We start from the raw sequence: 70,459 nt of genomic DNA, 5'->3' as shown, positions 1-70,459 counted from the left end.
CCTGGTCCCCGGGGCTCATGTGTCTAAAATCGAAGGATGCTTTTCCTTTTCTTCCCCCAGAAAAACAGACCAGCCACACTCAGGAAGGGATCCCTATGGGCGCACCTGGAGACACTGGGCAGGCTGGGGCTTCATGAAAGACAGCGTGTGCAGGGGGAGGGACGGGGGCACGGGGAGGGGACACCGCAGACTCAGGGCTGAGTGGCGGGAAGGGACCCCCGAGGAGCCTCAGGCTGAGCCCCAAGCGACGGGGGCCTGGGGTCGAAAGCCGTGTCCAGACAGGGTCGCACCTGTTGCTGGCTTGTGGGTCTCAGGCAGGGGGCGGTCATCCTGCTGAGATGCAGGACACGGTGGGCCCTCGCCTGGGACCACTGTGCTCCAGCTGGGCCTTGGGCAGGACCCTTGTTGTGGGCTGAAGTGAACCCTAAGAAGATGCGTCAGGGTCTCGCCCCAGAGCCTCAGAACGGGAGCATATTTGAGAACAGGGTCACTGCCGAGATCAATAGTTACGACGAGGTCGAGTCGGGGCAGAATGGGCCCTCAACCCAGGGACTGGTGTCCTTGGAGGAAGAGGGGGACTCACAGACACTCACAGGAGTGGGGCCACGTGAGGGGCCCAGAGGAGAAGGGGGCCGTTCGAGGGCAACGCAGAGCCTGCCGGGGACCCCGGGCGTGGCAGAGGCGGGAAGGATCTTCCCCCAGAGACGCCGAGGGGCACACGCCACAGCGTGAGACCAGATTCCAGCCTCCAGGCCGAGAGAGTGAGCGTGGAGAGCCGTCGAGGCAGCGGAGAAGACCCACACCCCAGCCATCAGTGAGGAGGAAACGCCCCGCACAGGTGCTCAGATCACCTGGGTCTGTCCCCGCACACAGCGCAGGCCAGCTGAACGCAGCCCCAGAGCGCCGCGGGCCTGGCTCCGGGGTCCGGGCCGGCCGGGCTGGGCCACCCGCCTCCAGTGTGCCCCCTCCTGCTCATTTCCACTCGTTTTCCAAGGAGCGCCCCACCACACCTTGGGCGCCGTGGGCAGTCACGTCACTGCCCCCACTGTGAGCGACGCAGTCGGGACCCACACAGGACCTCCCTCGGACAGGAAGCAGGGAGGGCTGCCCGCAGTCCAGGCAACGTGCGTCTGCCCTCTGACAAGCAGGCTCAGCGGGGGTCTGGGGCAGATACAGAGCAGGTGGCTGTCAGGGTACTGAGCCCCGGCAGGAGGAGGACAGTATCTGGGCCACACAAGCCCAGGGCCACGCCCAGACGGGCAGAGACCCAGAGCCTGCAGGAACGCACGGCCCAGGGCCCCCTGGGCTGCCCCAGGTCCCAGAGCCAGTCCTCCCCACGGGGGCCCGCTGCCAGGCTGGAGAAGGCCCCCAGGGGCGCCCCTCGAAGGGCAGGCCTCCACCCTGGCTTTGCCCCCCAACCCCCGTCCATTCTTGTCCCCGGGTGTGGCCGCTGGCCCTCGTCCTGGCCCCCCATTTCCTCTCCCCTCCCCCTGCAGCACGCCCCTTCCTCCTCTCTTACCCTCTCTCCACCTTGCTCACAAACAAGACATCCCTTTGGAGGTAAAGTTAGGAAGTTGCAGCAATAGTCCTGTGTCCCCCTCACCGTGGGCACAAGGGTCACATCACACCACAGAGCACGGGGGAGACCAGGACACTGACCGGGGAACACTTGCAGACCTCGTCCCGTGTCACCGGTGTTGGCACGTGCTCACGTGTGCGTGAGAGCAGGTGCGTGTGTCTCCAGGCCTGAGTATGGGCTTATGTGTAGACGTGAGTGTGTGTGCACGTACGTGTGTGTCTGTGTGCATGCGTGTGCGTGTGCGTGCACACGTACGCCCCTGTGCAGCCGCCGCCACAGCCGAGGGGCGGAGCTGCCGTCCCCACGAGGTGCCCGCGTGCTGCCCCCTCGGAGTGCGCCCACCCCCGCCCCGTCCCTGAGCCCTGGCACCCGCCTGTCTGTTCTCCAACTCTATCACCGTGTCTTTTAGGGGAAGCTACATAAACCGAATCACAGGGTTCGTAGCTTTGAGGTGACGTCTTGGGTCACTCAGCCTCCGTCCAAGGTGCCCCATGAAGCTGTGATGCCTTCCCTTTTGCATACCAGTCCGTGGCCCGGATGTAGGATGTTTTTTTACATCTCGCTTTTAAAAATCCCGTGGCAGTAACCTTGAAGGCAGACCAAGTGTCCAGGGCGCTGGAGGGAAGGCCGTGGACACTCCAGGAAGGGCCGCCTTGCTGGGGGTGAGTGGAGGGAGGCTGGGCGGCCCTGCACACTGGGCGGTGTGGCCCCAAGCGCTCCGGGTAAGGGGCCCCTGTGGGGGGAGAGCACAGGAGACCAGCCACAGGGACTCGGAACCGGCATCACCTGTTTCCAGGAAGACTGAACATCTCCGCTGATATTTGCTCCCTGGACTCTGGACCACGAACGAGGGACTTTCACGTGAGCCGGGGGAAGGTCCTGCTACGCGTGGCTGGCGGGAGCTCAGGGGAAAGGCGGGCACTTGGAGGAGGAGTCGCAGGTGAGTGACGAAGGACAGGCAGGCTTGGGGCTCCCCGGGGCTGAGAGGTGCCGGGGTGGGGGGAGAGCCCAGAGGACAGACAGCCACACAGCGGGGCTCCCGCTGTGAGCTGCTGAGGGTCCCAAGGTCCCGCTGACAGGCCTCCCTGGGGGAGGGGGGCGGGTGGGCTGAGGGACGACTTCCTTGGGTTGGCGTGGCGGTCATCGTGGTGTCCCGTCATACGACTGTCGTGGACCTGGTGTGACCAGGTGGCTGGCCACGGGAGATGATGCAGACTGAAGTGTGTTCAGGGACACGACAGTGGGAGGGTGGGTGACGCCTCCCAGGAGGCCTGGCTGACGCGGGCTCCGATTCAAGGGGGCTCTGTGTCCGAAGAGGTCCTTCGGTGGGGAAGCAGCGTCCAGGCTGACCGGCTGGGAGGGGGGAGACTCACAAGCTCTGTCTCAAAGACCCAGGGCCAGCGCCCAGGGCGGGAGCCTGACAATGGCCACCTGCCTCCACTGCTGCCCCCAGGCCCTCCCTTAACTGACCCTGCACAGGAAGGGAGCCCTTTGCTGGCCAGTCCTCTGCTCCGGCGCAGCACCCCCAGTCGGGCTTCTGGGCCTCAGTTTCCCTACCTGTAGGATGGGAGAGACAGCATCAAGAGGGTCTCTCGACGGGGCCGAGCCCCACCCTGGATACACACTCAGCCCTGCAGACGGCATGAGACATGGAGCCCCCAGAGCAGGAGAGAGCAGGCCCCTGGGCGTGTCCGGGCCACCGTCCCTCCCTCCACCTGGTGGGGCGGCTGCCCCTCGATGGCCCCTTCCTGCCTCTGTACCTCCAGATGCCACCTTTCCCCTTGGGACACAGCTGGTTGCCCCCAGCACCCCTGGTGGGGGGTGCTGTATAGGTGCAGGTGCTCGGGAAGAGAAACGGACAGCAGAGAAGCAGGCCGGCCACGTCTGTCCCACTCGCCCATCCCGTGGCAATTCCTAAAAAAGAGAAGACGCGAGCCTCCTGCCCCAGCCGGGCCTTCACACCTGCCAGCAAGAGGCCAGGGCTCCAGCCCCGTGTACGGGTCCCCATGGCTCCCGGCACGGCCGCGCAGGGTCCGAGAGCCAAGGGTCCCGGGGACCGACCTCCAGGCACACTCTTGGCATCCAGGTCTGTTTGCTCAACAGAGAGTCTGTCAGACACATTTTCCCTGGTTCCAGCCCCTTTTTGAACCAGATTCATCTGATTTCTCATCTTTATTTTGGCAGGGGAAAAAATGTAATTTCTAATTTAAAATTTAAAAAGTCCTCATCCTCATCAAAATGCACTCAGCTCAGATGGTGTTTGGCAAATTATCTCTGTCACTCTCACACACCGGCACGTGGGCCCGCAGCAGGGACAGGCTCCCCACCCCGGACACTCCTTGTCCCCCTGCACCTGCCACGTGACGTGGCACTGGGCCTCCCCGCGGGCTGGGGGCCGCATCTGGTGACTCCGGAGAGCACGGTGAGGACAGACGGGAGAGCTCGCCTCACCTTCCCCTGCCCAGCTTGCTGTGTGACATCCAGCTTGTGAACTCACCTCTCTGGCCTGGGGCGGGTGCTCTGGCACCCAGGTGGCATCGTTGGGAACACGGTGTGACATCATGGGGATCCAGGAGAGGAGCGGGGCAGGCCCTGGAAGGACCCAAGCACCAGCTAAGGAATTAGGCTGATCACGGTTTTACTGCACACAAACCACAAACGTGCTGTGTGACGTGGGGAAGCCGGGGAACCTCCCTGACCTTCAGTTCCCTCGCCTGCCAAAGGGCTTGCCTCCCAGAGTTATCCCGGACACGTGAAAGGTGCGATGTCTGGCACAGCTCATTCCGGCCGGTTCTCTAGGGGATCTATAAGCTCTGCAAATGGGAGAGCTGCACGCACTCTGTACTTGGAGCAGAACGAACACTGGTTTAGGTTGCTAGAGAAATCCCACCGGGCGAGTGGAGGGCTGACCTCTTCGAATCCTGCACTCTCCAGACAGAGAGGCGGCAGCTAAAGCAGGCCGATCTCAGCTCCCACCGTGCGGGCTGCGAGGGGGCGTGGCCGCCGGTCCCCATGGCCACGAGGGAGCTGGCACCTGAGCGGCGCTACCCCCTCCTCTCCAATCTGCAGGTGGCAAAACCGAGGCTCAGAGCAGAGAGGGCTTGTCCGGGGCCCCAAGGTCTCGGCTGCTCAGGGACCCCAGCTGTGAATGGCAGGAACACTCAGACAGTGGGGAGGAGTCACCGGCACTGGAATCCCAGGAGAGTGAGACACCCAGTCCACCAGAAGTGGGGGTGGACCGTGGCAGGGGGTGCCGGGGACCGGCTGGCAGGGGACACCTCTCCAAGGAGGGCATTTAGGCTCCAAGAAGCAGCTGGGCCTCATGACTATCACTCTCCCCCTCCACCCCATCTCTCCTCTCCTCCCACTGTCGGCCTCGCTCTCTTGCCACAGAGCAGCCCCCACCTGCTAGGGAATGTAGGGCTGACTGCTCTCAAGATGCACACTTTCAAGTCCAGACGGGGTCCAGAAACTGGCCTTTATTAATAGGAAATCCTAGGGAAGCACTTTGATTGGCCCAGGTAGGGTCATGTGGCTATCTCTGCACCAATCAGCTGTGGACAGTGGGCAGGGCCAAGTGGGGACTGGCAGCTCCTCAGCATCCACATGGTCAGGGAGGGGGAAAGGGAGGAGAAAGGGGCTGGGTCAGCAGGTCAAGGCAGTTCTCTGCAGTGTCACAGCCAGATTCCAGCACAGAGCTCACGACCTTCCCTTTCATCCAGGAACTGCCCCTCAGAGACCCCTGCACTCTCCCCTCCCCTCCTGCACAGCACCAGGCTTGCAGGTAAATCATTATCTTCCTGCTCCCTGCCTCCTCTGCCTACCTTCTTCAGAGCCCATCTCTGGTTTTGCCAGGTGCCTGCCATGATGCTGAGCTCTCCACCCCTCACCCCAACCTCTCCTTGAACCTCTGGGGACCTGGCTTCATAACAAGCAGCTGTGGTTTGCTCTGGTCAGAGCACTGGAAAATCTACCACTTTCCTGCAGAATGGCCTCAACCACTTTTCCTGCTTTCTAAGGGCCAGTGAAAAGTGGGAACCACAATGCCTGCCTCTAGGGTTGTTGTGTGGCAAGCAGGCGTGAAGTGCCAGGTGTGGTGGCTGTGGGCATCAGCAGAAGGCAGTGTCCCACCCCTGCATTAGGGGTGCTGTCCATGGAGCTCCCATTCTGAAGTCCCAGGTCCTCCATGCTGGGGAAAGAGCCTCTTGGCCACAGTGGGAGAGTGGGTGGGAGGGACTCAGAGGCTGCAAGGGTGAGGGCACAGCAAACCGGTGAGCTATGAGCAGAGGCCAGGCCACAAGTGCTGGGTGTGGTCAGCTAGCATGGGTGGCAGACACACACTGAGGATCTTTGGCCCAAGAGGCAAAAAGCAGTGAACAAGACAGAAAGCCCCCGACCCGGGAGGCTGGAGCAAGGGATGAGATCGAATTCTGAGTCTCACACGACATCACTGGGGCACCATCAACACCATAATCCTGCAGAAGCCTTTCTGTTCCAGACTCTAAGGGTGTTCTAGTGCGTTCCAGGCGGGCAGTATGTCTCTCCGCCTGTGATTCTGTCCTAGCCTCTCATAAGGCATGGGGGCTTGCTCTCAGAAGGGCCCAGTTTCAGCCAAGAATGGGCAGGCAGCCGCAGAACAAGGTGATGGAAAGGCAAGCTGCCATCCGATGTCCCCAGTGTCCTCCCACCCTGCTGAACTCTAACTTTACTTCTTCATCCCTTGAGTCAAGCATCGCCCTTACAGAACCCACCATTAAACACACAAATACCCTTGGGATCCCTTTGTTCCCAGAAAAGACCTGAGGGAATGTCACAACAGAGCCCCTTCTCAGCCTTACACTAAGGTGAGCCTTGGCACGGAGGTGACTAAAGACAACCTTCCCCACTGGTTTGCCATGGTGCCTGCCCCTCAACCATCTGGCCCAGGCATTAGGAATCCCTGGGAAAACGAAAATATGCTACTTAGAAGGAAGAAACAAACAGCTGTTGAAGCCCTGATCTTTGTCAAGCACCTGACAAATGTTACCTCATTAACTCCTCATAGCCACCATGTGTGACAGGCAGGGAGCTACAGGTCAAAGTCATGGTAATGCTGAGAGTTGGATTTGAATCCAGTTCTTCCTGCCTCTGAAGAAGACTAGCCTTCTGGGGGGACAAGCCGTTGGTCTCTCAGCAGTACCTTTGGTCAGATTCACCATCAGACAAAGGGATCATGTGGAGGATGAAGCCAGAGTTGGTGATGTGGAGGGAGAAGGTGGAAGGGACAGCATGGTGGTCGGGGTGCTGTCCACAGAGACAGGTACTGAAGCACCAATTCGTCTATGTCAGGTGGTTGGGGCGCTGTCCATAGAGAGAAGGTACTGAAGCACCAATTCTTCCACGTCAGGAGGAGAGGCTTTCGGAGCAGAAAGGAACCCCAACAACCTGCTGGATGGAAAATGAATGTAGAAATCAGACTCATCACATTTGATTCTGGCCCAAAGGTACACACTTCCCACAGGAAAGGTGGATGTCCCACGCTTGCTCAGACCCCTTCAATCCCCTTCTTCCCACTGCCCTAATTTCATTTCTGTGTATACTTCACTGACCTCCAAGCCTTTGTTTCTGTCTTTTCAATAATCCTCTATGCACATATGCTTAACGGCCAAAGTCCTACTGCTTTTGGAGTACCAAAGTCACCCAGGAAGGCAGAAGCATGAGATGACCGCCACACTGGGTAAGGGGCTTACCCAGAGCAGCTGAAGCCAGTGAGTCCAGAAGGACTACAAAGGTATCCCTATGGTGGCTGAAGACATGTGATCCAGGCTGACATTAGGTTCCAAGAACAACAGTGACTCAGAGGTAACAAGAAGCAGGGGAGTGGTGTATGGTGTAAATGGAAGAGCAGAGTCTGTTGGAAGTCATGATGGCACCGGTCACCTTGGTGACCTGTAGGCAGGAGTGTGGAACTCCAGGCTCAAAGAAGGGCCTGGTTCCAGGTGAGCATCATCCCCTGATACTCAAGAAGGGTCATGAGCCCTTTATTTCCATATTTGGCACTATCTATTGTTCACTTACTGTGTGCACTCATGGTGCCACCGATTCCTGACCCACCCACACCCACCACACATTGCTCATGTGGCTTTCATCTCACACCCCTTGGGCCAGAGGTGCAGAAGGTTGGGACTGTGGCTCCAGCCCTCACCACCATGTCTCCACTGCCTGGAACAACGATCAGCACACGGTAATCACTTGACATTGCTGAACAAATTCATTGACTAAATTGGCATTAATTTCTCATGTAAATGTCAACCAAGAGCTTCGCCATCGAACAGCCAGGTACAAGGTCTGAACTCCCAGGCCTGGAAAGCCATAGACATGGAGCTGTGATGTAAGGTCTGCGCCTCCACCCCAGCCCTCCGATGGAGATGAGGATTTTCTCCCAGGGTTGTCACAAGACCGGGAAGTGACGGGCTTTCAATTGCTTCACTCAGTGTCAGGAGGTGTCACCTCTTTCCCAGATCATTCTCCAGAGGGGAGCCTCTCATCCCACTGTGGGGAGAACAGTGCCCTGCAGGGCTCAGATGGTCAGAATGCAGGAAGGTGGAACTGAGGTCATCCAGGTCAGGGAGGACACCCAGGGACCCACTGTGGCCAAGACGAGTTGAGTCATTGTAGGAAGAACTGGAGAGTTGATTGAAGTTGAATTATTGGCCAGGATTGGGTTAAAGTCCATAACTGGACTGAGGACAATCGAAATGAATCGAAGGAATTGAATTTCACTGGATTGCAGAAAGAAAATCGGATTGGGCGCAGGGAAGCCAATAGAATGGAATTGAAGGTAAGGTGGCCCAATTTGGTTTGCACTGAGGAGTTGAGTCAGAGGCCTGGGGCTGAGCGGAGGGCAGGGGACTGGAAGAAGTGGAGACAAGTTATGTGAATTGAGTTGAATGACATTTTTGGACACGTGCCTGCAGCTGGCATTAATTTTACCTGCAATGAGGGACCCCCCCCCCCCACCAAAGATCCCCCCCAGTTGAAAGCCATTTGTTCTCTGGTTCCAGTTGTTTTGAGAGCACATATGGAGCCCCTACTGTGTGCAAGTGCGGGGCTAGGGCCTCGGACACGAGGCTGAATCAGACCTGGCCCAGCTCCCAGGTGGCATGATGGTACATTGGAGATAGCCTGGCCTGGGAAGGAGCAAAGAGGCCAGGCCAGGAGGGGCCCTCAGGAGGCCTGAGTCTTGAAGGAGAAGGAGGGAGCCCCACAAGGGCATGGTGGAACGTGGTCTGGGGCCAGGCAAGGAGCCACGCCTCATGCCACAGGGGTGAGAGCTGAGAAGGCCGTGGGCTTTGGCTCTGTGTCCTCTCTGACGCTCAATTTTCTCATCTGTAAAATGGGGACAGTAGCTTCCTTGGGGAAGGGGTGCAAGAAGATAGGGAAGTCAGGATTTTTTTCCATGAATAGCCACCTCACCAACCCCCGCACCTTGTTGCTGGATCGCTCCTTTTAGTTCCCCCAAAACACTGGATTTTCAAAGCAACCTTCAGAGGCCTTTGGCCACCTTTTCATCTCCTAGAGGCTAAAGTCAGAGGCAGAATGATCATTTCTCACCCTCGGGGTCTGCCTGCCTGTCCAGCCTCCCACTGTTTTCCCCAGGGCATCCTGAGTGCCACCCAACAGACCACCGGCCATGTCTTCTCAGTCCTCCCTGTGTCCCAGCTTTGCACCATCCTGGAATCATCCCCACCCTCCAGGCAGCCACACAAATGCCTCCTCCAAGAAGGCCTCCAGTGTGCCGAGCCAGGGCTTACGCCACCTTAGAGCCAGGCCATTTTCATCCCTGAGCCCAGGGCAGCACACAGGGCTCGTACTGTGGGTGACACGGCCCCCCCTGAGTCCATATTGGGCTTTCTGCCTGGGGCCCTTCCTCCTGTAGCTTGTTTTCATGTGCAGGCTTGCAAAGACTTTTTTAGACAATCCATCTTGGGATGGCCCCTCCTCCACAGCACGGTCGGAACGGGAATCGCCACGGGGAGCACACGCCACCCCAGGAATAGGAGTGAAGCTGCTTCTGAGCATTTCCGCATGTTTTCTCTGTTATTTTTCTCCAGCTTGTGTCAAGTTCAAGGATTTTTAGCCAATTAGTCTAAGTATACCTCAGCCTTGTTTCCATATTTCTAATAAGCATTTAGTGCACGTGTGTGACGGCATTTGCTCGCCTCCTGCCGATTCCCGCCACGTTGTCTCAGCTCCTGGTGCTGCCTTTCTGTTTCCACTTTGCTGCCAAGGGGAGGGGGCGGTCTGAGGATGGGACGCACTCGGCCCCCTGCGCACAGGGCCCAATCCGTACGCACAGGAGACGCCAGAAGTGCCGCTGAGGGACTGTACCCGTCCGTGTCCTCAGCTGGTGTCCCAGCTGAGGGGTCAGGGCCTCGTGTTCAAACCCCGGTCTCCCACTGAACCGCTCCGAGCCTACTTCCGTACCTTTAAAACGGGGATGATAGTAAGTGCCTCCCGCGGGCGCCGGGCGGCTAAGATAAGGTGGTGGGTAAATGGCACTTTACACAGTGGCACTGAGAGCACCTTGAGCTCAGCAGGTGCGCCAGTCCTAACAATAATGATGATAATAATGAGTCCAAATATCCAGGGACTCATATCACACATTTTTTAAGGTAAAACATATTCCTTAAAGAAAATCTGAAAAAACTCTAGGAAAACAGAGAGAAAAAGCAGGTGTGCAAATCGTATCACTCCCTACAAATCACTGCCAACGTGATGGCGGTCGCACACGCCGCGTCCACCCGTGAGCTTCCAGCCTATTTCCCTCATCCCTTTAATAGCCTGAAAAAAACAAAACAAACAAACAAAAAAAAACAAGAACAAAAAAAACCCCACTAAACTTTACATTGTATGTATCTCTATGTCTTTGCAGATACTCTCATAAGCTCTTCATTTAATAAAGAAATTAAGCCTTTGTCTGTCCTATTTACTGCAAATATATTTCCCAGGCCATATTTTTTTTGCCTTTTTATTTGGTGGTTTAATTTTGACATGCAGAAGATTTTCATTTTCATGCAGTCAAATCTGTCCATATTTTCTCTCCTGATTCCTTGTATTAGTTCTAAACTTAGGAAATCTTCCCTCTCCTGAGGCCTGATGAATATTAAAATCTACTTAGTTCTCGCTTTTCGGGGCCCTGACTTTTTTTTTTTAAATACACTTAACGTTAATCCCAGTGGAATTCAGTTCTGGAAGAAGGTGGAGGGGTGGGCTGAGGTGCCCGGACCCCCGCCTCCGCCAGCGCTGCCCCCTCCCCACCAGCGCCTCCCCGGCCAGGGGCTGGGTGAGCTGCCAGAGAAGAAATGGGCTAAAATCCTTGAAATGCTCAAAAGCGGGCCCAAGAGAAAATGACCTCGAAAATGGTCCAGATTACTGCTAATGTGGCACGTGCGGCACATAACGCCCCCCCCCCCCCCAGGCGACTCCATCTGTCTTGTGCCTCCAGCATTTCTCTGCGCCTCACCATCCGGCCGCCCCTCCCCCGCGGGCTCCCAGCCCCCGCCCACCCCGCTGTCCTCCCCATGAGCTGTCCAAACAGGGACCTGCCGGGTGCAGCTGGGGCTTTACCACAGGCTTCCTGTTCACCGTTCACCGTCGCCCACCCCGCAGCCGAATCAAACGAGGCCCACAGCCACCTCGGAACGAGTGGTGGCCCGGGCTGCCCGCCACTCCATCACGTCCACAGCGCTGGCCAGCAGCCCTAAGCGAGAGCGCCTTTGCTGGCGGAGTGGGGGAGGGGGGAGGGGGAGGGGGAGGAGCGTGCTGGGCAGGCGGTGAGCCCGGCGGTGCTGCGGCCACCGCCCACCAACCATCTTGTGGGGAGGGGGTGCAGAGGGGGTATGGGGCCCAGAGGACTGGCCTGTGCCCTGTCAGCCTCAGTTTACCTTCCTGTAAGAAGCAGGGCCAGGACTGGGTGATCTTCTACGACCCTGCAGACCACCCAGCCACGCTTCTCGGGCCCTAAAGTTTCCCGGAGTGTGGTGGGCTCGGCTTCCTGTGTCCTCCCCCTCGCCCTCCCCCTCATCGCCTCTTCCCACGTGGGCATAAAAGCCAGAAGGATCAAAGACGGCACATTGATGGTGGATAGAAAGATAGGCACAGCCCAGTGGGTGAACGCAGGGGGCCGCACCCCGGGAGAAGAAGGGGAGCGAAGGCGGAGGGCCGCCCTGCCTGCTGGGAGCACCTCGGGGAGCACTCCGGATGAGGAGATGCGGCCAGAAGGCGTGCCCACCCGTGGCATGGGGACATCGGCAGTGCCACCCTACGGGACGCGGCCGAAGCCTCAGACTCAGGTCACCTGCACAGTCAGCAGCCAGAGGCCCTCTGGGGGGAAGACAGAGGGGCCAGGAGAGGAAGGAGCGCACACATCACAGCCCTGTCATCTGAACCTCAGGACAGGCCCATGCTGTGCAAACGGGGAAACAGAGTCAGGGGCAGGGGCAGCCAGCCAGGGCAAGGGGGGGCAGGGGAGGCCGCGGCGGGCCCAGCCCTGAGGCCCGGCTCCCGGCTTCCCGACTGAGGTCTGGGCACAGAGACAACCTGCGGGAAAGGCCCGTAAATCGCCGGGCGCTGACGGATGGAGGGGGGCGGAGCCACGCCGCCCAGCGGCATTTGGATTCCGGCATGTTTATGGGCTTTGGAGACGCTCGCCAGGTGGAGACGGAGTTCTCAGCCTATTAATTTCCTAGTTAATCACGCAGGACATTTGGTAATTAGAGCACGTGCCTCCCCACTCGCAGGAACCCAGCCCCGGGCTGGGCGATAATTCACTCACCGTGGTGCAAACAGGTGCCTGGAGGCTCGGCCTGCAGGGCTGGCTGCAGGAGGGGCAGCTCCTTCCCCAGCGAGCCCCCTCCCCCCCTGGCACACTGTGCGGGAGCCCAAGGGCCTGTGGCGGGGAGGTGGGGGGGGGGGTTGGGGCTCGGTGCCCTCCCCCCGCCCTCGGGGCCCCCTGCCCTCGGGGCCCATCCAGCCCGGAGGCTTGAAGGTGACAGCAGTGCCACTCTCTGCGGGACCCCCGCCAGCTCAGTCCTCGTCTGTGACGCCGGGAGGCTGCGGGGAGGAGGGAGACAAGCTTCATTAAGGCCTTACTGTCAGTGCTGCCGGCAGTTCCAGGAAAGAAGATGACTCTGAGCCCCGGCACGTGCCACCCGCCACCGCTGGCGCGCACTTACGGCTCGCCAGGCGCCTGCCGCCCGCGGTGCAGGTCGGGCCAGAGCCTGGGCGCCGTCTGGGGGTGTCTGGGATAAGTGCCCCCGTGTGAGCCTCCCGGATCGCGGGGAGCAGTGATGGGGGGCAGTGGGGCGATCGCGGGGAGCAGTGATAGGGGGGCAGTGGGGCGATCGTGGGGAGCAGTGATGGGGGGCAGTGGGGCGATCGTGGGGAGCAATGATAGGGGGGCAGTGGGGCGATCGCGGGGAGCAGTGATAGGGGGGCAGTGGGGCGATCGCAGGGAGCAATGATAGGGGGGCAGTGGGGCGATCACAGGGAGCAATGATAGGGGGCAGTGGGGCGGAGGTGGGGGAGCAGTGGGCTTGGCCGGGCTCTCCCACGGACCCATTTGTGCCTGGCCCCTGTGCCCCAGGGTCGTCCACCTCGCCTGAGTTAGAGGACGGGAAGCTCGGAGGCTCAGGGTGGCTGGGAAGTTTGCCCAGGGTACGCTGTCCACGAGAGGGTGCCCGGGAGACCCACAGAGCTCGCACGGCCTCCCCAGCCAGTCCTCCCTCAAACGTCGCCCCCTCGAGAGAGCCGCCAGGCGCCTTCCCCGACTTGTCCACCACAGGGCTTCGTTTGCTTGCTGGGTGGATGTCCAGGGCCCTCAGCAGGCTACAGGGTCTGAGGACAGACTTGTCTTCCCAGCACCTAGAACAGGGCCTGGCACATAAGGACTATCATATAGGCACTCATAAGCACTATCGACGGAATGAATAGACAGGAGGTTACTGCCCAGTGTTGTTGAGGGATTAAATGGGGTAACACGCGAGAAAGATCGCAGCAAAATTTGCTAAAATGCCCCTCCTCCCTTCCCGCCTCCCCGAGTTCTCTCCTGCCGTCCCCTTGTCCCCACCTTTGTGTGGGAGAACTCAGAGCCAGAGGGAGGCCGAGAGAAGGTGCTCAGGGAAGCTCGGGGCTCAGTCTGGAGAGCCTCCTGCCACACCTGCTGGGCCGCCGTGCATTTTCTGGGGCAGGTTGCCTGTTACCGAGAGCAGCAGTCGAAACAGTAACAAAGCCCCCCCCGCCAAGTCCCCGGCTGCCCCCCTGCCACCAGGCCCAGGCCCGGCAGGCCTCTCCCCTCGCTCCCCACCAAGGCACCCAGCCTGGGCTCGGAGGGCCAGATGCAGGGCCCAGGTCGGTGCCCGTGATCTGTAAGCCCTCGGGACTCAGTTTTCCACCTGTGGACTGGGAGGAACGTGGCTTACCCGATGTGTGTGGCCTCCCAGAGCTTAAGTTCTGTAATTTCATGAACTTCAGCCCCCGAGGCCTGGAGGCCTGCGTCCAAGCGGAGCAGCAGGCATCCCCTGAAGGGAGGCTGAGCCGGGAACGTGGATGAAGAACAGTAAGGAGCAAGAGCTGCTGCTGGGGGGCGGGGGCGGCTGCTAGTGGGGGGGGCTGCTAGTGTGGGGGTGGGGGGCTGCTAATATGGGGCACTGTGTGGGGGGTGGGGGGTACTATGCGTGGGGGGCACTGTTGGGAGGTACTGTGCATCAGAGGTACTGTTGGGAGTACTGTGTATGGGGGTACTGTGTATGGGGGTACTGTGGGGGTACTGTGCACAGGGGTACTGTGGGGGTAGCGTGCATGGGTGGTACTGTGGGGGTACTGTGCGCAGGGGGGCACTGTGGGGGTGCTGTGCACGGGGGTACTGTGGGGGTACTATGGGTGGTACTGTGGGGGTACTGTGCGCAGGGGGGCACTGTTGGGGAGTACTGTGCACAGGGGTACTGTGGGGGTACTGTGCACAGGGGTACTGTGGGGGTAGCGTGCATGGAGGGTACTGTGGGGGGTACTGTGCGCACGGGGGCACTGTGGGGGAGTACTGTTCACGGAGGTACTGTGGGGGGTACTATGCACGGGGGGCACTGTTGGGGAGTACTGTGCATGGGGGGTACTGTGGGGGTACTGTTCATGGGGGTTACTGTGTGTGGGGAGGCACTGTGGGGGGTACTATGCACGGGGGGCACTGTTGGGGAGTACTGTGCATGGGGGGTACTGTGGGGTAGCGTACACGGGGGCGCTGTTGGGGAGTACTGTGCACAGGGGTACTGTGGGGTACTGTGCACAGGGGTACTGTGGGGGTAGCATGCACAGGGGTACTGTGGGGGGTACTATGCACGGGAGGCACTGTTGGGGAGTACTGTGCATGGGGGGTACTGTGGGGGTACTGTTCATGGGGGTTACTGTGTGTGGGGAGGCACTGTGGGGGGATACTATGCACGAGGGGCACTGTTGGGGAGTACTGTGCATGGGGGGTACTGTGGGGGTACTGTTCATGGGGGTTACTGTGTGTGGGGAGGCACTGTGGGGGGATACTATGCACGGGGGGCACTGTTGGGGAGTACTGTGCACGGGGGTACTGTGCATGGGGAGGTACTGTGCGCGGGGGTGGGGGGACTGTGGGGGGCGGGAGATGCGACAAAAGCAAGGCCTCGCCTGTCCCCCCACCCCCGAGCTCCCACTGCGGCCTCAGCAGATCCCCCTGAATGATGAAGCCGCACCCCCCACGCTGCCGCCAGACCGACGCGCTGGCTTCTCTGAACCTGGAATCAAAAGCAAGAGTCTCCCGCCCCTACGAGTGAACGTGTGTGCATTTCGTCCTCGCGCTCGGGTCGTTTTGTGCGACCGGCAGCCATAGATCATCCCCACCAGCGCTGGGGCAGCCACGGAGCGCCCTGTCACCAGGGAGCAGTCACGGGGGGCCAACCAGGGCAGCGGGGGCAGAGCCGCCAGGGTCCAGGACAAGTGCTGAGGTCAAGAAGGGCAGGAGGCTGGCGTGAGGGACACGCAGGCACTTAAGCTGAGACCTGAAGAAGGGAGAGAGCAGCGTGGGGAGACACGGAGAGAGACAACAAGTGCAAAGGCCCTGAGGCAGAGAAGAGCCTGGTGGAGGCCTTCTGACCAGGCGGGCACCACACTAGGCCCGTGCTCCCCGCTGGCCTGACCCAGCCTCCAGACGCCCGCCTCCCGGGGCTCCCGTGCCCTCACAGAGCGAGCTATGTGCTTCGGGCCTTGCGGCCACCCCCAGTTTCCCAGATCCCTCTCCCCACCCCCGTGCATTTGGGACACACTGGCCACCCACAGACGTGCCTCTGCCCCGGCCACAAGCCCTCCCCTCTTCATCAGTCTCTCTCATGCTTCAAATGGTCACCCAAGGACCCTTCCTCCAGGAAGCCCCCCTGGCTTTCCTAATCAGATCGGGCACCCTGCCAGAGCCTCAGCGCTCCGTGGACCGTTCCTCCAGGGAGCGGCCACAGTCACAGTTTTGCGATCATTCATGTGACTTCTGCACGTGTTTCCACACCCTCTCCTGTGGTCGTCAGCGGAATTTCCAGCCCCTCACGCCGCGTTTGGAGTGTGGCGGGCACGGCGCTCGCTGACAGACTACTGGAAGGTATGGGTACTCCCGCAGAGGCGGGAACCTGGTCCCCGGGGCCGGGCTGACCGGCGACACTGCTGTGCGGAGGCCGGGACCCTCCGTGGTGGACACGGAGGCGGGAGCTGGGCCTCTCGCCGTGAGTGGAGGTGACAGGTGAGCAGGACGGGCCGGAGCGGGCCGTGGCGTGCCAGGGACGGTGCGGAGCCCGAGCGCAGGTGAGGTGCCTCTGGTCACCCAGACACGGGCGGACGCACACGGAAACGTCCCCAGGTCTGTGTGCCCACCCACAGTGTGTGTCCCTGCCCTGCCGGCTGAGGGCCCGGGGGAGGTGACGTCCGGAGGCACCAGGCACTCCCAGCGCCCAGAGAGGCGGGCGCCTTGGAGAAACGGCCGGTTCCGGGACCAGGACTAGCCCCGGGCACGTGAAGTGAGCACGGGGCCTCCCACTGTGTCGGCAAGTAGGAGACGTCCACGCGGAAACATTCGGACGGGGCGAAAGCCCGCTGGAAGAGCGCCCGTGGCCAGGCTGGAAGGACTTTGGCCACAAAAAATTAGCCACGTGGTTATGGATCAAAGCCAAAGAATAAATTAAATATCTCTGAGTCCATATGGACAGAAATACATGATCGGCCAGATAATACGTAAACAAGAATGGACAAAGCTCCCGTGACGGGAAATCCCAAACAACAGGGAGGTGTGGGCTGCACACGGAGGACAGTTGGACAAGTCTGGGCAAGCGGACGGTCTGCGGAGAAGGGCGGGGGGTGACTTTCACTGGGGGAACTGGACAAACGCTGTCTCGGCACGCCACCGAGGTCAGGCCGGGCAGTCGTGAGTCGTGTCGGGGCGTACCGTGTGACGAGCCGGCCCTCCACCTGCGGGGTCTCCCTCCCGGAAACACACAACCCGCGCGCAATCATGAGAAAACCATCGGACAAATTCCGCAAAACACCTGACTTCCTCAAAACCATCAAAGTCAGCAAAAACAGGGAAAGTCGGAGAAACTGTGGCAACCGAGAGAGAAGCCTAATCATGGAGCAGGAAACGTGTATCAGGTAAAACTGAGCAAATGAGGAAAAGGTACAGAATTTAGTTAATAGTAATGTATCCAGACAGACTCGTTAACTGTAACAAATGTACCACAATCGTTCAAGATTAACGACGGCGGAAAATAGGTGTGAGGTGGGAACGCTGCTGCCTTTGAAAATTTTCTGTAAATCTAACACTATTCTACAATGAAAAGTGTATTTTATTTTTTTTTATTTTTTAAGTGTTTATTTAGTTCTGATAGAGACAGAGCAGGAGCAGGGGAGGGGCGGAGAGAGAGAGGGAGACACGGAATCCGAAGCAGCTCCAGGCTCTGAGCCGTCCGCACAGAGCCCGACGCGGGGCTCGAACTCACGAACCGCGAGATCATGACCTGAGCCGAGGTCGGACGCTCAACCGACTGAGCCACCCAGGCGCCCCTGAAAAGTTTATTTTAAAAAACAACCGCAGGGGCGCCTGGGTGGCTCAGTCGGTTGAGCGTCAGAGGCTTTGTCTCCCATCGGGATCTCACGGTTTGTGGGATCGAGCCCTGCATGGGGCTCTGTGCTGATGGTGCAGAGCCTGCTTGGGATTCGCTCTCTCCCTCTCTTTCTCTGCCCCTCCCCTGCTTGCTCTCTCTCTCTCTCTCCTTCTCTCTCAAAACAAATAAACTTAAAAAAACCACGACAGTGAGTTACACCAACAAACCAAAGCAGAGAAAGTGTTAGTGTCCGTATAAGAGAGGGGGAGGGGGACGCACACGTGGCCACAGAGGCAGGAGCCATGAGCTAGGAAACAGCAAGGGATGCCTGAGCCCCCTGGAGCTGGAGAAGCCCGGAAGAGTCCCCCCCAGAGCCTCCAGAGGGAGCTTGGCTCTTGCCCACACCTTGATCTTGGAAACTAGAAGCCTCCAGAACATGAGACACTAAGTCCCTGCCGCCATAAGCCACCGGAGTGTGGAGTTTGTCATGCCAGCCCCGGGAGACCCATGCAGTGTTCTAACGATCTCGCCATTCGAGGCTCGGAGAAACCAGGGAAGGCGATGCAGCGGTGTTCCTCGCTCACAGCTAAAGCACCTGCAGCCCAGAGAGGTTAAGACGCGTGCCCAAGAGCGCTCAGCTCGCCTCCTCGTCTGGCTGACCCAGGACGGCAGTGACTCTGGTCTAAGCGCAAGTCTCAGGGAGGTGGTGTTCCTAGGGCCACACCACGCAGGGCTGAGTCTCTGTGCCGGATGCGAGCCCAGCCCAGCCACTGCCCTCGTCTGCTGGGGCTGCCACAGACCAGGCGGCTTAACCAACAAGTTTACTCCTCGCAGCTCTGGAGGCTGGAGGTCCAGGGTCAAGGTGGGAGCATGGTCGGGTCCCGGTGAGGCCCCCCCCTTGCTGGTTTGCAGACGTCTTGCTGTAGCGTCACATTTGGCGGGGGGGGGGGGGGGGGGGTGGGGGTGGGGTGGGGGGTGGTTTGGTCTCTTCCTCTTCTTATCAGGACACTGGTCTGCGGTGGGGCCCCCACCCCATGACCTCATCTGGCCTGATCACCTCCCCAGGTACCATCTCACTGGGAGTCAGAGTTTCCCAACGGCAGAGGGGGCAGGACACCCAAGCACCCAGTGCATAGCGGCTTCCTGAGCGCTGTGTGGCTTCAGGACAGTCTCTCAGCCTCTCTGGGCCATTTCAGCATTTGTACCACAAGCACGGACTGCACCTTCTGCTTCGTAGAGTTCTTGGAGATGAGCGGTTAGTAACACGCTGCTCCACTTGGCGGATTCGGGTGCACTGAGCAGCCCCTCTATCCTGCCCGCAGCCCCAGGAGGGCTCTGGGCTGTCCCCCCCTTTTCCCGCTGGAGAAACTACGTCCCAGGAAGTGGGTGACTGATCTTCAGGACCCTGAGCTGGTCCCCACTGGCCCACACTCCATCCCGCACCCTGGGCCCCCAGGCTTGGCAGTTCACCCCTTCTTCCCACGGACCCCCTCACGCGCAGCCGTGACCCCCTCCTCCTCCGCATGTCTGGGGCCAATCAGAAGCCTCCAGGCAGAGATGATCCCACAGCGAGCAGCCTCCCCGGGAAGACAACACCCCATCGCACACGCCACCGTGCAGGCGAACCCCTCCTTCCCGCCGCCCCGGGCTGTGTGGCCTTGGGGGGCCGCGGACCTCTCCCAGCCACATCTTTCTTCTTTGAGATGCAGATGACATCACGACTTCCGGAGAGGCCGCCCTCTCTCTGTCCACGAGGTCTGCCCTGCCCGAACACATCCAACCCGCACCTCGCCTGAGAGAACGTAAGTGGGTAAGTCCTTAGCATAATTTAGCCTCTTTGATGGTGAGTCCAGGGGGCCTGCTGGAAACAAAGCCCCTGCATTCAGCCTCGAGCACAGAAGAATCACTTAAAATGTAAAAATAACATTTTTACAGTTATTAAAGTAATAAGCATTGACTGCAAACAGCATACAATAAAAAAGTAAGACAATACTTGAGGGAATGAAGGGAGAGGAAATTGTGGGCACTCTCACCCCCCGCAGCTATTAAAATGTTGGTAAATGGGTTTTGAACTTCGTGTTCTGTATTATTCTCATTCAGAGCGAGAGAGCTGGAGAAAGAGAATTTTACAAAGTGGCCCCATTTGGGACGCGGTCTGCCTTTTCGTGCAATAGTGCCCACCACGGGCCCCTTCCACATCAATAAATACACTCAACGCTGCGACGTCTCAGAGCTGCCGAAATCCGTTCCGTGGACTCACGGGCCTCCGTTCACCTCCCTTCCGCCCGTGCACATTCAGTGCATTTCCAGTTTGTACCAAACGGCGGCTAATAATTCACACGGCCCACGGCTGGCGGCCGCCCAGTGGTCGCCTCTGCAGGTGTGAGACCGCTTATTTCTTTGAGATACATCCCCAGAGGCTGTGAGCACGTCAGAGTCTCCGGTGCAGGGCGGAATCGTCTTCCAGGAGGCTCCTGTCAAGGGACACCCCTGCCCCCCAGAGTGTGGGGCCTTGGCCCCCGCCCTCCTCAGCCCCTGCACCTCCGTCAGGCGGGAGAGAGGCTTAAAGCAAAAGCATCTCCCTCCTGGTTGCTTGAGGGTCGAATCGGAGACAGATCTGTATGTCTACTGGCTGTTTTAGGTCCTTCGTGATGAGCCGACTGGCTCCTACCTTTGTCCATTTCTTTTTGTTTATTTAACAGATATTTGGGGCTCTCTTATTTTGTGACAGTCAGAGGCACGGGCACAAAGAAAAGCAATCCTGAGGGGTGCCTGGGTGGCTCGGTCAGCTGAACATCTGACTCTGGATTTCGACTCAGGTCATGATCTCACGGTTCGTGGGTTCAAGCCCTGCGTTGGGCTCTGTGCTGTCAGCACGGAGCCTGCTTGGAATTCTCTCTCTCTCTCTCTCTCTCTCTCTCTGTCCCCCTCTCTCTGCCCCTCTCAAAATAAATAAACTTTAAAAAAAATGGTTTAAAAAGAAAAGCAAAGCAGTCCCGAGTTGGAACCGCCCTGGAGCTCCCTCTCAGAGAGAAGCAGACAATACATGCACACACACGTGCACACTTGCGTGGACACACAGGCACGTGCGCACACCCACGCACGCTCGCATGGAAGCACAGGCACGTGCACACAGGGGCACACAGACGGGCAACCTGAGTAACTGGAGAGGCTGCACAGAGCCACGAGGGAGCAAACGGAGAATCAAAATGTGTGAGCAGACTGCAGACGGGGACAGGTGTGATTACCCTGTGCATGAAGCCACCAAAAGAATCCACCACCGGTTCAGGAGACATTCACAGGAGTGGAAGGTTCGGGGACAGATGACAGGGCCACTCCATCCTGGGCACTGGGTCCACTCGCAGACACAGCCAGTGAAAGCTAGTTGTAGCTCATGTACCCCCAGGTCTCCTAGCTGACCCCAGGGCACCTCGCACCCACCCCCCCCACCCAGGGCACCATTTCCCGCTCAGACGCTCGGCCTGGCCCCGGCACAGGCAGACACAGCTGGTAAGAAGTTCTGCGTCAACACAGCACACCCGCCAACCTCTGGAGCTCAGCTCCGAGACGTCAGGAAGCTGCCAAGTCCTCCTGAGGGCCAGCTTTCCTCTCTGAAAATGAGAAACGACCCTTCATCATGGGGGCGGGGGACAGTTCACTGAGCTACCAGCACTCGGCACAGGAGATGGTTGAGATTCTATTCACGGTGCCCGTGTGCATCTATCACCCCACGAGCACCTCACCGGGGAATCTGCCGCCCCGTGTGCAAAGCAGGGAGACTGAGGCAGAGAGTGTAATCTCCCCGTCAGCACGGCTGAGGACAGACAGTGACGCCGAGCAGTGGGGTATGAGCGGGAATCTGGGTCGGGGTCCGGGCAGTCTGGGTCTGGGTCGGGAATCTGGGTCTGGGTAGGGCAGTCTGAGGCGGGGACCGAGCTCAGAGAGAGGGGTTCTCCGTGTTCAGGTTGGGGCCGAGGCGCTGTGGGATGCCCCCACGGCCCGTTGTCATCATCCCCACACCTCTGTCTCCTGGGGAGACTCCATGAGGTTAATGGCCGAGAACGGATTCTGTGAGGGGACATGTTGGGACAAATGTCAGCCACTGTTAGTCTCCCTTTCTGCCACCGTGAGCTACTTAGCAATGAAGGGCTCCTTGGAGCATCCGCTGTTGACAAGAGGGGAGAGAGAGGGTGAAGACATAAGTCACCGAGACGGAAGGATTCGGTGCAAAGCTGCCTGTGAAGCAGCTCTCCTCAAGAATCTCACGATGAAATATTCATGGGCCCCTCTGCCCGGCCTCTCTGGAGGCTTGCGGCTTCCGGGAGCCACAGATGCAACGGGGTGGCCCTTAACTGCGGGACAAGAGGGACTCTCCCCCTGCCCTTTGCGAGGGGCTCCCGAGTAAGGGACAGCTTCATGGCAGCCTCGTGTGTCCACAAAGATGCATCAGGGCCCAGAAGACGGGTGATGTGCAGCCAGCAGGCACCTACTGCGTGCCAGGTCCTACATGGAGCACTTGACATGTGCCAGTCACTGCGTCCCCACAGTGCCCCAGGATGTGGGCACTCACCCATTCTCGTAAATCGTGGGGCCAGGCGTGAGTGATCCAAGTCCGTCCACCCAGCACGTCCTTTCCCCATCTGGTCTGGGAGGGGGGGTGGTGGCTGGCCATGTGCCCACTCCCATCATTACACAGGACCCAGGACATGCAGCTGGCAATCCCACCCCTGGCACGACAAGGACGTCACATGGCCCAAGCAGAAGCCAGACATCTTCCCCGAGATCTCACACATGGACCGAAGAAAGGGGCTTATCTCCTCCAAGCATGGCGTGGAGCTACAGATTCACCCTCTCATCAGACAGCACTACCCGCTCCTTGGAACAGCTTCGTCCTGAATGTCTGTGAGGGGAGCACTTTGGGGCTCATGACATACTAAACGTGTGGAGCATTCAACAGGGTAAAACAAATGGAAGGAAAGAGAAGGAGCTGAGGGAAGGGAAACGAGCTCCATGCACTTTGGCTGCACAAAGAATGAAGGAAAATTCACGTGGTCGGGGCAGTGATGGGGACTGGAACAGAGGATAGCAGGTGGGCAGGGACGTCCAATGATGAGCTCTGGTCAGCCCTACTTTGAACAACTACCAGCTCCCCTCTCTCTCTGCCAGTGCATGTGGATATAGGGTGGGGGCCAGGACAAGACACAGGGCCAAGGGTAAGTGAGGTCCCACTGTGGACAGCACACAAAAAGGATAAAGCCATCTCCTTCCAGCCCACTCAAGGCCTCAATTATCAGCTCCTACTGGTCCAAGTCTTTGCCATTGGATAGACTAGAGCTTAAAACCTGGCTCTACCACTAGTTAGTTGTAGGAGGTCAAGAAACTTAATTAACCTCTCTGAGCTTGAGTTTTTCTCATCTGGAAAAATTAAGACAATATCTCCTCCCTCATGGTGTTGTGGTAAAAAGGAAATGAAATAACGTAAATGCTCAACAAACATTTGTCACCATTGTTGTTGTATTGCTGTGATGGCAGTGGTGATGACAGCAATGATTATGGTGGTGGTGATGGTGAAGATGATGGTGATGGTGATGGTGATGGTGATGATGGTGAGGGTGGTGATGATGGTGATGGTGGTGAAGATTGTGCTGATTTTGACAATGATGGCATGGGTTATGATGATGATGTTGATAGCGTTGATGTTAATGATGGTGCTGATAATGATGCAAATCCCACTGTCTATCTAAGACTTCCTGGGTATGGAGCCCAGTTTGGAGGTTAGGAAGAAGAAGCAAGCAGTGGGTTGCTCTTATCATCCTACTCTTGGGTAACATCTCTCAAGGTAATACTGTTCTCTCTCTTGTGACCCTGCAACTCATTTATATGAGAAGGAGAGCTGTCTGAGAGGGTTCTGAAGATGAGTGATTTGAGTTAGGCCACGCTGGGCTGAGTTCAGTCAAATTCCTTACCAATGCAGTAAGCTTCAGGGCGTGCCAGGAAAGTGGGGGCTAGTAGCTGTGCCCACCATTAAAGGCCTCTGGTGCCTAGAGTAGGGGAGAAGCATGAAGCCACTGCTGGAGTCCCCAGGGCTCATAACCCTCACCTCCTGGGCTAACCTACTCTCCTGAGATGACGGAGCCTGCTACTGCCACCCTGACCCCCTGAGACAAACATAGAAGAGAGGCCCAGCTAAGGTCTGTAGATGAACAAAATGATGAGTGAGTGTGGAAGGACTGGTAAATCAGGAAGACCCTCACCGTCTTGGAGAAGGACTTTGGGTTATCTGAGGACTTGCCCTCACCAGCCAGGTCTTTGGGACCTTTGTGTGAGAAGAGTACCCTGTTTTCTTTGAGTTGGAACAAAGTCCCCAGATCACCCTCATTTCCAGGAGTGCATGTAGCTGTCCTGTCCCTGCCAGGGGTGTGGGCTGCCTCTGTCTCACAAAGTCTCCTCTCTGTGCTCTGTGTCTTGACTTTACTCTCTCTCTAGAAACCTCCCTCAGAATCCAAAAGGGGGATTCTGCTTCCTCAATTCATTATTTCTTGCCTCCTCCACTTTATTCTTGCTCTTCTTTTTTTTAAAAAAATGTGTATTTGTTTATTTTGAGAGAGAAAGTGCAAGCAGGGGACGGGCAGAGAGAGAGAGGGAATTCCAAGCAGACTCTGGGCTCAGCACAGAGCCAAACATGGGGCTTGATTCCATGACCATGAAATAATGACCTGAGCTGAAACCAAGAGTCGGATGCTTAACCAACTGAGTGCCCCCCTCTTCTTGATCTTCTGTTATTGGCCCCTTACCCTGAGTGTCCTTGTCACACCTCTCTTTTCCCCTTCCCTTTCCTGTGACTGAAGTGTCAGAGAAGACCAAACTGTCAGTCAGGGTTTTCATCCACATAGGGCAGTAACAAGACCCACATGTTGTCAGCAGGGAGAAGCCTGAATTGTCACCCAGAGAAAGTTCCCCCATCAGATGCCAACAGAGGCCAAGAGGGGAACCTCATTGACAATAAGGAGGTGGTACCCCCATCCCATACCATAGAAGTATCAGAAGCCAGCTAAAACCGGGGCATCTGGGTGGCTCAGGTGGTTAAGCATCTGACTTTAGCTCAGCTCATGATCTCACAGTTCATGAGTTCAAGCCCCACATCAGGCTCTGTGCTGACAGCTCAGAGCCTGGATCCCTCTTCAGATTCTGTCTCCCTCTCTCTCTGCCCCTTCTCTGCTCTCTCTCTCTCTCTCTCTCTGTGAAATATAAACTAAAACTTAAAAAAAAATTTAAAGAAGTCAACTAAAACAGATTTAAATAAGACCCAGAGTCTACAACATAATACCCAAACACGTTCAGTTTCAACCAAAAAGAACTCATCATACCAAGAACCAGGAAGATCTCAAAGTGATGATAAAAGAAAATCAGTAGATGCCAACACCCAGACAACAGCAATGTTAGAATCGCCTGACACAGTGTTTAAAGTGGCCATCGTAAGCACACCAATGACTGGTTATAAACAACTGGTAGCAAATGAAAAAATAAGTGTCAACAAAGAAATAGAAGATATAATGAAATGAAGTTGAAATTTTAGAACTGAAAAATACAATAACTGAAGTTTCTAAACACTCTGTAGATGAGCTCAACAGAAGAATGAAAGAGACAGAGGAAATGTCCATGAACTTAAAGATACAGCAGTAGAAATTACTGAATCTGAACAACATAGAGAAAATATACTAAAAACTAATAGAACCCAGGTACTTGTAAGACTATAACAGAAGATTTCTGTCATCAAACTCCCAGAAGAAGAGAGAAAGAGGGAGCAGTTGAATAATGTACTTAAAGAAATAACAACTGAAAATTCCAAAATTAGACAAGACCTAAACATATAAATTCAAGAAGGTCAGTGAGACCCACATAGGAAAAACCCAAGAAAATCCACACAAAGACACATCATAGTCAAACTTCTGAAAACTAAAAAAAAATGTAATGTATTTAATAAGTACAATCTTGAAAGCTGCCAGCAAATAATAGTACATCACCCATGGAGGGAAAACAATTAGAATGACAGTGAATTTCTCATCAGAAATCATGGAGGCTGGAAAGAAGTGACAAAACATTTATCTAGTAGTTAAATGGAAGAACTGTCAACCTAGAATTATATATCCAGCAAGAACATCCTTCAGGAATTAAAGGGAAATCAAAATAGTCTCAGGGGAAGGAAAACTAAGAATTTGTCTTGTGAGTGGACCTATCCTTAGAGATGGCCAATGGTGGTTCTCCAGACAGAAAGGGAACAATAAAAAGAAGAAATTGTGGAGCTTCAGGAAGGAAGGAAGAAGAACACAGAGAATAAAAATAAGCTGAATGCAATACACTTTCCTCCCTTCTCAGTTTCCTAAGCCTGAAGTGAATTGAGATTGAAGCAAATATTATAACACTGTCTGAGGTTCTAACTTCATGTACAAAAAATATTTTAAACTACTATATTATAAATAAGAACATAAAGGGAAGTACATTTTCTACACTCTACTTGAACTGGTAAATGATGACACCAGTAGACTCTGATAAGTTATGTATGTATAACATAATACCTAGAGCAGCCACTAAAATAACCATACAAAAAGACATAGTCTAAAACACTATAGTGTTTAGTCAAAACAGAAGTCAAAAAAAAATACTCTTTGAGTAACCCACAGGTAGTCAGGAAAAATAAAAGAGAGAAGCAAAAAGCAGGAAAAAATACAAACAGAAAACAAAAAATAAAATGGCAGCCCACTTTAATCCCTAACAAGTCAATAATTATATTATATATAAATGGCCTAAATTTACACCAATTAAAATACAAAGATTGACAAAGTAGATTAAACATAACTGAACTCTATCAGGCCTACAAGAGACTCATTTCAAATATGACATTATAAGCAGATTGAAAGTAAAATAATGAGAAAAGATACAACATGCAAACATTAATCAAAAGAAAGAGGGGTGCTTATATTAGTGTCAATCTGTCAAGAATACATAGTAATCCTAAATGTATATGAACCAACATAGCTGCAAAATACATGAAGAAAAAAGTGAGAGAGCTAAAAAGATAAATAGACAAAATAGAAATCCACAATTATGGTTGGAGACCTCAATGCTCCTGTCCCAACAATACAACAACTAGACAGAAAAGTAAACAAGGATACGGAGGAACTTAACAGCACTCTCAAACGACAGAATCTAATCAACAGAACGCTTCACCCAATCACAACATTATGTACACTACAAGGTATTTTCAAGTGCCCACAGGCCATATAAAAGATAGACATATTCTGGGCAATAAAACAAACCTCAACAAATAAAAATAATTGAAATCATAGTGTGTTCGCCAGCACAATGGAATCCAACTGGAAGTCAATATAGCAGCAAGACGACGGAAAACCTCCAAACACCTGGAAACTGCTTAATCCATGCATCAAAGAGGAGGTCTCAAGGGAAATAAAACAGACATTAAACCAAATAAAAATGAAAACGCAACATATAAAAATCTGTGGGACACAGCTAAAGCAGTTCTGAAAGGGAATTTTATAGCACTAAATGCATACATTAGAAAAGAGGAAAGGTCTCAAATCAATAATCAAGCTCCCACCTCAAGAACCTAGGAAAAGAAGAGTAAATAAAAAGAAAGCAAGCAGAAGGGACGACATCATAAAAATAAGAGCTAAAGTCAATGAAACTAGAAGCAGAAAACAACAGAGAAAATCAATGAAACAAAAAGCCAGTTCTTTGAAATGATCAATGAAATTGACAAACCTCTAAAATGCTCAATGAAGATCCGCCTCCTCCTTTCTCCCCTCCCACCCCTTCAAGGGTAAGCTGGTCCCTGGGTGGCCCTTCACAGTCTTGAGAGCACCGCTGAGTTCACTGCCTCATCGGACCATCAGGAAAACTCTTGACCATTGACAAGAGATTGAGTCACATTTTAGTGCTGAGGAAGTTGAAGGGCAGAGAGGAGTATGCTTTGCTCAAGATTGCCCAGTGGTCCTTACCACTGAGGCTGTGCTCAGAACACAGCTGGTTGATCCTTCACCCTTGCATGCTTTCCACAGATATTCACGTGTCAGGGGTATGTGTTCCTTCCACAGAGGAGCTTCTTCCTCTGCTCAGGCTATAGCAGGGACAGGATTTGAAACTGGGCAGAGCCCCCGAGTTTGACAAAGGTAGCTTTGAGGATGATAATCAAATGCTTCACTCACCTTTGTCTACTCATGACACACTGGCTGAGCTCCAAAGAGATGGGAGGTTCTGGAGGACCTGTGCATGTGTGACAATCCTCGTAGGCATGGCCGCTACTTGAGTCGAATCCCAGTGCTGTCCTAACTGCATGATCTTATGTAAGACAACTTGACCTCGCTGAACCCCCAGATCCTCGTCTGCACATCAGGAATCATGACAAGCTCTACCTCACAAGCCTGTGATGAGGATAAGGTGGGATAATCTGGACACCGTTTTTAGCCCACCACCTGGCAGGCACTACAATACCCATTAAGTGTCTGTGTTACTGCTGCTGCTGTTTTAATGTTGGTTTTGATGCTGCTGCTGCCGATGCTGCTGTTGTTAAAATTGTTACCGATGATATTGGCCATAATGGTGATGATGAAGATTGATGATGATCGCACTGATGCAAATGATGGTGGTGATGCTGATAATGCTGATGACGATGTCGATGATGATGGTGGTGGTGATGATGATGGTGGTGGTGATGATGATGGTGGTGGTGATGTTGATGGTGGTGGTGATGATGATGGTGGTGGTGATGATGATGGTGGTGGTGATGTTGATGGTGGTGATGATGATGATGATGATGGTGGTGGCGACGATGATGCTGGTGATGTTGATCATGATGGTGATGGTGATGGTGATACTGATGTTTATGATTATATTGTTGATGTCGTTCTTGTACTCTCATGCATTTGCCTGGAGTTTGATGCTACCTCACTCCTGAGCAGCCGTCTGGTGATCTTCAAGCCCATACGATGGTCACTGCCTCTGGGAAGACTTCCCAGACCTCCTCCCAGCCCAGCCCAGGCCAGGTCCCCCTGCCTCCAGGATCCTGAAGTACTTTCTGTAGGCCTGTTTGAAGCACCAATGATGTGAGCACATCAAGTTTGTCAGGTTGTGTTTCCTGCATTAACGAACCTGAGCTCTGTGAGCACTGGGTGCTGGGGCTCCACGCACTGTGTTCCTTGTGCTGTAGATCCTGAGGGAATCCTTGATGATGGAATCTGTAACTGTGAGGCTGCAGGAGGAGGCAGCTGAGTGGATAAGGGGAAGGGATTGACCAAAGTAATACAGAGAGGAGAACCAGAATTCTCTGTTAGAAGTAACAATGATACAGAAGAAATTGCACCAGACTGGGATTCATTCCAGTGATGACTGGAATGAATGACAGTGATCACTTATTAGTTGTGTGGCCTTGGGCCTCAGTTTCCTCATCTGTAATATAGAAATCATGGTAGTTGCCTCACAGAATTAGGATGAGGGCCTGTGAACTTACACACGACCAGGGAGCTACTCACCAATGGGACTGGCAGGTAGTATGAACCCAGGATGTCTGGATCAAAGCAATTTTGACTTTGCTTGCTGTGTGACCCTGGACAAACCATTTAGCCACTCTGTACTTTACTGTCTTTGTCTATAACATGGGAACAATAAAAATTCCTGCCTCAGAGGTTGTTGTGAGTGTTAATAGGGTGAATATACATAATGCCTTAAAGTGGTGTCTGAGTCATGGTAACTTCTATGAACACGTTCACTGTTGCCATTATTCAGAAACATCTGGCCCTAGGTTTTTCATACACTGAGCACCATGGGGAAACGGAGGCAGAAAGCCACTATGTATGAGCTAAAGCCCTTTCAGTTCTGCCTAGGTTCAGTTTGAAGGGAACGTTCTGACCCAACACTAGGACAACTCTATCTCCACTCACTTGTCTTCTCTCCAGTTCCTCCCAGCTTGTGCATTTCCTTTTGATTAACTGCTTTAATAAAGAGGCATAATGTGTGCTTCACAGCAAACACCCTAAGAAGGGCGGGGCAGAATATGCAAACAAAATCTGTTGGAGGAACTTGCTAAGGCAATGGCATCTGCTGTTCCCCCATTCCTTCCCCCGGAGCCCCTAGATGCCCCCTGAGGAGGCTTCAGATCCTACAGCAAGGCCACGATGCGGAAGGTGAACGCCCATGTGCTTCCCCGAGTCTGGGAGAAAATCGTTGCTCTGGATCTTACTTAAAGTGCAGCCTTCCAGGGAAGCCTGGGTGGCTCAGTCAGTTGAGTGCTCAATTCTTGATTTTGGCTCAGATCATGATCTCAGGGTCATGGGATCAAGCCCTGTGTCAGGCTCTGTGCTGAGTGTGGAACCTGCTTAAGATTCTTTCTCTCTCTCCCTCTGCCCCTCCCTTGCTTGTGCACGCTCTCTCTCTCACTCCCGCTCTCTCAAGTAAAAAATAAAAACTGCATCCCTTCTCCCACCTGCCCAGCTCCATCCAAAGACCATTATCTGGGGAGTGGAGAGAGGGGGGATTAGCTAGAGAGTAAATTGCTCTGCAGACACAGTCACTCAGTCAGTCCATGCTCAGGAACCCCCACAAGCTGTTCCCCCAGAGCTGCCTGGGGTGTGGGAAGCTGAGAGTGCACAGCACCCCAGGGACAGGCTCAGCACAGAGGCGAGAAGGACCCCAGGGTGGATGTACATTCTGCTTCCCAGCCTCATTGATGCTGGTCCTGTCCTCCGAAAAGAGCCCTGATCCTGGTCCCAGTCTGAGCCCTTACTCTAGATACATACTGAGCCCTAATCCTGGTTAGCTACTAATCCTTGATCCTGGTCATATGCTAAGTCTTGACTCTAGACAAACACTGAACCCTGACTCTGGTCGCACACTGAGCCTTGATGCTGGTCCCACTCTGAGCCCTCATCTTGGTCACAGGCTGATCCCTGACCCTGGTCACACTGGGCCCTGATCTTTATCATAGGCTGAGCCCCAACCCCAGCTATCTGAAGAACCTGTTCCCAGGGCAGAGTGGCAGGCCATAGGTGGTAGGCACAGCTCTTTCCCTGTTGGCATGGGACGCTGCATCCACACCACAGGGCCCAGAGTCACTTCTGACAGGACGCTGTGTCACCAGCTGTGGCTTATGGCTCGTCTGGCCACTGTGTCTCATCGGGCTCGTGTCATCCATCGTGGCTTCTGGTGTATGTGTGTTTATGGCTCGGCTGGCCACTGCTCTCCCGGGACTCTGAACGGGGGCTGCTGTCTCGGCCCCAGCCACTCACAGCCAAGCAGGTGTGAAAAGTTCAGGAAAAGCACTCAAAGGAAAGTGCTCTTCTGATGTTGGGCCTGAAATAGCACTCTCTTTCCCCAAGTTAATAACCAGTTGTCTAGATAGTCAGTTCTATTTTAGAAATAAGTGTCTGTTAATGCTGTTCACCTTCCAACATGACTCAAGGTCAGCCCCTCGCCTCTGCTCCTCGGAAGGCTTGGTGTCTGGCGGGGGCCTGGATGAAAGAGCCCCGGGGGTCTTAGGCAGGTCAGCAGCCACGGGGGCCCATCCGGGGGCAAGAGGGAAACAAGCAGCACTGGCAGGACTTATGGTCAAGTGCACTTCTCTGGGTGTCCCACTGTGGCTCACAGTAATACAGATGGCAGTAATGATGACTGCACAAACATCAGCCCAGTGCTGAACTGTTTACAAAGCACTGTCACAGACAGGCTCGTTGGATTCTGCTAACAGTGAGGCCCCAGCCAGAGGGAAATGGGACCTCAAACCAAGAACGTACGATCTGTCGAGCGGGGCAGGGAGTACCCACCTGTGCAGGTCACCAAGGCAGCCAGCCCTGAAACTGACACTGTACTTAGTCCTCTGAGAATGTGTTTGGGTTCACACAGCTGGCAGCACGTCTGGACCAGAGCTTGAATCTAGCCCTGGTCCTGCTGGTTCCTGGGATGAGGACCAGCCTCACAACTTGCAGGGCCCAGGGCAAAATAAAAATACGGGGCCCTTCCTTACAAATAAAGGATTTCAACATGGCAACAGCAGAGCATTAAACCCAGTGCAGGGCCCTTCCAAGCGGGGAGCCCTGCGTGGCTGCCCAGGAACCCTCCCCCAACCCCCACCACCATGAGGATGGCCTTGCTGGTCACACAAATTCTCCAAGCCCTCAGTTTCCTCATCTGTACAAGGAGTACCTGTGACACCTGCTCTGAGGGTGAGCTGTGTGGGAAACAAAGGAATGGAGGCATGCAGCCGCTTGCCCCAGGTCCCCAGCAGCACCAAGAATGGGCATTAAGGTTGTGAGCACGCACCCCTTCTGCTGGGATGCACCGTGTGTGCTCAGTCATGCACCCAGGCCCTGCCTGCCCAGGGCTGTGGTCTGGAGGGGAAGATATGTATGTAAAGGATGCTCTGTTTCGTCAAACTGAGGACACTGTTGATTCTAGGACACCGTGATTTTGTGTGGCACTAAGAGAAAACATTGCCAACTAAATTCCGACACAGTGCCTGGTGGCAGTCCCCCGTGGCACCAGAACTGGCCATGCCAGCCTCTCCCGGCTGGCAGCTCCTTTGATCTCTTCTGAGGCAGCTGGCGGTTTCTCCTGCCTTCAGCTTCTGCTTAGCCTGCACTGGGCGGTCCTTTGTCACACATCTTAGTAGAAAATAGAGCAGTTTCCTCTCTCCAGGCACATAAAGCACCTGGCTGCTGCTTTGTAGGAAAATACAGTCATTTCTTTAAAGATGAACATTCGCTTTACTGATATAAAGGGTAACAGCTACAATGTGTGCTCCCCTCTGTGTAAGCGACAGCTCCTGTTCTGTGCAGACTCCTGGTATAAACTTCTTAAGGTAATTTAAAGTGATAATTAGACTCAACACATCTAATATCTCAACAACACACATGGCTCAGATAAAGGGAAGAACAACACAAACAACTGTGTATCAGTTAGCTATTGCCATATAACAAACCGTCCCCCAAATGAAGCATTGCTTGAAGCAACGCAATTAAAGCGGTGCCATTGCCTAAAGCAGTAGACTTTATCAACAAGTTCATGAGTCTGCAGGTCAGCACGTGGCCCCTCTGGTCCCAGCAGGGCTCACTCTTGTGTCTGAGGTCAGCCAAGAGTTGAGAGGGCAGCTCCACTGGTCCTGGCTGAACCCATGTGACTGGGAGCAGACTGGCTGTGGCTGGTTTTGGCTGAGTCAATCGCCCCCACACACACACACGTGGTCTCACCTTCCAGCGGGCTAGCTCAGGATGGTCCACACGGCAGTTACAGGGAGAGAATGGAAACTCACGGAGCTTCTCATGGCCAAGCACCAGAGCACACATGGGCCTTTCCTGTGTGTGAGCCAGAGAGAGTCTGTGCACTGCTTCCTAATCTCACACTCAGAGAGGTATGCTGGTAGCTTGAAATTGGCCTGTTGAGAGTAGTGACATCAAGGCAATTGGCAGATGTTACAAATCAGGGGTTTGGGGCATTTTTCAAGGGGGGGGGGTCTCAGTTTATCAGCACCCACTGGCCATGTCCTATTGGCCACACCAAGTTACAAAGCCAACCCCAATTCAAAGGATGAAGAACAACCGAATGACCAGCTTTCCCCAGTTTTCCTGGGATTCCCTAGTTCTAGCACTGAAAGTGCACGTCCCCAGCACCCTCAGTCCCAGGCAAACCTCGAGGGTTGCTCACCCTCCGAACACACCCCACCTCTTGGTGGGAGAAGCAGCCAAGTGCAAGAAGGCAGAGCAAGGAAGAGGTGTGTGCGTCTTTGCGATCAACCCCCCTGAGTCACGGCCAAGTTCGCAAGTGCGCGGGCCGGGACAGCCACCACCTCAGTACCACCCAGACGAGAGCCAGGGTAAGACCCCAGCACCCGAAAGATGTGTCCCAACTTCAGGGGATTTGAACTTTGGGAAAGCGTCTTAGAACAGGTGAAATATGGTCATTGAAGTGCTGGGCAACGAGCCTAGGATGGGGTGTAAGCGGGGAGCAGGAAGCCATCAATCCGCTGGGCGGGGCAGGACGGCTTCCGGAGGACACCTCCAGCCGCGCTCTGAGGATCAGCACACTCACTCTGACTCCCAGAACAAACAGCCGCGGCCTCTTTTCCCTCCCGGGGCCAAGTACACAGCTGAAGCGGCCCTTTTAAGTCCAGCGGGCTGGGGCTGTGCTCAGCGTGGGGGGTCAGGGTAGCAATATGTGGGGCCTCTCGGACTCGGGCACCCCTGGGGGTAACAGGGCCAGAGGTGACTAAGTATTGGGGCTTAAAAGGCTGCTGTGGGCTGCAGGCTGGGATAAAAGAGTGAGGAGGGCTGAGGCAGGTGGAGGGAGGGGCCGCAGCTGAGGAGGCCGCGAGGCAAACAGCAGGGCAACTTGCGCCGCCCAGAAGGCAGTGTTCCAGTGGAATGCGACGGTCTGGATGAATGACAAATCAAGGTCCAGGCTGCGCTCTCAACCAGGGCGATTCCGCCCCCCTGGGATGCTTGGCAACTGTGGGGGACGTTTTGGAGAAGGAGAGTGCCATTGGCATCCCGTGGATGGAGGCCAGGGATGCTGCTGAATGTCCTACAGAGCAGGGGACCAGGATGACCCCCACAGCAGAGGATTGCCCTCCCCAAGCATCATCCGCGGTGCAGAGGGGGAGAACCCCGAGGGGGGACAGCACTGCAGGCGTGGGGAGAGAGAGTGCGCAGGCCCTGCACGGGGAAGGCTCACGCCCCTCAGGTGGCCTCGCCTGTGCGCTGGCCCCACCCCACCTCCGCTCTGAGTTCTGGGAGGTGCAGAACGGCCCCCTCCCGCCGGGGCAGCCCAGAGCCCAGGCTCCGTGGCCCAGGAGGACGGTTCCAGAACCCCAGAGAGCCGGCGGAGCCCACGCTGCCTCTGCAGGAAGCTGTTTGCTATTCTATCCCTGGCCCCCAACACAGCTGGCTCCAGGCCCCGGAACGCAGAGAGGGGCTAACCTAATTGCACTAATGGTTTGTAATCAGACGTAATGGGGTGTTTGTACACACGAGTGAGCTGAGCTGCAGGTGTGGAAGGCAATCCCCATGGGGCTCCCGGAGGCTCATCTTGCCTGCCAGCTGAGAGGCCGGGGGTCCCCCCCAAGCAACGTTGCCCCCGTAAGCGGTTCAAACCTCCCTTGGGCCTTCCACACTGCACGAGAAGGCCAGGTGTCCACAGAGAACTACAGCAGACTCTAGGATTCCTCGGTTCGCCCAGCCCTGTCTGCCATTGACTTCCAGGCCCTCGGGCTGGTGCCTCGGAAAAAGCAAAGTATGCTAGAGCCTGCAGACCTGGGCCCTGCTACCCCCAGCCACCAGCTCCTATGAACACAGTGAGGGCCTGGGGGCGTCCCTGTCCCCAAGATGCTCACGGTCTGGGGGACTCGGGGCTCTGGGACCACCAGACAACGTCATGGTCGTTATCGTTGTTGCTGTCACCAGCCCTTACTAAGCAGTCACCATTCCAGACACTATGCCGTCACTTAATATCCATGGCAGCCCCATGTGGATCCCCCTTTTGCAGCTCAGGAAGGTTCCTTGGCCACACAGCTACTACGTGGTACAAACTGGAGTCTGATGCACAGACTGTGCTTTGGGGACCGTGACTAGTTTTGCTGAGGCCGGTGAGGGTCCAAAGAGGCTTGAAGAGGAGCTTTTGATTGGTCGGGGCTCTGCAGGATGGGTAGGAGTTGCCAAGCTGATGATAGAGAAGATATTGCCTTTATAAGGCGAGATGGGCCTTGTATCTCGCAGGGCCGGGGATAAATACTGAGTTCTAAATAGCGAGGAAGGGAAAGCTTGACAGTAGAAGAGGCTAGAAAGATAAGTCAGGGGCCAGGCTGGGGAGCCGTGACAGTTAGTATCAACTTCCTGTTAGGGAGAGATAGCACTCAAGGCTTGGGTGAGAAAGATCACTCACTGGGAAGGCTGGATGCAAAACGCCAGACATATCTGACTCAGGGGAGCAGAGAGAAGAGACAGGTTCGAAGCCCGGCTCTGCCACTAACAGGCTGGGTGACGCTGAGCAGCGTTCTTACCCTTCCTGAGCCAGTCACAGGGTTGATGGGAGGCTTAACGGTAAGACCCTTGAAGCAGCTAGAGCAGCATCTGGTGTAGGGACAGGTGCAACACGTGTTGTCCCGGCTGGACCCCCAAGCCTTGGAGAACAGCTAGAGGGCAGGGCACAAGGCAGCCCATTTGCTGACCTCACACTTCAGGGATCCGTCCTGGTTTTCGGGGTCCACGTCTCCGGTGGGGAAGGGAAAGCCTTTGGGGTTTCGTCCCAAACATCATCAGAACTCCACTGAGTCACGAGGCCGAGCTCCTGCGGGTTGTGCCGATGGCAGGATGGATCCCCCCTGGCGATATCACCTGGTTCGCTCCTCCTGGCCCTCGTTCTACTAAGCAGCGCTCGGAGGAGCAAGCCCAGCTTCAGCGGTCCTTGCAGGAGCATCCAGAAGGAGGAACGTGTCCCTCTCCCTGCCTGTCTCGCCTCCTCCCTGGGGGTGTCCCAGCCACAGACCGAGCCACCCAGCCAGAGCCCAGGCACCGCCTGGCCTCATCCCCTTCCCCCGTCACTTCTGCCAGGGACTGAACTGTGCCTTCCAGAGGAGGTATGAGAGACCGACTTGCTTACGTGACACTTTGGAAATAGGGTCATTGCAGATCTAATTAGTTGGGATTAGTTCCTTCTGAATTGGGGTGGTCCTTAATCCAGCGGGACTGGCACGCTTATAAAGCCAGCAGAACAGACCCAGAGACAGAAGCACAGGGAGAAGACAGCCAGGTGACAAAGTGACAACAGAGGCAGGGACTGAGAGCTGCACCCACAAGCCAAGAACACCAAGGACACCAGGAGACACCAGAAGTTGAGGAGGCAGGAGGGAGCCTCCGGAGGGAGCACAGCCCTGCCCACACCTTGATTTCGGACTCCAGCCTCCAGACCGTGTGGCAATACATTTCTGTGGTTAAAACCACCTGTGTGTGGTACTTAGCATAGCGGCTGATACAAACTTCTGCAGTGAGTTTGTCTTGACCCCCCCCACAGCCCCCCGCTGCGGCCACCATGTCCGCCGCCCATCTCTCTCCCATCTCGGCCCCAGGAGCTCGCCACCCACCACGCTCACTCGACAGACGGAGAAAGTGGCAGAATCCAAATTTGAACCTGGGTCGCAGGCGCTGAGAAGCATGCCCTCCCCCCGCTCAGTGAGGCCGGGTGCCCGGAGGCGCCCGGACATTTGCGGGGCTGCAATCTGAGCAGGGAGACAGAGGCCCTCACCGACTATATCCCAAAGAAAAGCAAAGCACAGACTCTATTTCTAGCTGTATTTTCGGGATGGAGGTAGCAGGCTGTGGAAACACAGAGGAGGGGACAGTCTGCCACCTCCAGCCTCGTGGGTGAGCCGGTCCCCAGCAGAGCCTGGGTTCTCAGTGGCACACGAGTCCAGCACCCCAGCTGCTCTGCCTTCCCAGCCTTGCCAGGAGACAGTCGAAGAGCTGTACCTGCAGGTCCCCAGCTCTCCTGCTGTGCCGTGGACCCCGCCCCGGCCTGAGACTTGCCCCTTCCTCCCTCCCCGTCTCCACGAGGACCCCTGGGCATCCTTCACCACCTCTCAAGCTTTCCTGTCTCTGGCACCTTCCTTGCCTCTCGCGGGGATGCTCAGGACTCCCTCCCCAGTGCTCCACTGTGCCTCTATAACAGCCTCCATCCATCCCCCTGTTGATCCCCCAAACCCACTACCTGGCGATGGGGGGCGGGGGCAGAGGGTGTGGCCACGCCTACCCTCAGGATGTGGACTGAGCACCAGCACGTGCTGTCAGAGGGGAACCAGGGTGAGAAAGTGTGCGGAGGCAGGCGGGGAGGGGGGTCTGCCTTTACCAGGGGGGGTGTGAATGCACACTCATTTGCATATATTTGGGAAACAGTGGAAGTTTGGAGCAAAAGCCCTAGGAGAAGAAATCTGTACCTAAAGAAGGAAATAGAAACCGGGGAGGGGCTGGGATGAAGACTGAAATTGTCCTAAATACATCCCGCCTACGTTCTGGGTAATTATACAACAAAATTAAATTTCCCAAAAAACAATCTCTAAAAATTAAAAGCAAAACAAAACCAATGAACCTCACCGTATATCGAATCGGTAGCATAACAATATGGAAAAGAGTCATCTGAAGTGAGTTTCAAACAGTGACTTTATTGTACTCTCCCGAGGGCTGTACCCTAAGGAACAGAACGGATCGCAGAAAGAGAGGTCTCTAATGACTCTCGGCGATCACACTGTTACTAATAATATTGGCAGTGTTATTCTAAAGCCACATTTATATAAAGACAAAATAAACACATAATTATTTTGTGCTTAGGAACCAAGTTGTCAGTGTGAGAAAAAGGAGACACATATGCAAAGTCAGGAAATTAAATAAAGCCGTGTAAGCCCACATTTGACAACTTGTTTGTATCTTTAAAAAGAGAACTTCCCAGCCTGTCTAACGAAAGCCCCCGAGACAAAGGCCAGTCCAAGTGCAGAGAGCTTTCCACCCCCCAGCACCAGTGCCATTTCCCATCCAAAGGACACAGGGACCCTCAGAGGGCAGGCCGCTGCCGGGGCCGGGCAGGGAGGCTGGACAACTGTAGACCGATGGCAAGGAAGAGGCCAGAGATTCCCCGTCATGCGGAAAGGCTCGGCGATCTGGTTGAAGAGGTTCCCACAAGCCAAAGACAGGGCAATTTAAGTGTTAATACAGCTTATACCTGCGGCCAATGGAAACATATAAAATGCATCCAAATTCCTGAGTTCACAACGGCTGGGGAAGCTCTCTGGCAGTCACTGGAGGAAGTGGGAAAACCAGGTCATTATTTTGAAAACTAGTAAATAAAGGCACAGACTCGAGCGTGTCCCCTGACTGTCCCTCCGCTCAAACTGCACGTCCCAGGGCCCAACAGTTGACGAGTAGATGCTTCTTTGGGCGGGGTGGGGGGAGCGTTCCGGCCAAGAAGTGCAGACGGGATGACAGGAATCTGTCACCACGTTCTGTCATTCCCTAATGAACTGCTGGGATGTGGGCAATAAATGACCTTGGCAGAGAACACCGCAGAGGAGACAGGCGGGTGCTACATTCCTCCTGACGGACAGACGGACGCCCGGGCACTGGCCACAGTTTGCAGGACGCGGGTCAGGTCAGCAAACGGGAACAATTTCACCACGGATGGCAGCAGAGGCCAGGCAGGGAGGCTCTGAAGGACAGAAGATCTGGTTTCAACAAACAAAATACCAAGAAAAGAGAGAGGAAGAGAGAGAGAAGGAGGGAGGGAGGGTCATCTATAAACTGAGAGATCCAGGAGAACCATTGCTTCTGTGTGTGGACCTTATCTTGAAATAATTTTAATAAAAAATCATTAACAAACCTTTATGGTGTAATCAGGGAAATTTGAACTCTGGACATTGAATAACATTAAGGAATTATGGTTCTTTCTTTCAGGTGGGAGAATGACGTCATGGTTGGACGTGTTTAAACGCCGGCATCTTTCAGAGACACACTCTGAAATGTTTGTAGATAAAAAATGAGTACTCTCTGTGTAGTGACACGGAAAATGTCCATAATTTATAGCTTTGAGTGAATGTAGCACGCTACAGATCAATGCATCGAATATGATCCAATTTGTTCTGTAAAGGAAAGAGTAGACTTGGGTGTCTACGTGCATCATGCTTGCGTATGCCTAGGGAAAGATCCGGAAGGACCGTGCAGGATGCTGGCACTGAGCACCGCGGAGAACCTAAGTGAAGAGGGGGAGGTGAGCCTCTTGCTACTTTCAGTAAAACTTTTCTTCGTGGGAAGGAATGAAATGTGCCGCCATCTTGCCAAGCCCAGTGAATCAACGGATGTGGGTATTGGTCACCCCAGCCACCAGGTCCCAGGGCCCCCGCGCAGTGGTCCCCCTCCTGGACCCTGCAGGATGTGGACACACCACAGCCAGAAAGTTCCTGCAGAAAAGAGAGAGAAGATGGGGCGCCTGGGTGTCTCAGTCGGTTGAGCATCTGACTTCGGCTCAGGTCATGATCTCATGGTTCGTGGGTTCGAGTCCTGCATTGGGCTCTGTGCTGACAGCTCGGTGCCTGGAGCCCACTTCGCATTCTGTGTCTCCCTCTCTCTCTGCCCCTCCCCCGCTCATGCTCTATCTCTCTCTCTCTCTCTCTGTCAAAAATAAACATTAAAAAAAAATTTTACAAAAAAAAGAGAGAGAGAGAGCCCTGAGACAAGGACATGCGGACCCTATTGGATATCTAATATTAAGTAGTTGTTGCTATTTAGGGGTGATAATGATGTCACAGTTGTGCGCTTGCTTTTTTTTTTAAGAATCTTTGGTTTTACAGGCACATATTGAACCAGGCAGGGATAAAACAAGATGAAGTCTGGGATTTGCCTCTAAATAGTCAAGCAGCGTGGTGGGGGGTCCCGGCCCAGGCGATCCAGGATCTGGTGGCTGCGGGCACGGTTTATCACACGGTGTTCTCGACTGTAGTCTAGGGTCATTTTCCATGATGATTATAGCTATTATAACACTATCTACACTAATTCATAATTATTTTTAAAGGAGGGATCACGGGGAGGCATTGGAGGGACATCCAGTGGGATTGTCTGGGTCAAGGGGAGGTGCCAGAGTGACACCAGCAGTGGGATTAGCTGGCCAGCCAGACACGCTACTCTCTCAGCATCCTGCTCCCCGTTCCGACAGTGAAGGAGACAACCCAGCTTTGGGGGCATCTGTGAGGGTGAGGGGGTGGGGCACAGGATGTGAAATGCTCAGGACCTCACACAGAGCCACAAGTCAGTAGACAGCAACGTTAGGAAAACTCCGGAACACTCAGGCCAACTGCAGAGGAAGCGGGAGAGGGCACGGGGGTCAGGCAGACTGGAAAAGCCCCCTGAAAGCTGGAGGATTTCCACCCCCTGGGAACCGGGCTAGTCTTGCGAGCTCAGAAGCCAGCCTCCTGTCCTAATGTGTCCTCCACCTGTGGGGCAGATTGCCTGGCACCTTCCCAGACTCCCTGCTCTCCCACATCTGGGCCACGAAGGACAGGCTGCAGTTGAGGCTTTCCTGGCACTCCTAGTGAGACTTGCAGTCCTGGGCCCACTAACCTCCCACCATCAGACAGAAAGTGAGTCCAGAAAAAGCTAGAAGACACCACCACCTCCAGGAAGCTCCCTTGTTCCTCCCTCCAGCTGGGCCGAGGGTCCCCTCCTCTGCCAAGCCCCACTGCTCACACAGGCTTCCTGCTGTTGGGGCTAGGCTGGACCCAGCCTCTTTGGCTCCCTGATTCATGCACCCCACCTGCCCTGGGCTCTGAGCCCCTGCCCAGCGCACTCCCCCACCCCCACCCTCTAAGCCCATCTTTGCTTGGCCTGGGCAAGGTCCAGGCTGTGGCACAGCCACCATCACCTATCACAGGGGAACCCACCCCACTCCATCATCAGCTCCCCCATCCTTCATCCACAAAGCCTCACTGGGGGCTCTGGAATCTTCCCCAGAAGCTGCCCTGAAGGGTAGGGTGGCATCTTGGGGGCATTAGGCCAGCGAGAGGTAGGGTAGGAGGGAGCTGGTGGATGCCTTTGTGCACCTTCCTCCTGTGGCACCAGCTCTGATGCATGCTGAGGCCTCTTTCCTGGAGGTGACTTTTGTGGGGGACCCGCAGCTTCCCTGCTCACCCTCCTCGCCTCCCCTTCCTCTCACTCTGGGTGGCCTGGGGTTGCAGCCTGAGGAAGCCTGGGCAGTTTGGGCATCCAAGCCTGTGGGCCCCCACACCACACTCGGTCAGCATCAGTTCAATGGGAATGAACAAAGTCCTTGCCCGTGGGCCCAAGAGTGTCACCTCACTGGCACTCTGTCCGCAGAACAGAGGTGGCCCACAGAAAGAGGGGAGCCCTTGGGCCTCCACTGAGGCTGAGGATTGAGACCACATGACTTGTCATCTTTTCTCCTCTTATTACAAATTAGACAGAAATGCAGACGTTTTCCACCTCCAGGAAGGCTGGCACCATTCCCCCGTCTCTACCACGAGCGACTTAGTTATCTACGCTGGCGGACGTGCTTGACGCAGTTCTGGTGGCCTCCTGGCCCAGTAGCCACCCAGAGTGAATCACCTGGTAGGTGGCCATCCAGCTGCTCCAAAGGAGGAGGATGAGACACACTCTTGCTGAGGGGGTTAACCCTCGATGGGAGAGACCTCAGGTCTCTGGGGACAGTTCCTTTCCTGTCTCGTCTCCCGTGGGATCCTGCGCTTCCCGCCCGCCACAACCCCGTCACCACCAGTTGTTCTTCTCCAGCTGTGTCCCTCCTGCACCGGCCTGGAGGGTCCTGGGAGCTGGGCTGAACGTTCCAGAAGTCAGCACTGGTGAATTTATGGTGACTTACTTACTGCCCGGCAACAGAGAGAGCATCCTGGAGGTGCCGCTGTCCTTGGTGCTGACAGGCATCTGCTCTCCCAGCCCTCCCAGGACATGCTGCCCCTCGGACCTAAGACGGGGCATCTTCCCCTTCCTCAACTCTGTGTCTGCACAACGTGCATGTGGTCAGGTCCCGTGGCCCCTAAGGACAGAAGAGCCATGCCCACGCCCTTCCCCACAGCTCTCCAGAGGCTCAGGCCAAATGAAGTCCCCTTCCTTGCTCTCAGTTTTGTGCTAGAAACCGCACCTTGCCGGCCCACCTTCCTGGGCTGCCTTCCAGTCTGGGCTTCACCCCTGCAAGTCTCCTCCAGGCCATCTCTCACCCGCCGTACTTCAGGTCCAGGTCCCCAGGCTCAGGTGATGGCCAGGCGAGGGGATGGGTGCACAGAGGACCATTGCGTGCTCTGTGTTACAGCACACAAAGCAGTCTCCCAAAGAGAAAGCGAGTCAAAGTTGCAAGGGTGTCATTCTTGGCTGAGCCCTAGCTACAGCGGAGCGAGGGGTAGGAGTCCCGTTCCCGGGCACTGACACCCCGTCTCTGCTGGCCCTGGCAAAGTCACACGACCGTCTTCTTGTCCCCACTTTACGGACGAGGAAGGTGAGCCTCAGAGAGACTCAGCACCTTGCCTAAGTGAGCAGGACACCAACACAGCTCACTCCGGCAGCAGGTGCCAGATGCACGCTCCACCCTGCCACTTCGATCTGGAGCCACTCCTTCCGGAGCCACTCCCATGAAATGCAGGACCTGGCACCCTGGCTCCTCTCTGCGTGCTCAGACTGGACCCCCTGAATCGCGGAGATGATCTAATCCTACCTGCTCATCACCCTATAGGTGGAGAAACTGAGTCCAGAGAAAAGTGAAGACCTAACCCAGGCCTTCTGACTCTGGGTCCCCATCCTTTGAAAGAGGCCATCTTGGATACTGCTTCCCACCCTCTGTCTGGCCTGCTTCCCCATCTGTAAAATGGGTCTGTTAGGCCAGCCCCACAGAGCTGCCGGGAGCCCTGCATGCGTCGGGCATGCTCAGTGTCTAGAACAGTGCCTGGCCATGAGTGGGCCATCGGTGAACGAGGTCCTGCCTCTGCCCACGCCAGCCACATGGCTCTGGGGCTGCAGCCTGAGGAAGAAAGGGGTGGCCGTGCGGCAGAAAAGTCCCACCGCCAAGGGCTTTGCCGGCCTGAAAGGCTGTGTGTTCTTCTGCAAAGACAAGATCTGCTGGGTTATTAAGCACACACAGACGCAGAGACTGCTGCCAGGAGATAAGGGAATCTTCCATCAGGACGGCCGTGCCAGGGAGTTTTCATCTCTCTCTCTCTCTTTTTTTTCTTCCTCCCTCAACTTGGATTTTTCAAGCTTAGAAGTGACTGCTCTAATCGAACCAAGAGACCAGCAGCAGGAGGCAGATTTGCTCACAGAAAATGGAAAGGTTAAAAAAAGGGGGGGGGCGAGGCAGTGGGTGTGGGGGGCTTATTCCAGACACAGCATCAAATCTCCGGGATGGATAGAGATGAGATGGTCCCAGCCCCCAACACGGCCAAAACTTTAGAGTAGAGGTGCGGCCTTCCCTTCAGACACCTCTGATGTGTGGTGAGGACAGGAGCCGCCCTCAGGAGAAACCCGGTCCCACGGCAGAGACAGACACACCTGGGGAGATTCCGGTCTGCTGCGGCCACGCGGCCCCGCCCTGGTGACACGGTGCCCGGGAAACTCCAATGTGCTGCTGGATATGTGGCCCGCACACCGGGGAAACGGGGGCCTGCTGACTGTGCGCCCTCACCCAGACACGCCGCTGCCTGGCCATCCTTCCAGGCCCTCCCAGCCTGCAGCCACAGAGCAACCCCCACCTGAGTCCCTGCTGGAGCCCAGGCAGGGTGTGGGGACGTGCCCCCCCCCAACTCCCCCACCCCCACAGCAGTCCTGGCGGCTGCCAGGGGACCCTGGCCCTGCGCTCCAACAGAGCATCACCACCACCTCCCTACACAGGTGGGGGCAAGCTCTGCCCACCTCAGCTGGAGGCCAGACAACGCCCTGTCCCCAGAGAAACAAGCTGATTGCCTGGACTCGGCTCCACAGAAACAACTCCAATGTACACAAACTCGTTTCTGGAAACGTTTCCAAATGTGACCGGGGAGCTGTGATGACCTCTGAGCAGCACCCGGCCCCTGTTCTCACTATCTCTCTCCAGCAAACTCCTCTGCGTCTGGCACCTCAGAGCCTCCCCACATGCTGTTCCCCTGCCCAGAATAATTTTCCCTGCGTGCTTCATAGGGCACTGGCCCTGTACCCTCTTTTAAGTCTCTGCGTCCTTACCTCCTCTTCCAGGCAGCCCTCCCAAACCACCCTGTCTGGTGCTCCTGTCTCAGACCCTGCTGCTTCCTTGAACACTCAGGATGGCACATGTGGGTCTGTGCTCCTTCCCATCAACCAGAACACTGGCTATACAAAGGCAGGGGCTGTGTCTCTTATTCCTTAGGCTCTGGCCCACGGTAGGGGCCTCAAAAATATGTATCCAATGAGCAAATGCATGAGAATGCCAGTGAAATCCCTGTGTCACCGTCCCCTGCCCCTAACAGCACCCCCACTGGCTGTGAGCACCTCACAGACACCTTCGTGCCATGCCAAAGCCATGCCAGGAGCTGGCAGTTTCTGGGGCCTCCTCCCCCTGGTCACTGCCAGTTTTTGTCTCTCCAGCCCCATGGGAGGCTGGGGAATCATGGCCACAGTACTTTGCAGCCACTTCCATTAAGAGGAGGGGTCCGCTTCCCCACCCCTCGAGTCTGGGTTGACTGAGACTCACTCTGACCCACAGAACGTGGCAGGGGTGATGCTGTGTGAGTTCCAGAGCCCAGGCTTCAGGGGGATGGTGATGCCCACCGCCATCCTCCCGGCAGCCAGCACCAGGCAGGGAAGTGCCACGACCATTGTCCAAGGACAGCCACGTGGAGAGAGGTCACCCGAGCTGCCGGCCTGATTGTCACCACCAAGGCCCCACACTCATGGGTGAGGCCATCTGGGCATCCCGGCCCAAGCCGAGCTCCCAGCTGACCAATGCCCACCCCACAGGGAGCAGAAGAAAACCCAGCTGAGACAAGAAGCCTGAGAAATAATAAGTTCCTGCCATTTAAGCTGCCCAGTTTCAGCATGTTTCGGCCCGTGGCAGGAGAGAGACAGGAAGACACCTCCCGTCCCTCCCACAGCCCATTTCCGGATCCCAAGATGAGCCTCGAGGCTCTCCTACTTAAACCTGTACGCCCCGCCCCAAGAGCCACGGTGAGGGGCGGCAGAGGACGGGAGGCTGGGGTTTGCACGTAACCTAAAAGGCACATAAAGGGACAAATGTGGAACCTGCCCTGCACGGCAGCTAAGGGCTCACCGCAGCACACCACCCCACCCCGGCTGGCTGTGGGCTTACCTCGCACCCAGGACAGGCTGCAGCGTCTGACCGCACCATGCCGCGTGCTGCCCTGTGAGCCCCTGTGCTGGACCCTTAGTTTTAGGTTTCCATGACGAGGCCTGGGAGGCAGGAAGTGCCTTGTCTCCCGGCATCCCAACCATGCCGTGTGTCCCCCAGAAACTTTACTCCAGGTGGCTGACCTCTGTCCACCCTCGTCACAACCCCCCCGTAGGCACAGAAGTCAGGGTGCCTCTGGCTGCAGGTGATATGAACCTAACCCGAACCCGCCTAAGACAAAAGGGGGCACCAGACGGGGCCCAGTCGGGACACAGAAAACACTTTTTCCAATGGAAGGACCCTAATGCCGAGAAGTGTTCACACGGGGGCTGGAAGAGCCCAGAAGCTGACCACCAGCTGGGGGGCCTGGTGACTGCCCCGAAATCAGCAACAGCGGGAAAGGCCACCTCGCCAAGCAGGATCGGGTAGGTGGGGCTCTCAGACCACGGGTGCAGACCACACCACACGGTGGGGCTGCCCACAGGCACCGGGCCTTGGTGGGGGCATCGGGCAGGCGCTGGAGTCAGCGGAGACCCCACCAGGGCAGCAAACCCGCAGCGAGAAGTACCAGGCATTTCCCTCCCTCTACCGGCCAGTGTCCCTGAAGGTCCCCAGTGGCCAAACCCGCAGCACTGTCACGAATGAAAACATCCAGCAGAGCCACAGTCCAGCGTGGGGCAGGTCCCCAAGAGAAAGGGGGACTCTGGGCAGACCCAGCAACGCCTGACCCCCACAGTGGCTTCCCGCGAGCTCAGCCCAAAGCCCAACGTCCTGAACATGCCCTTGGGCCCCGTGCTGTCAGCTCACATGCTCGGAGTTCCAGCCATGAAGGAAAGCTTCTGGTTCTTAAGCCTCTCACTTCCTTTGTGCCCCAGGGCCTTCGCCCATGCTGTTCCAGGCACCTGTGACATTCTGCCCTCATGTCTCCCGAGGACCCCTTCCCGTAACAGTCACTCTCCATGAGGCCTGCCCTGACCTCCCCATGGAAAGTCCGCCCTTCCCGCCCCCATACCCTGGGCTCCCCGGCGGGGCCCACTCGACAGCTGCAGTGTCCCCACAATGTGTACGCGTGAGCAGGTGTCTCCCTTTGCCAGACTGTAAGCCCCGCGAGCCAGGGCGGGTCACTGTCCACACAGGGCTGGTGCCAGAAGAGAGAGGCAAGGCCTGCTGGGGAGTTTTTGGTTTGGTCTTTGGGGGAATTCTCACAATGGAGAGCAAGGAAAAAGGGGAAGGTGTGTGCCTTCACCGTCACAGGCCGCCTCGCCCAGTCCTCCGGGGAGGGGGTGGGCATGATCTCCTGTAGCCACTTTGTTCAGTAAATGGGGCAGGACTGCCCCTGTGTGGAGTGGGCTCCGTGGAGCAAAAGGTGGTGAGCCCCCCATTGTGGCAGGCATTCAAGCCAAGGCTGCAGGCACACACAACACAGATGTCAAGGAATAGTCTCCAAGATTCCCTGGCTCTTGAAGGACTGCTTATGTATACCAGTGGCCACGCTCGGTGCCGGGGACAGGAGGAAGCACGCGAGGACAAGGGCGTGGGTGCCCGCCCAGCTCGGTGGGGGGCAGAGGGCCAAGCGCAGAGTCGCCGTGGACAGAGCAGGTCACGGGATGGGGCGTGTGGGGCCCCTGGTGCGAGGACCTAGGGCAGACGGAGAGACGCCTCCCTTTGCCCCCACGTCCCCCCCGGCCACCCCCTCGGTCGGCAGGCATCCACCTCCAGAAACAGCCCCCGCCCCACGGCCCAAGGCAGAGCCACCACAGGGAGCTAGCCAGACCACCACTGCCACCCAGAGGCTGTCCGGGAGCCAGGCCGCCGGCACGGGGTCAACCCTACAACCGGGCCAGCCAGGCCCACAGCTGGAGAGGGGGTGCCTGGTGAGGCCCAGCAGTTCCCTTCACAGGCTGGGGGCACTTCAGGTCAGGCCCAAGGCCCAGAGAGGGTGCAGAGTCCCCCTAGGACCCCGCGAGCCAGTTAAGAGAGGCCACAGTGGCAAGACCATCTGCCCACACACCACAAGAGACACCTGGGCTGAGGTAGGGGGTCTCCGGGGGCAAGGCCTGCTCCTCCCCGGGCCTCAGCAGGGTCACCTGGAAAGAGACCGAGCCTCGGACGCTCTGAAGGTTGTGCCAAGACCTGCGTCTCCTCGCCATTGTGCTTCCTGTCCTTGTTTCCTCCTCCATGCAGCCCACCTGGGCTGCATGCTGGCACGTGAACACCCACCCGGGCAATGGCAGTTCCCTCCTTGAACTGTTGCAAGTCCCGGCTTGTTTATCACATTTCTCCAGGGGGAAAAAAAGTGATAAAAGCAAAAGCATTAATCCATCCCTGACGCACAGGCTTGTGGGGTTGCTTTTCCAGGGACAGGAAGGCAAGAAGGAGTGGACGTGTCTTCCACAGCAGCCAGGCCCCTGGGGGACTCCTGGCTCCCTCCCAGCACCCCACCCTGCCCCAGCCGGCTCTCTGATCCCCACAAACCTCTAAACCTGCATGTCACAGTCAAGTCTGCTGCTCGGGAACAAGACTCGTCCCAACACCAGGCCGGGGGTCTGCTCCCCAGGGCCTGACAGCCTCCAGTGGCCTGGACCACTCCCCTTTTATTATAGACCCAGTGGAGGCCCAGGAAGGGTGGTCAGGCCAGATCCAGGCCTCCCTCAGGCCAGCGTCCCACAGGGAGGAAGGGGCACAGGGGTGGGGGGTCCTGGGGCCTCCGACAAGGCTCAGCTATGGCCCTTCGGAGGAGACTCACATCCAGCATTCCCCAAGAGGAGAGACAGTGAGGGATGTCCCCCTGTAGCCGCCACCACTGCCGGGCCCCCTTCAGGACTTGAGAGTCTCCCTCTCCTGCACCCCTGCTTCCTGGCTTACCAGCAGGGACCAGCACCCAGGAGTCCTCACTTCCCACCGCGGGTCTCAGCCGACCCATCGTCCCCCAGCACTTTGTCCTAAGTATAAAGTGATGAAAGGCATCTGTGCCGGGAGTCCACAGGGCCCCCTACCCGCACACCTCCAGGGGGACCACAGCAGGGCTGTGGCTGCTCAGACAACACTGTGGCTGGTGCAAAGTCAGGCACCGGGCAGGTGCTCACGAGCAGCCTCCCCCCTGTTGGAGGCCCAGGAGCCCTGGGGCTCAAGGGACCTGAGAAACCTTGGTAACGCAAGCCCTCCCACGCCTGCTTATCAAACAGGAAATTAAGGCCCCGGGTCCCTGGGACTCAGCCAGGGTGAGCCTTGGTCTCCTGGCCCATGACCTCTCCCAACAGACACGCGGGTCTCCGAGCCTGTGACTGTCCACACTGTGCCCTGGGCTCCAAGCAGGCTAGAGGGCCAGGGGCACAGGGACCCGGCTGGTGGGATCCACGTGCACTGCCCCAGCAGATCCATACAGGCTGGGAGGAGGTGACATGGGCCTCATCATGGATAGGACCACAGCAGGTGCAATTCTTGCCCTTACCCAACTTCCCTTCTTTTTACCCTCACGACCACCTTGGAAGGAGCAATACTGTCCCCATTTTACACAGGGGAACACTGAGGCCCAAAGTGACCCAACTTGCAAGAAGCAGAGCTGGGGAAGAGGTCCCAGCCAGCAGCCCCTAAACCCAAGCCATTAACACTGAGGACTCAGGTCTGCTCCAAGCACAGCAGTGCAGGTGCCCGGAGCCCCGCGGCCACGGCACGGATCACGGAGGCGGTGTCAGCGTTTCCCCTAACGCGTCCCGCTGACACCGTGCGGTTTGGGCAGCCTCCTCGTGATTGATGGAATGACGGCGGGCGGTGGGGAGAAAAGGCAGGTGCCAGGGCGAGAGAAGCCTCCTGTCGTGCATCCGGGGGAGTGTTGACACTTCAATTTTACCAAAATCAGAATAATAACATTCGTATTAGCCATGACTGACCACCACTGCCAGATGGTGGTTGTCTGGGGCCCCGGAGGGGGCTGTGTCCTCAGCCGAAAAGGTCATGTCGACAGACAGCCTCCTGCAGCACTTAAGTGACAACCTCAAAACGGGGCCGGGCACCTGTCCAAACCTGGCGGGGGAGCTGGCACGGACAGCCCCACTCCAGAAGGCTTCACAGCAGGGCCACCTGGCAGGCCTTCACCACAGGCCTGCTGAGCCACCGCCCCGGAGAAGGCCCCAAGTCTGGGGTGTGCAGGAGGGAGAAGGAAATGGGAGTCTGCCCCGGAGGCAGGGTGGGAGGAGGGGCGGAGGGGGCAGGAACACGCCTAGAATTCTGCCAACGCAAGGAACCCTAGGGGCTGATGACCCCAACCCCTTCATTTTGCAGACAGGGAACTGAAGATCAGACAGGGTGGGTGACTTGCCCAAGGTCACACAGTGACAGGGTGAAAATTAAGCCCAAGGCTTCTACCTGCCAGTCTGCAGTTCTGCCATGCATTTGACCCACCAAATATTTAGCTATTAGTAGGAGAGGAAGCCTAAAGTTTCAGCACTGCAAAAGCCACAGACATCATCTGTCCATTCACCCAAAATCCGTTCATCCAGTCATCCTCCCCTCCGTGCACCCACACATGTATGCATTCCTCCCTCCCTCCCTCCATCCAACCTCCCACCCACTCATCTATCCACCTACAATCTGTCCATTAACCCACCCACGCACCCATCCTCCCACAAGACCACCCATCTAGTCCCCCACCAACTTGTCCATCCAGCTATCCTTCAACCCGTCCATGTATCCATCCACCTGCCCACTCACAAATCCATCCATCCTCCTATACATTCATCTGTCCATCCACCCATTCATCCTCCCAAACTTCTACCCATCTATCTATCCATATACCTTTTCATCCACCCATATACCCACCCACCCATCTCCCACCCACTCACACCCAAACACATAGTTGTCTCTCCATTCATACACCTGTCCATCCATCCATCCACCTATCCATCCATCCACCTGTCCATCCATCCATCCATCCATCCAACCATCCATCCATCCACCTGTCTGTCCACCATCCATCCATCCATCCATCCATCCATCCATCCACCTGTTCATCCATCCACCTATCCATCCATCCATCCACCTGTTCATCCATCCACCTATCCATCCATTCATCCACCTGTCTGTCCATCCATCCACCTATCCATCCATCCATCCACCTGTCCATCCATCCATCCATCCACCTGTCTGTCCACCCATCCACCTATCCATCCATCCATCCACCTGTCTGTCCATCCATCCACCTGTCTGTCCATCCATCCACCTGTCCATCCATCCATCCATCCATCCATCCATCCATCCACCTGTCTGTCCATCCATCCACCTGTCTGTCCATCCATCCACCTATCCATCCATCCATCCACCTATCTGTCCATCCATCCACCTATCCATCCATCCATCCACCTGTCCATCCATCCATCCATCCATCCATCCTTCCATCCATCCATCCACTATCCATCCATCCATCCACCTATCCATCCATCCATCCATTTGTCCATCCATCCACCTGCCCATCGTCTCTCAGGCCCATCTATCCAAGAACACTGGCTGAATATGCACCTATGTGTTCCTGGTTCTGACTCACCTAGACTGTTACACGCTTCTAACTGGAAAAGACCCCACAACTTGTTTGACTCTGCCCATTACACACGTAGGAAAGCAGGGTTGGGAGGAAGGAGAAAGTAAGAGGGAGCCAAGTGGTTCTTAAGTGTGGTGACGCTCTCACCACCCCACCCCATCCCCTCTCATGTCTCTCTGTCCAGAGCCCATGATCAGCACTTGTCAAGTACCACACCAGGATTTCACCTGCCAAGGTGGTGGCACAAGTCCTGGACGTCTTCTTCTCCCCACACCCCAGGTTGTAGGTAAAAATAAGACAGCTTGGACTCTGCTCTCACCCAACAGGATGGTAAGGAGCAGACAGGCCAACCTGTGTGATCCTCCCAGTGTGGTGCATGTGGGTGACCTATGTGTGGCGCCCTGGGTCCTCATTCAGTCTGCACTGCTCCCGTCCCTGGACCTCAGTCTGTCCATCTGTGCAATGGGTTGCTAAGACCAGATGGTGTCCCCAGCCCAGGATTGCCCAGAGCAGCCCGGTGAGGGGAGGGGAGGGGAAGGCACTGACGAGGGGAGAGGGTCAGTAGCAAAGGGAGGTGGGGACAGAGTCCACGCATCGCCCCTGCAGAGCGGGAAACTGGGGCCTGCAGGATGTGCTATCAGTCAGCCTTGCTCTGGGCCCACGTCCTGGAGCCTGGAACCCACTCCTCGCCTCCCCGATGACTCATGCTGGCAACACCTGATGAGTCACTGCCCTGGCAAATGGGGGGCACCGCTCCCGTCGCCCCCACACTGACAACTCAGCCTGCCCAGGATACAGTCTGAGCAAGAGCATCCAGCCCGGCCGCGCCCCGGAGGAGCACCCTCCTGCTGGTGGGCGCAGTTCAGTGTCGAGGGCCCTGGAGCCCTGCCCACTCGAGGAGCAGCCCCTCCCTCGGCCCACCTTGACAAATGAGGCCCCGAGGCCCAGAGAAGTGGCCGGCTCACCCAGAGCCACACAGCTCACAAGGGCCAGTGCCTTCAGCAGGACTTGTCTGCCCGCCGGCCACTCTTCGGTCTCCACCAGCATAGGTTTATGCCTCCGATGGTCCCCCCAGGGCTGGGTAGGGCTTACCTCCTGCCACACCCATGCCCCCGCCTCTGGGTGCTGACTCCCACCATCAGCCTCGCCCACCCAGAGGGAAGAGGCTCAGCCTACATGAGACTCAGGCCCCCAACAGCCCCGGGCCGGCATTCTGGGCCCGGACAAAGGAGGTGGATGGAGGGACGACAGGCTGGCCCCGGCCCTTGGAACCAGAGCCTGCTTGACACCTCCTTCCCTGACACTGGGAGATTGTGCTGCACAGAAGGTCAGGGCCATGAACTTGCAGGTGCTGGGACACCAGGGACCCAAGTCAGCCCTCTGTGGGGTCCAGGCACTGAGATCAAGACCCAGGACCTCATGGGAGGCACGGTGCCATAAAGGCACAGGAGGGGTGCCAGGCCCCCTGGACACATGAAGGACAGCACAGTGGCTCGCCCCACCACAGGCAGAAAGAGCGTCCTTCATCAGGATCTGCTCCCGGTCTCAGGAACACCGAAGCATCAGGCCAGCACCCTGGGAGCTGTCACCAAGGCTCTTACAACCGCGTGGACTCTGGGACAGGCAGCTGGAGCCAGGTGGAGACGCATCTGGCAAGTAGGAGGCCCCCGAGAAAGCCCTTGGGACCAAGGAAGTCAGCAGACCCATCCCTGAGCAGGGCCAGTGCCCAGCTCATGCTGGGAAGCTCCTGAGTCCCCCAGCTGGGAAGCAATGTCCCTAAGGCTGCCATGCGGACTGGGAGGTGACCCCAGGCACCAAAGCTCCTGGAAGACATGGCGGCCAGCTCAGGGGGAGGAGACAGCAGGTCAAAGGGAGGAGGAAGCCCTGGCCTGCCTGGAGGGCCGACAGCATCAGTTGCCCAAGGGAGCAGCCCCAGCCGGGGGACTGGATCCAGTCCAGGCTGCGGAAGTGTGGCAATGCGCCAGACAGAGGTCCAGGGAACAGCTGTGCGCAAAGCCCTCTGGCGGGGGGTCCCCACATGCTGGCTGGTGGGACCCGGCAGCGACGGACCGAGAGGCAGCGTCCTTGCTGGGGGAGCCCTCGCAGCCCCTTTATAGACCCCTCCCATGGGAAGACTTCCTCTGGGCAGGCACCAGCACCTCGTCCTCCCCCAGGCCGCGCCCAAGACCCAGATGTGATCAGAGGGCCCACACCAGTCCCTCACCAGTGGCCCTCCAAACAGACCTTGGCAGGACCCCTTATGAGCCCACCCAGGGCCAGGACATGAGCACCGAGGCCACGCAGCGATGAGGGGTGGGCACCCCAGAAGTCAACCCGGCCGGCAGTGGAGACAGCGTGGTCCCGGCTGCCTGTCATGTGGTGGCTTGCGATGCTCACGTGCAGGGAGGAGGGAGGTGAGACTGTGACCTCCCCCGGCCAAGGTCAAGGGCACAGGGCAGGGGCAGGGAGGGTGGAGTATACACCCTGTTCTGGCCTCCCCCGGCTCCCTCAATCGGCTTTATTATCTGAATCACAATATCAGGATTTTAATACTTAAAATGGATTCGAATTAGCGTAACTGGCCTTAAGTGGAAATAAATTAATGTTAGTGCATCAGAAGTTTCTCCAGACAATTAGAACCTGAACTAAATTGAATTAATATCTGATCTCTCCTCTTCTCGCCCGAGAACTTGCTTTCCAGAAGGGGTGGGCACTCGTGTGGCCGTGGGCAGCAGACACACCCCTTCCGGAGGGCGGCGCCCGGACCGGCCCACTGTGGGCTCTGGGGGACAGGGAGAGCAGGAGACAGAAGGGAAACTGAGGCGCGAAGGGGCAGTGTGGCCAGAGCTGGAAGAGGGAGGGAAGCAGGCTGACCACAGGCATCCAGGCGGTTGTGGACACCAGACAGGGCGGCCTGGGGGCCCTTCGCCGGGTGGGCCGGCCAAGTCACTGCTGTGGACACAGGGCTGATCTTTGGGTGCCGCAGACAGGCTTTGAGGGGTCACCAGGCACAGGTCTGAGCCAGATAGTTGCATCCACATCTAGCCTAACGCCCCTGACAATCTCCGATTGCAGGTGGAGGTGGCTGTGTCACACGTGGAGAAAACCGGGGGCCACGCCCAAGGTCACACAGGGTCAAATGGCCAGCAGGGACCCCATCCAGGGGCCCAGCCAGAAGGGGTGGAGCGTTCGGCCTTGGCTGGGGTGGAACGTTCTAGTGCTCTTCAGCAGCCGGTGGCGGGGCTGGGCCAGGCAGTGCTCAAGCTGCAAAGTCCCAGATGGAAAGACCTCAGCCCCTCCCCCAGGACTCCCCTCCCCCCCATATCCGTGGCCCCACTGAGAGCCCTTCCACCCCATCGGGGACCCCACGTGCCTGCGGCCCCCGCCTGGCCCGTTGCTCAGAAAGACTCTGTATACTCAGTGGGTCCACTGTCCTGCCCAAGGTCAGCGCTGAGCCTGGAGCCTGTGTCTTCTAGTTTGGTTCGATCAGGCCACAGGTTTTTGAGGCGCAGGGTTTTGAAGGACGAAGAAGGAAGGTGAGAAGACCGGAGACACTCTGGGGCACAGGGGGTGTGCGGGGAGCCCCCTGCTAGCCCGGCTGGACTACAAGGGCCCCAGAGGGCAGCCCCAAATCTCCACCCGGGTCGGTCCCAGGGCCACCAGCAGGACTCACTTTGCCCCATCCCTGCAGGGGTCTGGCGGGGAGGAGCACCACGTCTGGAGGGCCATGCAGGGACCCCCAAATCAGCCTTTCTGGCCACTGGTGGCACATCATTGGTGTGGGGATGGTCAGACTTCTGGGCGCCGGGGCCAGACCCCTGGTCCCCTCTGACCGGCCTTTATCAGAGAGACTCAGGGAGAAGCCAAGTCCACCCAGACCTTCACCACAAGGAGCTCTGGGGATTCTTCTCAGGCCTTGGGAGCTTCTCCCAGACCAGCCGTGGGCCACCTGCACCCGCCTGCCGCCCCCGACCATGAACGGAGCCTCACGCGGCCTGAGTCTGCCAGGCCCTCCCCTTCCAGGCTACCTGCACCCCCACTTTGCAGAGGAGGACATCTTGGGCTCAAAGAATGAGTCAGTGACTCAAGGTGACGCAGAGAAAAGCAGGGCCGGGCCTGAGCGGGGATCGTCGGTCGTCGGCTGTCCCCGCACGTCCTCTAGCTCTTCCCGGGGAAGCGGCTCCTGCAGAAGAGAGGCCGGGGCTACAAGGACCCTGGCCCTTCCAGGTTCCTCCAGGTGGAGACAATGGCCTGGCCCCTGCAGGGCCGGGCAGGGGTCGCTGGGGGCACCTGTTTTCTCCAAAGGCTGCTGGGGACATGAGGTGCAAAGGCTCCTTAAGAGCCCCTCACTGCACGGCAGTAAGACGCTCCCCAGAGAGGGCCCTTGGACCTACGCTGGTGTCACAGGCAGGAGGGAGCGGCAGGGCTCGCGCCCCCAGTGTCTCCGGTGGACACGATCTCCCGACAGCAAGGATGAACGGCACCCACGGCCCCTGAATGTCCTGGCCCCCTTCCACGGCCGTCCTAATGCTTTTGCTCAGGACCAGGGTTTTTTCGGTGGGCGTTTAGGAGAGAAATGTCACCTGGGAAGTTTCCTGCCCCAAACCACTTAATCTGGGTGCTTCTGGCCGCACGTCCCCATGCCTCATCTGCCCCAGCCCTGTCCCAGCCGGTTTGCCTCCAACTGCCCCTCGGATGCCCCCTCCACAGCATCACACCAAGGGCCAGGGCGGCTCTGACCCTCTCCCCGGGGGACAGGACGGGGGGACCACAGAACAGTCACACAAGCCACGGTGCCGCGGCTGTGCCCCAAGCGGGCCAGCTGGGAACACTGTCCGTAGAGCATCACCTGTTAGCATATAATAGCATTCTGGCACTTTCCTCCTCGCGCTCTGCTAGGATCTGGAAGGGGCAGTGAGCTGGCTGCTTTGACTTAGCTTTCTTTGGGGCATGTAGGGTCTCAGAAATCCTGTCCTCCTGTCCGGCACGCCTGAACCAGAAGGCCCCCCACACACTCCACTTTGCCAAGCCGACAACGAGGGGCTGCTGGACCAGCGAGGGGCCACCCCTTGCTACCTGGGGACGACCCTGCAATCGGCACGTGTTCCTGACATCCGACCCCAGCTCCCGCGTGACAGCCGCCGCCAGGAGCCTTGCCACGGAGGCCCTTAGAGAGAGAGAGGGGGGCAGCGAGCTCTCCACATTCTGAAGGCTCCAGGAACCCGTCCTTGCTTGGAGAGAGGCCAGGACGTCAGGCTCAGCAGTTCTCGAAGAATCAGGTCGCAGAACCCGTGGGTCCCACTCCGCTCACTGGCTGCCTGACCTTGGGCCAGTCACTTCCCCTCCCTGGACCTCGGCAGCCCGAGTTCTAATGGCACTGCTGACGCAGGCCGCGGGCATAGCACTTCCTCAAGGACCCACGTCAGCGCAGTAAAGCACCTTGAACCTGGAAGGTTCTCAGTGAATGCCACCAACAGCACGTGTCAGGGATGCGCACATTAGACCAGTCACAGGGGCCCACCGCACACCTGTGGGAAGGACCGGGCTCCCGGGTCCCGACAACACCACGTGCTGGCGAGGACACGGAGCCGCCCGCTCGCCCCCGGCCCGTGGGGACACAGAGCGGCACGTGCTCTGGGAGGCGGCTTGGAAGCTTCTCACACACTAAACGCTCTCTTTCCGTCCGATCTGGCAGTCACGTTGCCTGATATTTACTCCAAGGAGTTGAAAATGATGTCCAGGGGCGTCTGGGTGGCTCAGTCGGTAAAGCGTCTGACTTCGGCTCAGGTCACGATCTCGCGGTCCGTGAGTTCGAGCCCCGCGTCGGGCTCTGGGCTGACGGCTCAGAGCCTGGAGCCTGTTTCAGATTCTGTGTCTCCCTCTCTCTCTGACCCTCCCCCGTTCACGCTCTGTCTCTCTCTGTCTCCAAAATAAATAAATGTTAAAAAAAAAAAAAAGAAAAGAAAATGATGTCCACACAACAACCTGCACACGGGTGTTCACAGCGGCTTCACCCAGAGCCCCCAAACCCTGGAACAGCCGAGGTGTCCGTCAGCAGGTGAATGGACAACCTGCGGTCCATCCAGACAACGGGATGTGGGTCGGCACTAAGTAGGAACGGGCTGTCGAGCCGTGAAAAGACCCGGAGGGACCCTAGATGCATATTACGAGGTAAAAGAAGCCAGTCCGAAGAGGCTACGCGCGGTACGATTCCAAGTCTGTGACATTCTGGAAAAGGCAAAACCGTGGAGACGGTAAAAGACGAGTGGGGGCCAGGGGTCGGGGCGACGGGAGGGACAGTCAGCACAGAGGGTTCAGGGCAGTGAAACTACTCCATGTGACTCTCGAGAATGGACACACGTCATTGCACATCTGTCCAAACCCGCAATGGTGCACGACAGCAAGATGACATGTAACATAAACTGTGGGCTTTGGGGACAGCGATGTGTCAAGTGCACTCTGGTGGGGATGTTGAAAGTGGGGGGCTGTGCTTGCTGGGACAGGGGCCCACGGGAACTTTCTGTACCTGCCCCCCAATCTTGCGGTGAGCCGAAAATGCCCTAAAAATTAGTCTACTTTTTTAAACATAAAAAAGACCCAGGTGCTGTTGGTCTGGTGGCCGGATGCAGGTACTGCTGGATCCAGGGATCCAACGGTGCCTCCACGCCCTCTCTGCTCGGCGGCTCACCTGCTGCTTCCTCGGGCTCCACGTGGCGGCAATGTGACCCCCGTCAGCTCAGCACGCGGCTTCCCAGACCCCCTCCAGGGGCAGCCGGGAGCCTCTCTAACTGTCCACGCAGGTCACGCATCCACACCTGCCCCGATCACGGGGCACGGGGCATTGGCTCTACCCTCCAGCTCTCCCTCGGGAGCACGTCCCCCTAAACGCAAGGCTAGCAGCGGCTAGGAGGGCTCCTCAAGGAAAACCCTGGGTCCTTTCTTACACAGAAGGAGAAAGAGGAACCAGACAAGAAACCAGCAACGCTCTGTCGCAGGGGAGGGCGCTGGAGGGCGGGGAGGGGTCAGCCAGGTGGAAGCGACCGTCTTCGTAGCCTGACCCCGGGAGAGGCTTCCCACGGCGAGCCGGGACCTCGTCTCCCGCCGCACTCACCACATCCTGCGCTGGGCAGCCGGGCCGGCCGCGACAGTCCAGAGGGCCGTGTCGAGAGTTCAGGCTTGGAAACTCGGGGAGGCTTCACTGGCCGGTCAGGTTCCCGTGGCCCAAAGATGCTCTGGAAGATAAGCGGGAGGGCAGGAGGCGGCCATGACCAAACGGTGTCCCTCCAGATCCACGTTGACGCCCTGACCCCCAAAGGGATGGTGTTTGGAGAAGGAGGTCATCAGGGTCACATGAGGTCGTGAGGGTGGGGCCCTCTGGACGGGACCACCAGGCAGCTGGCTTCCTCTGTCCCCACCACGTGAGCACGTGGCAAGAAGGTGGCCGTCTGCACACCAGGAAGGGACCTCACCAGGAACCGGATGCACCTGATCACGGGCCCCCCCCGCCCCCACCTCCAGAGCCTCGAGAGACAAATGCCCACCGTGTGAGCCCTCAGTCTGTGGAATCCATTGTGGGGGACCGAGCTGACCAGTGCGGGGGCTGATACAGCGTGACTAGTGGGGGTCGTGACCCCTGTCCAGGCCCCGTGCGGCCCCACCGGGGTCCTCCCAGGGCAGCCCAGCGTGCTCACCCGTCTACACCCACGAGTCAGGGTGGACCCCTCACCTGGGCAAGCTTCCGGGAACAGTGGGGGAGGTCCAGCTGTGAGCGAAGGCGCCTTGGGGTCTGGGGGGGGGTCATCCTGTCCCCAGTCTGGAGGGAGAAGCCCGGAGGCAGAGTCAGGCCCGCCCTCCCCGCTGCGGGGCCAGGATAAGCCCCACCCTCCAGGTGCCCAAGTAGGGAGCGCTGCGGGTGGGGACACAACTTTCCAACAAGCCACTAAGTGAAGCTCCTTCCCTTTATTCTCCAGCCTCAACAAGGACACCTCAGAACGCGGTAGAGGAACACGCTTCCCTTGAGTTCAAGGCCCCCGACGCCCAGGCTCTTCAGAAGTCCAACAAAGAACACGGGGCGTGGGGACGGGGGGAGGGGACCCCGCCTGCAGCTTCCCGCCCTGTCTTTCCCCCCGACGTACACCCATCCTCGCCGTGAGGGGCTTTGCGCAGGCCGGTGCACGGGCCCCAACCTGCGGGTCCAAGCTCGGTCCCCCTCCCCACAAACAGCTGCCCTTGGCCAGGGTGGGGGGGGGCACACTCATCCCTGGTCTGTCCCCCGACGCACACTTCAGGGCGCTGGTCTGCCCCCCAGTAGAGACCCAAGTAAACCCACCTGAGCCCCAGGCCAGGCTGGAGGCCGTTGGCATGGAAGGAGCGTGGTCTGAAACCATGAGGTTCACGTCCCACAGACTTCTCGGTTGGGGCCCCCTTCCTGGATCGAGGGCAGCAACAGTGCCAGCCCCTCGGGAAGCCCCCCCCACCCCGTTCCATCCAATTGTATTTTCAGGGCACCCACCACCCTGAGCACCTACTCGGTGCCCGCTGCACGCGGGACGGCGGGGACAAGGGTGGATCACAGGGCCTCTGGCCTCAGGAGACTCCCCCGGGTCTCAGCCTGTGGGTTTGCCTCAGGGATCGTGGGGGGCAGACTGAGGCACAGAGGCCGGCCCGCGCCCAGTCCTGTCCGTGCCACTTCCCTGAGCAGCTTCACTTACATCTCCCGTATGTTGGGTCCCATGCAAGATTCTGTTCCATAAAAAGACATTCCATTCGGTGCTTTATAGACGAGAAGCCACGCGGCAGCACGCACACGCGGCTAAGTGTGACAAGGCAGACGGAGCCAGAGACTCGGCGGGTGGCTGCGAGGCTCTGCTCTGTCTCGTGGCTCTGTCGGCGGGAGGGGCTCTGGGGCGGCCACTTTGCCAGACTCCTCTGTCTCCGTCCTCGCTGCACCCCCAGCAGGTGTTCAGAAACCGTGTTCAGAGGAGCGAAACCCCAGGGGCAAGGAATCCATCCGCCCAGCGGGGGGACCAGGGAGGAGGCGAGGCGGCAGGGGGACCTCCGTCCTAGGCTGGGGCTCAGCCCGAGGAGGCAGGACAAGGCCATGGCTCCAAGCGACAGGAGGCTGAGAGCCGAGGTGGTGACGCCTGACAAATGGCGAACAGCAGGGAATCAAGCACATCCCACCGGTCACTCCAGACCTCTGTGCACCCGCCGGGGTCTGGCGGGGGTGGGTCCCCTCCCTGTGGTCACCCAGGGACCCGTGCCACTGGGGGGGCTGCCACAGAGGAGGGAGAGGGAGAGTGTGGGGTCCCTGGGCCTTGGAGAGGGGCCGCAGAGAGGCTCACTGAGCACTTCTGGCCGCCGTGAAGGACGTCCCGCAGGGTCCAGGGAGGGCTGACAACCAGCCAGGGAGCATGGCGGGAAAATCCACACCTGATCCCTGAGGCGGGGGGTGCAGGGATTGGAGCTACTGCTGGCCGCTCCCCGCGATACACGGGGTCCCCGCACACGGACACGCGATGCAGAGACAAAGCCAATCCAGAGACCAAGCGTCTCTGCCTCGATGTCGTTAACTCTGGTTTCCGTTATTAACAGAAGCTCTGACATCTGCTTCTTGCTCCCAAAGAGAGTCCTACACCTCCCCGGGGCCTCTGCAGGGGGGCGTGAGCTGGGGGCCCTGAGGGCTGTGCCGGGGGCCCCCCACCAGCCCCTTCCCGCCTGTCTGGCCAACACCATTCACTCCGATTAGCCAGGGGCTCGGGACCCAGGGGGTAGAAAGGACCTCGGCATGACCACCAAGCACCCCAGGGACTTGAAGACATGCTGTGATGCCCCAGAGACTGACCTCTCATCTCCGTCTGCTGCTTTGGGGGGACACAGGCTGCAGGTGTCACAAGGCCCCTGGCCAGTAAAGACAGCCAGGAGAGACCCAGCCTGGGGCCAGTGGCTTTGTTCCCTTCTCTGGGACATGGTGGCTGCTTGCTCGACCCGGGGGCCCCGAGGGGACCCCTGGAGACAGGGCCAGTCTCCTGCAAGTGAAAGGGCAGCCTTTGCCTTTGGAGGGTGAGGGGGTTTTCCCGGAGTCCCTCTGTGCCCTGGGTCCACCCCCCCGGGCTGGCCGGCACTCCATTCCACGGGGGCTGCCCCCACCCTGTCTACGCAGGGCTCCGCTGTGAGTGGGAAACCATTTAGGATCCTTGTTTCAAATGTGTATTTCTAGCCATGTGAAGAGTTCCTATCACTCAGGGCATGACCACAGAAGAAACGGACTCACCGAGGAATCTCTCATCCGCTGAGGCACACGTTAGCGTTGCAATCGTACGCGGTCTTTAACCACGCATAGAGAAGACTGGCCACCAAAAGGGATGGAGAATCTTTACCCCTCGTCACGACGGGACGGTTGAAACCCGTGAGGACTGGGTTTGAACCCAGGGGCTCCTCTTACCGTCCTCCAGACTCTGTCCTGCTCTGTGGTCCTCGCTGACCGGTGGGGCGTGTGGGGAGGGGCGAGGCCCTTCTGCCGGACATTCTGCCCCATCGGCCTCCCCCACCTACAGCCCCACACACTTTTAGAGCTTAACGCAGACTCTGAAGCCTCTACGTGGTCTGACTCAAGTATGCCCACCCTCCGAGGGCGAAGGCTGAGGTATCTGGCTCCTCAAAGCAAAACTTTGCCGGCCTTGGGTCTGAGCCATGGTCAAACACGGAGCATGGCTGGTGACTGCTATGTCGCCACGCACCAGGAAGGGGCAAATCCCCGTGATCGCCCAATCCAACCCTCAGATTCAAGAACGAGATCAGAGAGGGCAGCCACATCCCCGCAGGCACACAGCGGACGATGCACCTCCACCGCGGAGCCAGCACGCGGCTCCCACCCAGGCTGGCTGCGGGGCAAGGCGGGGAGACAGAAAGGCGTGCCAGGAGTCGGGGTCACCTAGGCCTGCGACCCCAAGGTAGCAAGACATCTCTGTTCCAGTGGATTCAAAGGAGCCAGCGTACCGTGTGGTTAAGCCAAGTGACCAAAAGCAAAGACAAACACACCCAGAGCTACTGGGTTCCCGGAAGCACCTGGGAGAAGTGGCTCGGCCAAAGCAGATGGAAAATTCCGTCGCTGTTGGGCCACAAAGATTTCGAGGTCCTATTGTGAATCATTGCTACGGGGGAATATGCGTGAAATCCAGGCCCTGCCCACTCCCCTTGTGGGCGAGGGGAGACGAGGCCCCTCTCCCCATCCTCCTCCAGGTATCCCAAAGGAGGAGGAGCCAGGCTCACAGATTTAAGTAAAATGACAGGAATTTCACATTTGGGATTTCAGGTAACCAAGGAATGTGTTTAGTGTAAGTATGTCCCAAAAATCAAACAATAGGACAGTTCGCTGATCGTGTGCAGTCCAACAAGGCATCCGTATTTTACGCGGTGGCCCTAGCTGGAGCAGGTGTGGGCACCCAGGGCCCTCCCGGAAGCGACCCCGCCTGCAGCTCTGCATCCTTGGCCTCGGCGCTGGTGGGAAACGGGCCCTGGCCCTGTCCTCTGCCTGCAGACGCTTTTGTCGCTCGCGGCCTCCCCAGCTTCCCTTCCTGGCTCTCACCTGGCCCCCAGCGGGCATCGCCAGCCCTCAGGTTGAAGGGATGAAGAGTCAGACACCAGTGTCCGGCAGACACGGGGGTGGGCACCCGGCCGGGGCGGGGGCCGGGGGGTGGGCAGGACAGTCACGCAGCTGTCAGCCTGGTCCCCACCCCGCCCTGTCTCCTTGCTCCCTGTTCCCTGTGGAAGCCGCAGTGAGGAGCCCACCAGGAAAGGAGTGAGACGGGCAGGTGGGGTTCAGGCACCCCATCCCGGGGGCTAGCCTGGGGGTCCCCCCTCTCTCCCCATCTCCCCCAGCCACCCTGCCCTCCCCACCTGAACGTACCACTGTCTTCTGGCTCCAAGGCCTGGCAAGAGCTGCCTGTGGCCTGGCCAGCATCTCCACTGGCCAGCGGGGGGGGCCAGGAGGCCTTAACACCCCAACACTGGCTGGGGGACAACGTCTAGGCCAGTCCCGACCTCTCCCCCATCAGGACCAGAGGACGGGACGGCGGCTCCTTCCGGCACCGGCCTCAGGCAGAGGGTCGTCCTAAAGTGCCCCCTTGACAGGACTCCCCTGCTCAGCCCTCCACGACCACGAGCCCTCCCCCCACCCCGCCCACAACGGGACCCCTCCCACAGGACTGCAGAGTCCGCCTCCCGGGGCGGAAGTACCCCGCCGGCTCAGAAGCACAGTCCCTCCTGGTACCTCGAGGCTGCAGGTGCGCTGACGCCCTGTGCTCCGTTCCTAATCAGACGTCAGGCCTCCCACCGCCGGGGAGGAAATCTCATGTTCTGAGCCGCGGGGATCCGGCCGCCCTGGTCTATTTTATGGCGGCGACACAGTCGAATGCAAGGAAGCAGAAGCAACGGGGGTTGAAAGAGTGGGAAGGCAGAGCCGGGAGAAACCACTGGAGTTTGGGAACTGGGCCAGGGGCAGGCAAGACGCAGGCTCCTGCTGGGAGAAACTGCCTCGTGGGCTCAGAGCAGCGGCTCGGACGACCCGCAACTCGGGCCCAGGCGGACCGGCCTCTCTGTCTGTCGGGAGGACAGACGGCCCACAGGCTGCAGCAGCCAGCGCAGGGCCTGGGCCTGGACCCCGTGTGGCTCCCTCCTGCGGGCCCGCTCCACCCCACCCCTGCTGGACTGCGTGAGGCTCCCTCCTGCGGACCTATACCCCACCCCTGCTGGACAGTGTGGCTCCTTCCTGTAGGCCCCCTCCACCCCACCCCTGCTAGACCCCGTGTGGCTCCCTCCTGCGGGCCCACTCCACCCCACCTCTGCTGGACAGAGTGTGGCTCCCTCCTGTGGGCCCGCTCCACCCCACCCCTGCTGGACTGCATGAGGCTCCCTCCTGTGGGCCTGTACCCCACCCCTGCTGGACAGTGTGGCTCCTTCCTGTAGGCCCCCTCCACCCCACCCCTGCTAGACCTGTGTGGCTCCCTCCTGCGGGCCCGCTCCACCCCACCCCTGCTGGACTGCATGAGGCTCCCTCCTGCGGACCTATACCCCACCCCTGCTGGACAGTGTGGCTCCTTCCTGTAGGCCCCCTCCACCCCACCCCTGCTAGACCCCGTGTGGCTCCCTCCTGCGGGCCCCCTCCACCCCACCCCTGCTAGACCCCGTGTGGCTCCCTCCTGCGGGCCCCCTCCACCCCACCCCTGCTAGACCCCGTGTGGCTCCCTCCTGCGGGCCCACTCCACCCCACCTCTGCTGGACAGAGTGTGGCTCCCTCCTGTGGGCCCGCTCCACCCCACCCCTGCTGGACTGCGTGAGGCTCCCTCCTGCGGGCCCATGCCACCCCCGCCCCCGCCCCCACCCCATGCTGGGCATGCAGAGCAAGGGGAAAGTGCCGCCCCACAGGGAGCAGGGGACCCCCTCCCCAGAGCATGACTGTGCCTCAGAGGCAGCCGGAGGTGAAACCCACCACCAGCTCGCACACACCATAGCGCTCCAGGCTGGAAAGGGTCCCCACTGCTTCCTGACCTCATGTCCTCATGCAGGGGTGAGGGGATTCCAACAGTAAGGTGTTTTTCCCAGCACCACCCTCTCGGCCCCTCTGGGAGCCTCTGAGTCCAGACTCCCTCCCGGACACTCCTCCCCGAATGGCCCACAAACACCGGAAGCCGGGCACGTCCCAGCCCCTCGTCACTGTCCACGGCTTCTGTGTTGGTTTCTGTCATTCTGTATCAAGCGACCCAATTCTCAGGCTGAAGGCAGGGGGCCCTGGAGCCAGGCCAGGCTCCTACCTGGAGGCTTTAACCTGCAGGCTCTGGGAAGAACCCAGGGGGAGGGTCAGGGACCCCAGGAGGGCTCCGGTCACACCGCGACCTGGGACAAGTCACAAGAACGTCCACGTTGGAAAATCCTAATCATCACAAAACTTATTCAGGAGGTGATTGAGCAAACAGGCCCATCGGCTCCCTGGAAACCTCACCGTCTCCCGCGGGCCCAGCTGCACATCACACGGGGTATCCTTGTCACTCCTCGAGGGACCACGGGACGCTGCTCAGCCCCTTCGCTGAGCCGGCCCTGCCTCCAGCCCCACCCCCTCCGGCCCTGAGCCTCGCAGCCACAGCCACCACGGCCTGGCCTTGAGATCACCTTCTCTACGCCTCACCAGCTGGAAGGAGACAAGAAAGCGGGGACACTGTGAATTAAAAAAAATAAATAAGAGTCTATGTATTTCAACTCCAACTCCAGAACAGCTCACTTCTTGCTGGCATCTGCTCAGAAAATGTGGTCCCGGCTGACGGCGCTAATCACCTGCTCACGGCAATGCAGGCTGAGAAACAGGGCCGCTGACGGAGGGGCGGTGAGGAGCGGCCCCAGGCTGGGGGGCCCGGGGCCACGCGTGCCCTGAAGGGACCCAGGAGGGTCCCCCAAGGAGGCCGGGACTTCCACCCCAGGACCCGCACCCCAGTTCGGCCCCAGCTTCTCGAGAGGCTCGCACGTCCCCATCCCCCAGCCCCGCCTGGGCAGAGGCTCCCTTACAAGGAGGGCAACGCGTTCCACACAAGGGGCTCAGTGGGCCAGCAGCCACCTTAGCACCTTCTCTCCCCTCCCCTGATGGCTGCGCTCTGGGCCACCACCTCTGCTGTTCTCAGCCCCCAGCTCCGCCCATGCCTCCCGCACCCCCTCCTGCCCCCTCACCTCCCAGCCCCCAGACCCCTCCCCTCTCCTCCTGGGACCTTCATGCCTATTCTGGACTCTGGGGGCAGATGCCCTGAACCATGAGGAGACAGCTACAGGGGGGCAGGTGGGGAGGGGTCAGCTACAGGGGCCTTGGGCAGATGGGCAGAGCCTGCATGGGGCCCTAGGAAGGGCACCCTCAAGGGGAAGGGCCATAACGGAAGGTCAAGACAAAGGTCAAGGCTGGAGGGTGTGGTGGAGGCCAGAGGGCTGGGGGCAGGGAGCAGGCCCCAGGGCTGGGGGCACAGGGGGAGGCTGCGGCGGGCTCTAAGACAGGGGCCTTCAGGCACATGGGGAGGGCTCACATTGGGGGTGTCCAGGCAAGGGCAGTTCCCAGGCAGCAGGAAGGCAATCCATTAGGTCCAGGGACACGTGGGACCCCCCTCCGGGCCTGCAGAGACCTGCAGGGACACTCCCTGCCCTCTGGAACTCAGTCTGTCCTGCCCATACCTGGCCGGGAGGGGGCTGAGCTGGCCGTAGCTCGAGGGGGCAGCACACGACGGGGGGATAAGCACCTCACGCGGAGCCCGCTCCCCAGGGGCAAAGCCAACCGGCCATGTGGTCTCAATGGAGGAAGCCAGTGGACTCGGGACACTGACCTAATGGAGGGACGGTGGCCGTGCTGAGGGCACTGCAGGCCGAGGTACCCATGTCAGGCCATGTCAGGCCATGTCAGGCCATGTCAGGCCAGCAAGGCCAACTCTGGACTCTGAAGCCCTGGGGAGCCAGCGAGGTTTTGGGAGTGGGAAAAAGCCAAGGGAGGAGAGGGAGGAGTGAGGAGGATGAAGGGTGGGTGCCGGCAATTGTGTAGATGCCCACCCGGGGCCTGAACAGGGGTCACACAGAAGGGCCGAGCCCTTCCCTCCACGGCCCAGCGGCCCAGGGGCCTCCTGGGGCCCAGAGACTCACCAGGTCAGCAGACTCGGGCCAGCGTGACCAGAGGTGGGCCAGGATCTGCTCCCGCAGCAGGGGCAGGGCAGGGGGCTTCAGCCTCGGCCGGGGACCAGGAAGCAGGGGTTCCCCCTCTGCAGCTGGCTGAACTGACACCCCAGCCCAGGACAAGGGAAGGAGGGTCCAAGCAGCGGCCGCTCTGCGCGGGACCTCGCAAACAGCAGGTCTTTATGTAGATCGGTGCACACCGTCAGATACCACGAGTCCCCCCAGCCCTCCGTGGTCTCTCGTGGCCAAGGCCCGGACACCGCCACAGGCCGAGAAGGGGAGGCAGAGGGCTCCCAGGACGCTGACCAGACCTCCAGCAGCAGCAGTTGGCCCGGGCCAGCACGACAGCATGTTTGCAACCGACAGTGATGGGCCACAGGAAGTGATCAGGACCCAAATTCTCCAGTCCTGGTTGCCTTCCCCAGAGTGGGGGACTTCAAAAGCTACCCTACAGCCCCAGGGTCTCCTGGAGGAGCAGGGGCCGCGGGGTGCGGGGAGGGAGCCTGAATGGAGGCTGGCACAGGACCACTTGGGGACCGAGGAGCCTCCAGGCAAGAGAAGGGGTTCCCCGTCCCCCCCTACCCCCCCACCCCGTCCCATAGGCAGCTCTGGTCTGTGCCCCTCCTGCACACCTAGAGGCGGGAAGAAGAGAAAATCGTCTACACTGCAAGGAGGGAACCACACGGGCAGCTGTCCGGAGGTCTTTTTCAGACGGGAAGCCGGGAAGGAGGGTGGGGGGAGGCCACCAAGAAGTGGAGAGGCTCCAAGGCCCTGGGCCGACTGTCTTGTTTTTAAGGTGATTTTATGAAGAGCCAGGTCAATTTCCACTTAATTCCTGAGTCTGGGATCCCTTCGCCTCGGATTCTATTTTAAAACGCTGAAAGACTATTTCAGCGCAGAAATCAATAAAATGCACCCAAAAAACGGAGAAGGAGCCCGCTGAGCAAAACATCTCCCTGCCTCCCACTAAATGCTATTTTTTTTAACATCAATAAGCCGCAGCTTTTAACTTGATTCTGCAGTCCACAGTCAGCCCACTTGGATATTTTTATGTGCAGCACCCACCCTCGTATCCCAGCCAGGCGGGGTGGGGGACCCCCAAGGCTGCACCTTGCGGGTCTGGGCCCGTGGAGTCCACCAGGAAGCCGTATGAGGCTTAGGGAGGGGAACGGCCAAGACTCACTTGCCACAGCTGGGTCACAACCAAACCTTGAGGTAAAGAGCCATCCACAGCTCTGGTGCTTCTGATGCAGGCCCATGGGAGCCACGGGAGAGAGAAGGGAAAGGAGGGACCCAGCAGAGCCCTGGGGACCCAGGGGCCCCGGCCTGAGCGCAGCTGGCCCCCAGGAGGGCAAGAAGGTGCATCCCCTTCTTACACCAGGGCTGGATGCTCTCCTCACTCCATTTTGGAATTTCTCCTGTGTCTTCCTCATGGCCCTGGGGGCTTCAGAAGGTTCCCCTAAAAGCCTCAGTGTCCCTCCCCCAGTGTCAGCACAGGGACAGTGCAGGAGACGGGCAGACAGGATCCCCGGACAGTCTCGGTGCAGGATCCGCAGGCGGCCCGGAAGGGAGCACAGCCCTCGCAGGGTGGGGCCGGCAGACTCCGAGCCGGGGGTTCAGCCCTGGACGCCCCCCTTCTCCAAGCCACAGTCTCCTTTGCAAAAACGGAGGTTGGGCCAGACCAACTCACACACCCCTACTATTCTGTGGGACCTCATCACGCGTGGGGGGCTGGAGACGGGGGGGCACATGCTGTCGGCCTCCCTGCCTCTCTGTGCCTCCGCCTCCCCAGGAGTCCCGGGCCTGAGGGCCCTCTCAGACCTAAAATATACCTGTGCCTAAGGAGAGGGAGGGCCCAGGTCTCCCTGCTCCTCGAAAAGACAAGCCAGGCGCCACCCTTCCAGAAGCTTCAGAGCCTCTGCTCAGGTTCCCCGCGGAGCTCCTGCCCTGATGCTAAAAACCCTTTGGCAGGAAGGGGATGAAAGTCAACATTCAGAAGCATCCAGAAAACTATCAAGTGTGCCTTTGCAGCGACCCGCCATCACCCTGCAGGGCAGGTGGGGAGAAGGCTGAGAGCCGGGAAGCGGCGGGGGTGGGGGGCGTCCTGTCGGAGCTGGCACTCCGCCAGGCAGGAAACAGCATGAGCTCCCGCCTCGTGGTGCCAAGAAACAGGGTCGTGAGCGGCAGCAGAAATAACATCTCAGATGTCTACCTCCAGGCTGCAAGGAAGAGGCTGCCGCGTGGTAATTATCACAACAAAAGAACAAAAGGAAGCAAGTCTTTGGGGGGGGGGGGGGGGGCGGGGGCTCAGGGTGCCAGAGGACCGCTCACTGCTTGGGCATCAGCTCCAGGAAAGCCTGCCTCGGTGGACCCATTTCACAGATGACAACTCGGAAGTCAGGGTGTGGATGAGCCGGATTGGAACCCAACACACGCAGCCTCCGTGTTTGGATCGTGCGTGGCCCAGTCTCCTGCTCACCTCCGGGTCGCCTCTGCTCCCGGGACCCTCAGCCCCACCCGCCGTGCTCTAGGGTCCCCACATCAGGGAGGCCTTTGCAGACCACCCAGCACCCGCTGCGCTCCTCCCCCCAACTCCTAGTTACGTTTTCTCGGCCGCACTTTGGCCGCCTGACCTTGGCAGACGTCCGTGCCGCTCCTTTCCCATCCGGCTCTCCCCACCGGAGCGTAATCCTGCCGGTGCAGCCACCCCGCTCTTTCCGTCATTAGTTCGCCGGTGGAGACCGAGTGCCCTCAGGCGCCCGGAGCTGCTCTAGCCCTGGGGATACAGCAGCAGCGAGCTGAGCAAAGCCCCTGCCCGCAACCGCTCACACGCCAGTCGGGGAGACAGACGAGCACACACAAGATACGAGGCGGAGATAGTGAGGTGAGGGATGTGGAGAGTCATGTGGTCACACGGAGATAGACGCCATCTGGACAGGGAGGTCAGGAAATCCCTCAGAGCCACTGGAACATCGCACGGTGGAGGAGTGAGCCAGGTGAGGAACTGGGGAAGGGGCTCCAGGTAGGAAACTGCAGGTGCAAAGGCCCGGTGGCAGAAGCAAGTTCAGTATGTCCAAGAAACCTTGCAGGCCAGTGTTCGGTGCAGAGAGGAGGGTTTCCCGTGGTGGCTGATCGCCACACCAGGGCCAGCCCAGCGCGGACAGACTGAACCACAGTCCATGAGGCTCTGGCCCTTCTCTCCTTCTCTCGGGCTCTGCCTTGACCCAACCTCTGCCTCCCCATTAACCTGGTCAGATCTTCATCCTTATTCTAAACCCACAGCCAAGCCAGACTCCCCCTCAACCAAGACTGTCCCAACCCCTGGCATCCTGCCTGTCCACCTGATTCTGCCTAAACCCCAACTTGGCCCAACCACTTGTCTCCCCAGGCCCGGCCCCAGCCCCGCCCCGACACGGCCTTCAGCTGTCCTGCAAACTCCCGCCTCAGCTCTCCTCCACTGGCCGCCCGTGCTGGGGCCTTGGCTCCCTGCCCTCCACCCGCCGCGTCGGTTCCTCCCGTAGATCTCGCGGGGGTCCCCCTCCACCACTATCTGAGGCTCAGCTGAGACCTCGTTCAGCCCAGACCACAGTGGGTGTGCTTGGG

General features: G+C 58.0%; 1 long non-coding RNA gene across 2 annotated transcripts; it reads right to left on the bottom strand.

Moving 5' to 3' along the window:
• Positions 1-37,972: 37,972 nt before the first annotated feature.
• LOC144615055 (uncharacterized) lies at positions 37,973-63,897 on the bottom strand. Of its 2 annotated transcripts, none has more exons than XR_013553412.2 (4): positions 63,435-63,897; positions 58,890-58,976; positions 58,275-58,395; positions 37,973-38,986 (listed from the first exon to the last, which is right to left on the bottom strand). It is a non-coding gene; the product is annotated as an uncharacterized LOC144615055 (long non-coding RNA). The 2 variants fall into 2 exon arrangements; XR_013553411.2 differs by lacking the exon at positions 37,973-38,986 and adding an exon at positions 53,673-55,346 and having other exon boundaries at positions 63,435-63,894.
• Between the last annotated feature and the right edge of the window lie 6,562 nt (positions 63,898-70,459).

This window comes from Panthera onca, chromosome F2, assembly GCF_046562875.1.
Source record: "Panthera onca isolate mPanOnc1 chromosome F2, mPanOnc1 haplotype 2, whole genome shotgun sequence".
NCBI lineage: Eukaryota > Metazoa > Chordata > Mammalia > Carnivora > Felidae > Panthera > Panthera onca.
The sequence above is the reverse complement of the archived record's forward strand: the minus strand, read 5'-3'. Positions and strand labels throughout refer to the sequence as shown.